Genomic DNA, 68,664 nt, shown 5'->3' with positions numbered 1-68,664 from the left:
TGGAGGCAGTCAGTTGCCTATCAAACCTCGCCTTCAGAGGTATATCCAACGGCGGTCGGTCTGGTGTTGGAACACGCTGGTCCGGGACAGGTTGTGGCACGGGTGGAGACGAGGGAGGAGGCGAGATCAGCGGGGAAGGAGAGGGAGGAATGGGAGCTGGAGTCGGTTGAGTTTCGGGGCTTGGAGTGTCAAAAGTTGACGCTATTTCATTTGACAACGTCTTCTCCAGTTCCGACCAGCCAATCTCCACTGTCATCGGAAGAGAAGGGGGGTTCAGCTTTGTACCGTAGGGGAAGGAATAGTCCGCAAAGATTACGTCTCGTGACTTGATGACGGATCTGTTTTCGAGGTCCCACAGGCGGAACCCATTTCCGTCCGAGAGGTAGGAGAGTAGAATGGAAGCCCGACCTTTCTGGTCCAGCTTCTTGCGATTTGCCTCCGGTACCTTGTACCACACCAGGCAGCCGAAGGGATGAAGTCTTTTGATGTCAACGGTGTGTTCCTTTAATATTGAGCATGGTGAGTGGAAGCCTTGAGGAGTGTTGCATGGAAATGAGTTGTGTGCGAAGATCGAGTGTCGTAGGGCGTCTGCCCAGAAGGATTTGGGGACCTTAGCCTGGAATAGAGAGCATCTCACCAGGTTGCTTATGGTGCGATTAGTCCGCTCTGCTACCCCGTTGAGTTCAGGCAAATGCGGTGGACCCGGCTCGTGCTTGATCCCGGCAGAGGAGAGATAAGACTCGAACTGATTTGACATGTACTCCCCCCCATTGTCGGTCCGTAGGGCCCGAATTTTATGCACCCCGGATTTCTCAAAGAAGGCTCGGAAATTTTTGAAGCAAGCAAACGAGTCGCTTTTTAATTTCATGGGGAAAACAGAAAGGAATTTGGAACAATCATCTATGAAGGTTATGAAATACTTATAACCTTCCCTGGACACGACCTCGTACGACCCAACGTCTGAGTGGATCAGTTCACCGGGAGTTGTCGAGCGGTGAAGGGAGCGTGACTTGAAGGCCTTTCGTGGCATTTTTGACTGCACACAAACCGGGCATCGTTGGACGTCAACCTCGTTATTTATTGATGGAGTGGTGCCGTGTTGTTTCAGAAGTGCTTTGAGCGGTTTGAGTCCGATGTGGGAGAAACGGATGTGATACAAGAGAAGAGAATTGTCAACGGGGGTGGTGGTAAGGCAATCAGCAGAGGAGGATCTCACAGGATCCGACGCCAGGTAATAAAGATTTCCTTGTCGGTATCCGCGGCCGGACAGCTGTCCGGCGATTTGAATTGAGTTCGAGTGGTAGATGTCGCAGGAGGCCTTGGTGAAGACAACAGTGACCCCGGCGTCGCACATGGCAGCGATGGAAAGGAGAGGTTCGTGAAGTGAGGGGACAACCAGAGTTTTTACCTTGACTCCACCATCAATCGGAAGTCTGGCCCTGCCTTTGTGGGTGGCTTCGACCACGGAGTGATCGGCAAGGCAAACAGGAGTGTGATCTGGCTTAGGGTCTTCAACTGTGTCGAGATCCGGCGTCATTGACATCGAACAGCCTGAGTCTAGGTTGGCATTGCCGGCAGTGAAAGCACCAGAGGAGGCCGATAGAGCGGCTACCACGTTCCCGGCGACAACGTCAATCTGGGAGCCGGAATAATCTGATTTGTCGTCTTCCTTGTACGCGTGAGAGGATTGTCCGAGGGTGGCTGCGGAGGTACGGCCGGCACGCGCCGCTGGTTGACTTTGAGAGCCTTTCTTCACGCTGTCGTCCCGTTGGGAGGCGCAAGGCTTTTGGTTAGCCTTATGCTCGGCTAGAATCTTGCGGGTGTTGTGACAGCGATTGAGATCGTGGCCATCCGCGTTGCAGAAGTCACAATGAAGGGGCTTTCTAGTGCGATCACCGGGTCGTTTGTCGAGACGGGGCCCGGCTTTTGCCGAAGATGCTGAGGGAACACCCTCGTTTTGAGACTGTCGCCTGGTGTGCTCGTTTTTCAGAGCCAGGACAATCGACTTGGACTTCACTCCGTCTTGATTCATCAGATGGGAGACGCACGCCATCCAGTCGTTCGGAATTGAACTGAGGAGCGCCGCGGCATGTACATCGGACGGAGTGAGAGGTTTATCCGGAGTGATGAGGGCATTGAGACGATCATAAGCTTTCGCCATGGTGTTGAGATGCGATAAAAGGTCATCGCCTTCCATTTTTGTGAGGAGAAGTTTGCGAAGCCAAAAGACTCTGCCGCCAGTGGAGGAGTCAAGGTGGGATCGAACGAGCGCCTGCCACATGCCATAGGCGTTCTTCTTGTAGGGTCGGACGGTGAGCAGGTTCGAGCCTACAATAGTTTGCGTAAGGATTGCGCAGATAGTCTTGTTGTCTGCGGCCCATGAGGCTGGTGGTTGCGCAGGCATCGGCTTTTCAATGACATAGTCCAAGTTGACGGCGTCGAAGTAGGAAGTCATCACGAGATCCCAGTCCGGGAAGTTTGAATCCGGGCCGGGTTCCGTGAGAATGGGAAGGCGAGCAGCGGCTGATTTTTGAGAGAGAGCGGCCGATGAGTCGGGATTGATGTTCACCGTCGCACCGACTGAGGATGCGGGGGCTTTGCCCAAGGTTGAGAGTTGTTTGTCGTCAGACATATCAAAAACCGAGGCGACGAGATTGTTTTGATCCTTTTTTGTAATCCACTCGTTAGAGAAGTCACTCAAAAGAGACCAATATTTAACGTGCTTGGTCGATCGCGGAGCTGGAGCCTAGCGCGGGCTCATAACCTGATGAGATGAACCAGGTTCTGAATCTGAGACCAGCGGACACGATGCGGGTCGAGTGGCGGTGGTTGTGGAAGGATAGCATTGCACATCAGATGAGGAAGCTGGGAAAGAGGAAAAACAGAAAGAAAGAGAACAAAGAATGAGAAAAGGGAAAGCTACTGTACCTGAGACCAGCGGACACGATGCGGGTCGAGTGGCGGTGGTTGTGGAAGGATGAGGAAAGTCCTTCCACGTCCGCTGGGCTCAGGTAAACTACCTACAAGTGACATGGAGTGGAAATGTGTGTAGCAGAGAAACAGAGAAGGAAAAGATGAAACATGACAACTACAACTCAACAAATCTCACTGTCCAAGCGTATCACCAAGCAATGTCAAAAGTTGCGACTTTCAATGTCCATCCGAGGATGCTACTTCCATCAATCCAGGAAGAAATCTCGTGGGAATCTGTTATAAAAAGTCAAATTGCTCAAGCGCTCCTTGAACATCTAGTTTTCCCATCTGATTTGCTTGTCTCAATCCCTACAAAACCTCCGCCTCTTGAGCCAATATCAAGTCAAAAGCCCGATATCACAATGCTGAAATTGATGATAGCATCCGACAACTCAGCCCAGGGAGCCGGCGAAGTCTTTGAAGCAATTACTGATCAGTCAAATATGTCACCAGCCAGCTTTTCGTCTTGGCTACAAGTTATCGATGGCGACCTTGGGACTTGTACAAATGTTTCAACCTTACAAAACCAACGCATACCAAGCGGGCACAGCGAGGAAAGCCTGGTCAACGTTCTCACGATCTTGGGAGGGGCCCATACAATGTGGAATATCAGCCAGGCAATCTATCAACACTGGGTCGCTACGCTAACCATAGCGGTTAGCGTAGCGTAGCGCAGCGCGAATGCGCTATTTTTTAGCGTAGCGTTAGCGCAATTGCACGCATATGCGCTAACACTACGCGCACGCGGTGCGCAGCTATTTTAGCTGATAGCGTAGCGTTAGCGCAGATGCGCGCAATTGAGCTAACGCTACGCATGCAGGGCGCAAAAGAGCGCGCACTACGCTGCGCTACTAGTACAGCGCCTTTAGCGGGAAAAAAGGGCTTTTTTTCCGCTAAAAGCGCTGTAGCGCAGCGCAGCGTAGCGTAGCGACTGTAGCGGCGCGCTAACGCTAACGAAGAATTGGCGCGCTGTTAGCGCCGCTGAAAATTAGCGCAGCGTAGCGGCGCTAACAGCGCGCTAACGCTATGCAAAATAGATGGGCGCTTTTTGCCGCTACGCTAATGTGTAGCGACCCAGTGTTGAATCTATTCAAAACACATCGGCGATCCCTCTGATGCACGTGACTCGGGCTCATGGAGGTTCTTGGATAGTCTAGGTATTCCATCAAATAAGATGACCAACAAGAAAGATTATACCCTGATGATAAAGAACATCGAGAAGATCCATTGAGCTTCTTTAGTTTATTGTATCATGTATGTTCCCTTCATCCTTTCATTATCCTTCCATTCAACTCGAACTTACTAATATTGAAACCTTCCTTGAGGGTTGTTATGGGAACCGAGCACAACAACATTACAGAAGATCTCCTCAAACTCCTAAGTGTGAAGATCAAAGAAATTATAGATGAAACCTACAAACAATTCTTTTCGCCTGAGGCCAAAGAAGCGGCAAACTTGCACCCTTCTCCAAAGATCTTGAATCTCATCCTGCGGCTAGGGGACTTTGCAACTATTGTTGAGGGGAATGCTGCGATGAAATCTGGTGATATTGGCCGGGTGATGAATGTTTGGAAACAATGGGCTATCATTGCCCAGGGAGTCAAAAAGCTAACTCAATATTCAATCCAGCTCCCCCGGATGATAATACTGCTCAATGAAGTTTTACCCCCGGGACTTGGCCAGTTGATTCAACACTCACTTTTCATAGCGCCTAGTGGTTGTCAAAAGCACTTTGTTGCAAAGGATCACTATCTTGAAATGCAAAATTACTTGCTGAAGTTTTTTTTCATTGATCGACTTAAAGATGTATATTCTCTTAATGTCCCTTTGGTGATCATCTTTTTCTCCTCATTCCATCTTATTTGATGGCATGTTGATTCTTACTTTATTGTGCTCTCAGCTTCACGACTTGATTCGCGACTTAACAACGGACTCCGGAAAGCAAACGATTTTTCAATCACACCACAACCAGATCAACTTGCAGTCCCTCAACAACTGCATGTAGATGTGTCGACAAAACAACATCTGCTATACTACTTTTAAGATTGGCGAGCTTATTCCAAAAGGTGTTGATGACTTTTACGCCGTTGGAATAAAAAAAATGAAGAAAATGTTTATGAAGAAAGGTAATGGTTTAAACAAACTCCGGCCAACACCAATGAATATCTGGAACAGTACAAGCGCGAGGGATCAACAGGCCCGAGATGTTAATTCAGATGTCAGCTCAGCTGGTAATACCAAACCTGAAGTAACTGATGATGAGCTTATCAGTGAGGAGGATAGCGAGGATGGGGATGAAACTGATGACAATGGCGACGAGAGTGATGGTGGTGGCGACAATTAAAACTGAATAAGATCATGGTTTTGATTTCTTGTGAGCCTCCTTGAATTCTTCTAATACAACTCGGTCGACCTCCCACTTCCTCTTCTTTACCTCACGATCCCTCGCTTCTTTTTCTTCCCTTTCTTTTTTTTTTCAGCTCAAACTATTTTATTCTTGGCAATCTGCTCCGCACTTGGCCTTTTTTTGCTTGCTTGGCGCATGTTTGAGGTTGATCCTTCCTGGTCAGCCACATCTGAGTTTGGCGGGGCTATCTCTTTATCAATTTCATTTGGTTGTACCGGTTGTCTTTCCGGTCGTCTTTCAGGTATTTGCTTCTTCAGATTTTGTAGCCTCTCCATCTCGTTATCAATGTGAATGCTGTAATCCTCTAGTTCTTTCAAATGATCTTGCCAGTCGCTCTCGGCTTGAAATTTCAATATAGATTCATACAGCATGTCCAGTTGTCCAACCAATGCTTCTCCGCCAATGTAATTTGCAATGTCAGCAGCATTATGAATCTTGTCCACATTCAACGCAATTGCATCTCCTTCGACTGGTCCAATGAGCTGTTGAGGATGAAAAGACCGCGGCTTTCCGTATTTATTCTTGAAAAATTGAGCGAAGTCATCAACGAGTCTGCTTGAGAACTTGAACATAACTGGTTTAGGTGGGTACTTTTTCTCTGGATTTGCTCGAGTTGTTTTTTTCTTTGGTTGTTCCATTGGAATTTCTCCGTTTGATGGTTGATCCATAATGCCGTCAAAGTTACTTTCAGTCATTTCACTCAGTCAAGCCTTTAAATGGGCAGCCTCCTCCGGCGCGCAGTTCGAGCATCGACATACAGGAAACTTCTCCGTTTTTTCACGCTCCACTTCACGTATAACTCCAATGTCATCATGGTTCATTGGGATGTAGCCGTGTCTTGAATAAAATTCAATCCACATAAGTAAGTACATTTTCAACAATATAAAGATGGATACACTGTCACAAGCAAGACTCACAAATTATCTACAGAGAACACTATTTGTAGACAAACTGGAGTGATTGCAAGAGCATCCATTCGGGTGTCGTTGGCATCTTTGTTGGCTTTATGGATAGCTTCAGGAGTGTTCAAGCCCCACTTGCGCTTTGGCTCCACAAGCAATATAGCTAATCCTTCCCTCCCATCACGACCACAGCGGCCAATCATCTGGCAGATACACAATGGATCACTTCGGCCAATGTGGATCACCCGGCGAACCCTCTTCCAGTTCTGGCCCAGTCCTAAGGCCATCGTACACGATATACACGGAAAATTGCCTCGCTCGTAGCCAGATATCACATCTTCTTTGTCCATGTCACCGGTGCAAGCATGGTATCTCCGAATCAAGGAGCTTTCAGGATTGTATTCTCCGCCAGTTGTTCCATGCGCTTGGTTTACAACTTTCATAACTTGCAGTGTAGCGTTTCGTGTTCCAGAATAAATTAAGGTAGGTACAACTTCCTTACTTTTGACGTCTTCTTTTTTTCCAAACATGGGTAGAATTTTGTTGACTGATTTGAGAGAAGACTCCATTGGGTAGCGGAGGATTCGAATTTCGGGCCGAGTCAGTTCAGCGCGAACAAAATTGACACTTTCCTCTGGAATTTTAAGATTTTTGAGGATCTCGGTAACAGCTAGTGGACAACAGGTTGCCGAAAGGAAGAGAATTGGTGTGTTTTCGGTGGCTAGTAATGCACGCCCCAAGTCGCCATACGACGGCCGGAAGACTGCTCGATCTTGATGACGTTTGTGGGCAGAAGATTTTTTAGCTTCTCCGTTTTTGACCAAGCCCCAGCTGTATATCATGTGAGCTTCATCGACCACGAGCAAGGCAACTCGATTTTGAAATCTTGGATCATTATAAACATTGGTGAACATTTCGTTGTTTAAGAAAATTTCAGGGCTCAAGTAAACAAAGTTGTATTTCCCTTGTCAAATCTCCGTCGCAACAGTTTTGTTGAAGGTGAGTTTTTTCAAATTTATTGCCGTGTATCCCTGGTCAATTTTCTCTTTGACTTGATTATTGCCAAGAGCATCGAGGGGATTCAAAACCAGGATGACCGGTTTCTTTGACTTAGCAAACAGGTGAATATACATTTCTGAAATGCGTGATTTCCCACACCCGGTCCCGGCCATAACAAATGTATGTTGTTGTTTGACCAGGCTCTTCACGGCCTCGACCTGAACCGTCTTGGGAGGCTCGTTTTTGGGTTAGCACGGCAAGCAGTCATTGATGATTGCTTCATGGAGGTCAGTGTCGACCATTTCAAGCAAATGCTTTGTCAGGCTAATCTTCTTTGAAGCCTTCTTTGTTTGCTTTCGCGTTTGTGGCGGCATTTTCGCAGTCGGAGAGGGCTGGATGAGAGGGTTGAATTGGTCTTTGTTGGTTTGTTGTGAATCAAAGATGGCTTTGCCCGACTTCACGGAAGATAGAACAATTAATTATTGTTTTTTTTTTCTCTCTTAGCTGTTGATCTCCTTTGATCTGTTTCACTTTAATGAAATCAGTATGGCATTCTTTATTAATGGGCAGGGGTTCGAGCGAGCTTTGAATTGTCTTAAAAACAAAACTCTTAAAGCTCAATCGGACCAAATGATTGCCTTTATTTCAAAATTTTACAGGGTACATACAAAAATTGAGGAGATAGAAAGCTAGCCAGGAAGCCAGCGCTTCATGGAGGTAGGTTGGAATTTAGTGGCAACTGAGTGTTGATTTTTGAACTAAGATGCAAAAAAACCTACGGTTCCAAGTGAGATCCTGTCACGCAAGGCTCTGCTTGTTAGGCATAAGCCCCGCTTGCACCTACGGCTCCGGGGTGCTCGCGGGCTTTGTTAAGCTTGGGGCGGTTCTGGGACTGCCTGTTCTGGGATGTACAGTGGGTGGACCGATACAACTGAACCCCCAAACACTTATTTTTGGGGGTCAATCCAAGGTATTTTTGGCCACTTTTTGGGGGGGAGTGGGACAAACAAGGGCTGTGAGAATGGCTATGACGAGTATAGAACTTCATTGCAGATAAAAAAAAAAGTTAAAAATCAAACAGATTATGCATTCTTTTTTATTTTTTTATTAGGGCTGACAAAAATAAGGGAGAAAGTGAGAGGGATGCTTGAAATGACAGGGGGAATGATCAAAAAGGTAAAATAAAAAACTATCAATTACTTTTTTTTTAAAAAAAAAAATAGTTTTTTTGTTGGTTGTTTGAAGCCATAGTTTTCTCTACCAGCGGGTCGAACCACCTTTTGCATTGACAACGGCTTGCATTTGCTGTGGCATGGAATGGAGCAGGTTGTCAAAAGTTTGGGTCGGGTAGTTGTCCCAGGCCTGGCTGATTGCTTCTTTGAGTGCGGTGATTGATTGGGGCTTGTAGAGCATCTGGACGGCCACCTTGAGGTCCTTCCAGACATTCTTGATGGGATTCAGATCTGGGGACTGGGCTGGCCAGTTATCAATCTTCTTGATACCGTGGCTGGCCCAATAGTTCTGGCTGATGATTGCCGTGTGGACAGGCATGCTCAATACCAAGATGGAGGAATTTGTGATGTCGTATATTGATCAATATAGCGTATATTGATCAATTTATATTGATCAATTTTTTTTATTATTCTTCTTGATACCTTTGTCTGTTTTCCATGTCTCCTTAATACCATTCTATAATCTCTCTCCTTCCCCTTGTGTTAGCTTCAAGCCACAGGAATCTTTTTTTTTGCCTGATAACATTCATAAATTCTACATACACCATTCAATTCTTCCTGAAAAAAAAGACATTGCAAGTTTTAGGATTAATCCAGGGTGGCTGAGGGGTCTCAATTTTTTTTTTCTTCTTTTTTACTTCAACAATTGATCTGTTATCAGAAGTCTGCAAATTGACTTTTTTTTCAAAAAAGGAAAAACATTGACCCCTGACCTCTCTCATGATACCATCCTGCACACATTTTTAATTTGGTTGGTTGAACTTGCGCAAGATATTGCATATCATACTTGAAGTGCTACATGCATAGGAGGCCTTTTTGAAATTAGTTTACCATGGTTTAGCATATTTTTGTCAGGTTCTTTTTTTTATCTACTTTTGTTATCAACCACAGATTAATGAGGGATATTTCCACATAAAAGTTTGTTGGACAATTTTTCTGAATATAAAACCCAGAAATAATGTTTTTGGGGTCACATCCATTATGCAGCAGCTGCAATCTGATCAGTTGCCAAATCTCACTACTTTGTTAGTTTCTTGGTATTTCTGCAACTATATCTCAACACAGCCTGGGAATTTTTCCATGAAATTGGTACCAAAATTTTTAAAAGCCCCAATAGATTCATTGTGTACCTTGAATGACCACAAAATCCCCAAATGTAGCTGCTACAATCTGATCAGTGGCCAAATATCACTAATTTGGTAGTTTCTTGGTGTTTCTGCCACTATATCTCAACACAGCCCAGGAGTTCTTCCATGATATTGGTTTCAAAATGATCAATAGTCCCCAAGGATTCATTGTGTACCTTAAATGTCCACAAAACTCCCTAATGTAGCCCCTACAACCTGATCAGTTGCCAAATATCACTAATTTGGTAGTTTCTTGATGTTTCTGCCACTATATCTCAACACAACCTGGGAGTTCTTCCATGATATTGGTTTCAAAATGATCAATAGTCCCCAAGGATTCATTGTGTACCTTAAATTACCATGAAACTCCCTAATGTAGCCCTACGACCTGATCAGTTGCCAAATATCACTAATTTGGTAGTTTCTTGGTGTTTCTGCCACTATATCTCAGCACAGCGTGGGAGTTCTTCCATGATATTGGTACCAAAATGATCAAATTCCCCTGAAGATTAATTGTGTACCTTGAATGACCACAATACCCCCAAATGTAGCAGCTAGGATGTGATCAGTTGCAAAATATCACTAATTTGGTAGTTTGTGGTGTTTCTGCCACTATATCTCAGCGCAGCGTGGGATTTCTTCCATAATGTTGGTATCAAAATGATCGAATTCCCTCAAAGATTCATTGAGTACCTGGAATGACCACAAAACCCCCATATGTAGCAGCCAAAATGTGATCAGTTGACAAATACCACTAATTTGGTAGTTTCTTGGTGTTTCTGCCACTATATCTCAGTGCAGCATGGGAATTCTTCAATGATATTGGTACCAAAACGATTAAATGCCCTCAAAGATGAATCGTGTACCTTGAATGACCACAAAACCCCCAAATGTAGCAGCTACAATGTGAATGGTTGCGAAATATCACTAATTTGGCAACTGATGACAGTGTGGCTGCTACATTTGGGGGTATTGTGGTCAATCAAGGTACAAAATGAATCTTCAGGGGCATGTGATCATTTTGTTACCAATATCATGGAAGAAATCCCATGCTTCGCTGAAATATAGTGGCAGAAACACCAAATTAGTGATATTGGGCAACTGATCACAGTGTGGCTGCTACATTTGGGGGTATTGTGGTCATTCAAGGTACACAATGAGTCTTCAGGGGAATTTGATCATTTTGGTACCAACATCATGGAAGAACTCCCACGCTGAGCTGAGATATAGTGGCAGAAACACCAAGAAACTACCAAATTAGTGATATTTGGCAACTGATCACAGTGTGGCTGCTACATTTGGGGGTATTGTGGTCATTCAAGGTACACAATGAATCTTCAGGGGAATTTGATCATTTTGGTACCAACATCATGGAAGAACTCCCACGCTGAGCTGAGATATAGTGGCAGAAACACCAAGAAACTACCAAATTAGTGATATTTGGCAACTGATCACATGGTGGCTGCTACATTTTGGGGTTTTGTGGTCATCCAAGGTACACAATGAATCTTCAGGGCCATTTGATCATTTTGGTACCAATATCATGGAAGAACTCCCATGCTGCGCTGAGATATAGTGGCAAAAACACCAAGAAACTACCAAATTAGAACATTTGGCAACTGATCACATTGTGGCTGCTACATTTGGGGGTTTTGTGGTCATCCAAGGTACACAATGAATCTTCAGGTCCATTTGATCATTTTTGTACCAATATCAAGGAAGAACTCCCATGCTGGCCTGAGATATAGTGGCAGAAACACCAAGAAACTACCAAATTAGTGATATTTGGCAACTGATCACATTGTGGCTGCTACATTTGGGGGTTTTGTGGTCATCCATGGTACACAATGAATCTTCAGGGCCATTTGATCATTTGGGTACCAGTATCATGGAAGAATTCTCATGCTGCGCTGAGATATAGTGGCAGAAACATCAAGAAACTACCAAATTAGTGATATTTGTCAACTGATCACATTGGGGCTGCTACATTTGGGGGTTTTGTGGTCATCCAAGGTACTCAATAAATCTTTGAGGGCATGTGATCATTTTGGTAGAAATACCATCAAAGAACTCCCACGCTGTGCTGAGATATAGTGGCAGAAACATCAAGAAACTACCAAATTAGTGATATTTGTCAACTGATCACATTGTGGCTGCTACATTTGGGGGTTTTGTGGTCATCCAAGGTACTCAATGAATTTTTGAGGGCATGTGAACATTTTGGTCCCAATATCATGGAAGAAATCCCAAGCTGTGCTGAGATCTAGTGGCAGAAACACCAAGAAACTACCAAATTAGTGATATTTGGCAAGCGACCACGTTATAGTCGCTACATTTGGGGGTTTCGTGGTCATCCAAGGTACTCAATGAATTTTTGGGGGCATGTGATCATTTTGATACCAATATCATGGAAGAACTCCCATGCTGGGCGGAGATATAGTGGCAGAAACACCAAGAAACTACCAAATTAGGGATATTTGTCAACTGATCACATTGTGGCTGCTACATTTGGGGGTTTTGTGGTCATTCAAGGTACACAATGAATCTCTGTGGCCGTTTAATTACTTTGGTACCAATATAATGGAAGGACTCCCACGCTGCGCTGAGATATAGTGGCAAAAACACCAAGAAACTACCAAATTAGTGATATTTGGCAACTGATCACATTGTAGCTGCTACATTTGGGGGTTTTGTGGTCATTCAAGGTACACAATAAATCTTCAGGGGCATTTAATCATTTTGGTATGAAATCCCACGCGGTGCTGAGACATAGTGGCAAATACACCAAGAAACTACCAAATTAGTGATATTTGGCAACTGTTCACATTGTGGCTGCTACATTTGGGGGTTTCGTGGTCATCCAAGGTACTCAATGAATCTTTGAGGGTATTTGATCACTTTTGTACCAATATAATGGAATAACTCCCATGCTGCGCTGAGATATAGTGGCAGAAACACCAAGAAACTACCAAATTAGTGATATTTGGCAACCGATCACATCGTGGCTGCTACATTTGGGGGTTTTGTGGTTATTCAAGGTACTCAATGAATGTTTGAGGGCATGTGATCATCTTGGTACCGATATCATGGAAGAACTCCCACGCTGCGCTGAGATATAGTGGCGGAAACACCAACAAACTACCAAATTAGTTATATTTGGCAACTGATCACATTGTAGCTGCTACATTTGGAGGTTTTGTGGTCATTCATGGTGCACAATGAATATTCAAGGGCATTTGATCATTTTGGTACCAATATCGTGGAAGAACTCCCACGCTGGGCTGAGATATAGTGGCAAAAACACCAAGAAACTACCAAATTAGTTATGTTTGGCAACCGATCACATTGTGGCTGCTACATTTGGGGTTTTTGTGGTCATTCAAGGTACACAATGAATTTTTGAGGGCATGTGATGATTTTGGTACCAATATCATGGGAGAACTCCCATGCTGCACTGAGATGTAGTGGCAGAAACACCAAGAAACTACCAAATTAGTGATATTTTGCAACTGATCACAGTGTGGCTGCTACATTCCGGGGTATTGTGGTCATTCAAGGTACACAATGAATCTTCAGGGGCATGTGATCATTTTGTTACCAATATCATGGAAGAAATCCCATGCTTCGCTGAGATATAGTGGCAGAAACACCAAATTAGTGATATTGGGCAACTGATCACATTGTGGCTGCTACATTCGGGTGTTCGTGGTCACCCAAGGTACTCAATGAATTTTTGAGGGCATGTGATCATTTTTGTACCAATGTCATGGAAGAACTCTCATGCTGTGCTGAGATATAGTGGCAGAAAAACCAAGAAACTACCAAATTGGTGATATTTTGCAACTGATCACAGTGTGGCTGCTACATTTGGGGGTATTGTGGTCATTCAAGGTACACAATGAATCTTCACGGGTATTTGATCATTATGGTACCAATATCATGGAAGAACTCCCATGCTGCGCTGAGATATAGTGGCAGAAACACCAAGAAACTACCAAATTAGTGATATTTGGCAACCGATCACATATTGGCTGCTACATTTGGGTTTTTTGTGGTCATTCAAGGTACTCATAGAATATTTGAAGGCATGTGATCATTATGGTACCAATATCATGGAAGAACTCCCATGCTGCTCTGAGATATTGGGGCAGAAACACCAAGAAACTACCTAATTAGTGATATTTGGCAACTGATCACATTGTGGCTGCTACATTTGGGGGTTTTGTGGTTGTCCAAGGTACTCAATGAATCTTTGAGGGTGTTTGATCATTTTGGTACCAATATCATGGAAGAACTTGTTGAAGCTATGGCCGTAGGTCAAAGAGATGAGAGATGACCCAAAGGAAAAACAACCTCGAGGATGCTCAGAGGACAATAACAAAGGGGGCCAAGGAAGCCCTCAAGGAGGGCTAGAAGCTGCTAGCTTGCGTGGCGGAAAAGCGCACACGCTACAAGAGGTTGTATGCCGTAGAGACCTCAGGGAAATGCGCGCAGAAAGCAGATGAGTTTATTTCTGTCTAAGCCAGGGATATATAAGCTATTACAAGTGGAGGGGCCAGAATGTGGGACAGAAGGTGAACTATGCATATGCAATCTGGAGGGAGTGAGGGAGTGACAGGGAAAGGAGAAGTGTGACAGGGAAGGGAAAGAGGAAGAGGGAGAGACCGGTAGCACTGGAATTTCAACAGAACTCCCAAGCTGTGCTGAGATATAGTGGCGGCAACACCAAGAAACTACCAAATTAGTTATATTTGGCAACCGATCACATTGTGGCTGCTACATGTGGGGTTTTTGTGGTCATTCAAGGTTCACAATGAATCTTTGAGGGCATGTGATGATTTTGGTACCAATATCATGGGAGAACTCCCACGCTGCGCTGAGATAAAGTGGCAGAAATATGAAGAAACTACCAAATTAGTGATATTTTGCAACTGATCACAGTGTGGCTGCTACATTTGGGGGTATTGTGGTCATTCAAGGTACAAAATGAATCTTCAGGGGCATGTGATAATTTTCTTACCAATATCATGGAAGAACTCCCATGATGCGCTGAGATATAGTGGCAGAAACACCAAATTAGTGATATTTGGCAACTGATCACATTGTGGCTGCTACATTTGGGGGTTTTGTGGTAACCCAAGGGCCTCAATGAATGTTTGAGGGCGTGTGATCATTTTGGTACCAATATCATGGAAGAACTCCCATGCTGTACTGAGATATAGTGGCAGAAACACCAAGAAACTACCAAATTAGTGATATTTTGCAACTGATCACAGTGTGGCTGCTACATTTGGGGGTATTGTGGTCATTCAAGGTACACAATGAATCTTCAGGGGCATTTGATCATTTTGGTACCAATATCATGGAAGAACTCCCATGCTGCGCTGAAATATGGTGGCAGAAACACCAAGAAACTACCAAATTAGTGATATTAGGCAACCAATCACATTGTGGCTGCTACATTTGGGGGTTTTGTGGTCATCCAAGGTACTCAATGAATCTTGGAGGGTGTTTGATCATTTTTGTACCAATATGATGGAATAACTCCCATGCTGGGCGGAGATATAGTGGCAGAAACACCAAGAAACTACCAAATTAGGGATATTTGTCAACTGATCACATCGTGGCTGCTACATTTGGGGGTTTTGTGGTTATTCAAGATACTCAATGAATTTTTGAGGGCATGTGATCATTTTGGTAACAATATCATGGAAGAACTCCCACGCTGCGCTGAGATAAAGTGGCAGAAACACCAAGAAACTACCAAATTAGTGATAAATGGCAACTGATCACTTTGTAGCTGCTACATTTGGGGTTTTTGTGGTCATTCAAGGTACACAATGAATTTTTGAGGGCAAGTGATCATTTTGGTACCAATGTCATGGGAGAACTCCCATTCTGCACTGAGATATAGTGGCAGAAACACCAAGGAACTACCAAATTAGTGATATTTTGCAACTGATCACAGTGTGGCTGCTACATTTGGGGGTATTGTGGTCATTCAAGGTACACAATGAATCTTCAGGGGCATGTGATCATTTTGTTACCAATATCATGGAAGAATTCCCATGCTGCACTGAGATATAGTGGCAGAAACACCAAATTAGTGATATTTGGCAACTGATCACATCAACACTGCAAGAGCTACGCTTCGCTACGAAAAGCGGCGCTTTTGCTTAGCGAAGCGGAAACACGCTACTCTGGATCCAGAATAGCGTTAGCGCTAGCGGAAAATCGCTACTTTGAGCGGTAGCGAAGCGCCAGAACCGCTACTGCAGTTTTGGCCTGCGCGTAGCGAAGCGCTTTTTTTCCCGCTTCGCTACAGTATAGCGCAGCGGAAAAATTGACGATTTTTGGCGCTAATAGCGCTTTTTAGCACCAAAAGCGTAGCGAACCGGGTCGCTTCTGTGTCAAAAGCGTAGCGGGCATCTCTGCCTTTTGGTGGAAAATGCCAGAAATAGTACACAAACATCAATTCTCCATCATTTTATGATGTGAAGTATTGATGTTTGACTGGTGCTATGGTAGCGCAGCAAAATCGCTACAGTAGCGTTTTTTCCGCTACTATAGCGAGAAGCGTAGCAAATTGCCGCTACTCTGCGCTAAAAAAAGCGCGCTATTTTCTTTAATTTTTTCCCCTTAAAAAATGTAGCAAATAGCGAAGCGCCAAGTCCGCTACAAAAAGCTTAGCAAAGCAAGGCTAAAACCGCTACGCTTTTGCTACGCTGCCGCTTTTTGTAGCGTAGCTGTTGCACTGTTGATCACATTGTGGCTGCTACATTTGGGGGTTTTGTGGTCACACAAGGTACTCAATGAATTTTTGAGGGCATGTGATCATTTTCGCACCAATATCATGGAAGAACTCCCATGCTGTGATGAGATATAGTGGCAGAAACACCAAGAAACTACCAAATTAGTGATATTTTGCAACTGATCACAGTGTGGCTGCTACATTTGGGGGTATTGTGGTCATTCAAGGTACACAATGAATCTTTAGGGGCATTTGATCATTTTAGTACCAATATCATGGAAGAACCCCCATGCTGCGCTGAGATATAGTGGCAGAAACACCAAGAAACTACCAAATTAGTGATATTTGGCAACTGACCACATCTTGGCTGCTACACTTGGGGGTTTTGTGGTCATTCAAGGTACTCAATCAGTCTTTGAGGGCATTTGATCATCTTGGTACCAATATCTTGGAATAACTCCCATGCTGGGCGGAGATATAGTGGCAGAAACACCAAGAAACTACCAAATTAGGGATATTTGGCAACTGATCACATTGTAGCTGCTACATTTGGGGTTTTTGTGGTCATTCAAGGTACACAATGAATCTTTGAGAGCATGTGATCATTATGGTACCAATATCATGGAAGAACTCCCATGCTGCGCTGAGACATAGTGGCAGAAACACCAAGAAACTACCAAATTAGTGATATTTAGCAACTGATCACATTGTGGCTGCTACATTTGGGGGTTTTGTGGTCATCCATGGTACACAATGAATCTTCAGGGGCAATTGATCATTTTGGTACCAATATCATGGAAGAACTCCCATGCTGCGCTGAGATATAGTGGCAGAAACACCAAGAAACTACCAAATTAGTGAGATTTGGCAACTGGTCAGATTGTAGCTGCTACATTTGGAGGTTTTGTGGTCATTTAAGGTACACAATGAATCCTTGGTGGCTATTGATCATTATGATACCAATATCATGGAAGAACTCTCAGGCTGTGTTGAGATATAGTGGCAGAAACACCAAGAAACTACCAAATCAGTGATATTTGGCAACTGATCAGATCGCAGGGGCTACATTAGGGGGTTTTGTGGTCATTTAAGGTACACAATGAATCCTTGGGGGCTATTAATCATTTGGATCGCAATATTGCGGAAGAATTCCCAGGCTGTGTTGAGATATAGTGGCAGCAACACCAAGAAACTACCAAATTAGTGACATTTGGCAACTGATCAGATTGTAGCTGCTACATTTGGGTTATGTGGTAATTTAAGGTACAAAATGAATTCTTGGGGGCTATTGATCATTTTGATACCAATATCATGGAAGAACTCCCACGCTGTGTTGAGATATAGTGGCAGAAAGGGCCAGAAACTACCAAATTAGTGATATTTGGGAACTGATCGCATTGTTGCTGCTGCATAATGGATGCAACCCCAAATAAATTATATTTTAAAATATTTCTGGGTTTTATATGCAGAAAAATTGTCCAATGAAATTTTATGTGGAAATATTCCTCATTAATCTGTGGTTGATAACAAAAGTAGATAAAAAAAAGAACCTGACAAAAATATGCTAAACCATGGCAAACTAATTTCAAAAAGGCCTTCTGTGCATGTAGCACTTCAAGTATGATATGCAATATCTTGAGCAAGTTCAACCAACCAAATTAAAAATGTGTGCAGGATGGTATCATGAGAGAGGTCAGGGGTCAATGTTTTTCCTCTTTTGAAAAGAAGTTGATTTGGAGACTTCTGATAACATCAATTGTTGAAGTAAAAAAAAAAAAGAAAAAAAATTTGAGACCCCTCAGCTACCCTGGATTAATCCTAAAACTTGCAACGTCTTTTTTTCAGGAAGAATTGAGTGGTGTATGTAGAAATTTATGAATGTTATCAGGCAAAAGAAAAAAAAAATTCCTGTGGCTTGAAGCTAACACAGGCAGAAGGAGAGAGATTATAGAATAGTATCAAGGAGACATGGAAAACAGACAAAGGTATCAAGAGGAATAATAAAAAAAAAAAATTGATCAATATAAATTGATCAATATACGCTATATTGATCAGTACACAACATCGCAAATTCATCCATCTTGGTAGTGGTTGTCCTCCATGAGGGTGGGACAATGCGCCTCATCAATGTTGTCCATGAAAGGTTGAAGGCTGCCTTTGTAGACAGGTTTGATGAGCTGTGTGGCGTTTGTCCTTCCGGGGGGGCAAGAAAACAATTGAAGCCTTTGACATGTTGACAAATCCGCCCCAGATTCTTGTAGATGATTGCCCGCTTTTGAATGTCGGAGCAAGGCAATCTTCCCTGTACTTCTCATCCGACCTTCGCCAAACAACAACCGCCTGCAAGTTCTTCCCAAGCTCAAACAACAACTCGTCAGTCCAGAGGATAGATTGCCAGTCGTCAACCATCCAAGCCAGGTGGCAGGTGGCAAACTCGAGTCTCCTGGCCTTATGCTTGTCATTGATGAAGGGCTTCTTGACAGCCACTTGGTTGTTGAAGCCCAGCTTGTGGGCTCATTGACAGCCAGTCTTGATGGAGATGGGAGTCCTAAGTCCCTGAACAATTAGTCTCATCGGGTCGCGGCGATTGTTCTCTAGAAGTTGCCGGAGTTGGTGCTCATCATGCTCGTTGGTCATGGGTGGTTGCCCAGGCGGTTTTTTGGACTCGTTACTCCCGCGCTCCTTCCAGCGGTTAACAACTCCAGATAATTTTGACTTGGCAGTCTTGAACTCCTTTGAAAGGAAGTTCAAACTCTTGCCTGCCCTTGCCATCCCAACAATCATCGCCTTGGTCTTGGTTGAGAGGTTTGGTTTTTGGGTGGCTTTGGTTTGAACCATCCTAATTTTTTCAAAAAGAAATCAAACACAGCTTGAATTAGTGATGAAATCAATCAAGATAGAAAGAAAAGACTCACTTTGATTGAATAGTCCAGAGAAATAACCATTGACACGAGTGATCTGTTGAACATTGACGTTCAACAGCTACATAGGTAGCACCTACATAGACCTGAGTGTCACAGGGGGGTGTCACCAAATATGATCCCGGTGCTCAGGGGTACGGATTTTTCTGTTCACCCACTGTACACCACATGCGGAACCACAAAAAACCGTTCCTTTTGTTGCTGCTCTCTCAACTTCACCCAACTTGCAGAACATCAAGAAGCAATCAACTCCAATTCAACCATCAATCAATCCTAACCCAAGAATGTACACCCTCCTCCGACTAACTTCATCTCCCAATCCAATTTACCCGGGCAACAAGCAACGTGCTACATTCAAACGGGGGCCACTAGGGTAAGTACATGTTGCACACCGTTGACTATCAGGTCCTATTACTAACCATCCTGTCACTTTTCAGCCTGTTTCCCAACAGAAAATCTGCACGCTCCTTCCACAGCAAACACAATGGCTATGCTGACCAGCTTTACAACCAAGATTGGGAAATAAAAGAACTCTCAACTTGATTGAAAGGCAAACCCAAGTTCACGGTCCTGCTAGGACCACCAAGCTCCGGGAAAACTGCGCTTGCTCGAGCATTCACATCCCTACTCCGAGCGGACTGTAGGAAAGAGAACTCTGATCTTTTTATTGCAAAACACTTAAAGAAACCAGTAGTAGTAATAACTTGAACAACCAACACAAATAAGATCAATATTAACATAATAATGAGAAAGAGTGAAATAATTTTTACCTAATGTTGTAGAAACAAAAATCTAAAACACACAGACAATATGAAGACAATAAACTTGAAACAGAAACTGAAAACAACAAAGATCATAAGTAACTGATTTGACGGATGATAAGTTCAACCAAGTACCTCTATTTCTCCCCCTGAGTACTGTGCGTGATGTTGATGTGAGATATGAGTGTGTTTGTTGATTTACTTGAGTTGGGTCAAAGTGTTAATCCTTCCGGTGTTGAGTGTTGGTTGAGTTTTGAAGTTCTAGATTGACTTTTCCGTGAGCAGACTGAGCTTCCTGATCCCAAACATATTTTTCTGGAATTTCATGGAAAGTATATGCATAAAGTTATGCATGTGGCATTTCTATCCAACACAGACCAAACACCAGAGCTCCATCCGCTAATGGTTAATCTTTGGGCAGGAGACACTTCAAAAAATGGCCGCTTTCTGGACGCTTTGCTGCTCAAAGCACAAGCTGCCGCAGAGGGAGGCTTGTGGAATACATAAATGGTTCAGCGGGATCAAACTATTGGCCGGTCCAGCCTCTGTCATGTTTAACAACAAAAAACATTTCCCAATATTGGCAGCTCAGGTCTTTAGCAACCTGGCAGGGCAGCTCAAGCCATGGAACCTTCTCCATGGCGAAAGATTCCCCGTAATAGTAGTTGAGAAAGCAAACTCTTTTAAACGGATGGAGGACAATGTACGTCTTGTGCCAACTTCCCATTTAAATGAAAGCATTATTATGTACTGAAATTATTGCACTGAAGAAAATGCAGGTGTTCTTTGACTTTGCCATCCAATTCACTAAATAGGAAGGGAAGATGCACATTATTCTCACTTCATCTGACTCTTTCTTTGAGCAGTGGCTGAGCAAGCGTAGGTCCAAACATTCCTACCACATAATAATCTGTGGTTCTGACACAATCCCTGCCCAATATTCAGGTATCAATAACACTCACTCTTCAACACTTGCTGTTGTCAACCTTCCTGAACAGGAAGCACACGTTAAGTACTTTCTCCATGTGGTTGAAACTGAAGAACGGCTTTCAGAAGACATGAAAGACATTCTAAAATAATTGGACTTCAAGATTCCTTTCAAGATGACTGGAGGACAAATGTTTTTTATCCACCAATATGTCTCACAAGTTTGTGAATCTGGTTATTTCCATGATCGTGCGTATGAATGTTACAAGTAGGGCTGAATTCAAGAGAGCCAGAAAGCTAATGGCTTATCCTTTCACTTCAGCTGTGCAATTCAAGGCCGTCACAAATGCGTAAACCGTAATGCAACATGATTTTCTTGGGAAGGCCACAACATATAAGGAACAGGAAGCAATTGAGGTCTCTTGGCTTCTCCTGGACTTGCCTGGATACTTACCCTATGCGGATCTTGTGAAATAGTTTGTCAATGTGATTGTTGAAGAAATGATTGAAAGAAATTTCCTTCACTACCAAACAAGTGCTGACTTCTCCAGGGATTTGATAGATCCCACTCCTGAACCAGTTGTAACTGCTCAAAGCAAACCGGCCTTACAAGCCATGGAAGCGCTTCTAAAGAAGTTTGCAAAAAAAATGATTGTTGTTGAAGCCAGTGGAGAGGATATAAAGATATTAATTTTCATCAAGATTTTTATCCTGTCCTGTCTTTATTCTTTAGAGGAGGAAAGATTATTCATCACATTTTCATTTTTAAGGATGGTCAATATGATTGCTTTTGGTGTAGGGTTTGGCTCTCTTTGTAGATGAAACATTGTCTTCCTGAAGTCCAGAACTGAAAGACCATGAAATGATTTTGAAATCAAATAATGATGGTACCAAGAAAAGAAGCCTGCAGTACTATTCCAAAGTTCTGATGACTTGGGCCCACTAGAATTGTTTCTGCAAACTCCCCATGAATTTTTTGAAATTTTCTTGGGGTGTAATGTGATGATTATATGTAGAAAAAAAGGGGGTTAATAAACATCCCTGGTTTTTCCGCCTGCCCCCTTTTCTGTGTATGTACCTGGTTTTTTTCTGCTCATTTCTACGCAATGCAAATCTAAGTATATTAAATCCACACTTTTGTGGAAATTGGGATCAAGGGTTTCCCCTGCATTTTTCTGAAAAGGGGCTAATTTTTAGCCTCCCCACCCACAAATGAAAAATTGGAACTCCTGTCCAACCTTGAATTTTCCCAGGTATCAGCATATTACGCTTAATACCGCAAGAAAATTAATTTAAAGTCCCCAAACATAAATGCCTTGGACTTGCCCCCCAATGCCTGAAGCAGGCATGAAAAGGGGCAGGGTTCAACCCCCTCGTGCCTGTCGCAATTGCAAGGGCAGGAGGGGGACAAAAAAAAACTGCTGAATGCGCAATTGAGGAAAATATTTGCCTCGGGCCACTTGCAATTGCAAAGGAATGAGGTTGGATAATAACCTGTGCAAACGCAACAGGGCAGTGAAATGGATTTTTTTCCCCCTTGGGCCTATTGCAAATGCAAAGGCGGAGAGGTGAGGGACAATGGCTGCTCAGACTGTGCAAACGCAACAGGGGAGCTGGAGCCGCCGCCAGGAAAAGCTAGCCAAGGTACTGGGTATATATGTTCACTTCAAAACCCACTGGAACAAACAAATTGTTTCAGGTAGGACCTCCATTGGGAAAATATCAAACTGGTAATTGTACGCAACAACGGGCGCCTCCCGTTTTGGACCGTGATTCACAAACAGACATGTCTGCAAATTTTTCATCTCCGCAGACTCCTGCCCAAGCCCGATCCGGGGGGACAGTTGGTGGGCTGATATCTTTGTCCCACAAAATTGGCAAAGGTCGTCTTCCCCCACAAGAGCTGCCCCAATCCAAATATCCCCTTTGAGTTCCATGCAAAGCGCCATAACCCCCTCCTGAGCCTCTCCATTGCCTGCACTCTTGAGACTCTTGATTTCCTGCAGGAAAAAGGTCGCTTCAACGACACCAAGTCAGTAGTAAACAGAAGCACACTCGGTCGCAAACTGGCACTGGGAACAAGGAAGGCTGAGCCTTGGGAAATTTCTAGAACCAACGGTTGTGTGGATTGCAGAAAACCTAGCTCAGGAGAGATGGAAGGGACATCTCTGTGTCAGGACTATCTACAAGGGTTCTGAGAAGAAGGAGGAGAGGAAGAGAGAGAGAGAGAGGAAACTGGGCAGACTCACCTAGCTCAGGAGAGATGGAAGGGACATCTCTGCTGAGCTAGGAGGGACGGGGGAACTGCTGGACTAAGTGCGGGTCCCCATGGGATCCTGTGATCCTTCTTGTGACACCCTCAAGGGGGGGTTACATTCTCCCCCCCTATAAAAAAGGAAGAAGTAAGAGGGAAGAAGAAGAAAAAAGAGGAAGGAGAAATAGGGGCTGAGATAGACTGGGGAGTGAAGGGGCCTGGGCAAGGTTGGTACCATTGGGGGAGATTATGGTGAATGTGTGGCAGGTTGAGAGGTTTGGCGGTCAATGTTGTGGTGATGGTGGGGCGGGATGGTTCTTGAAGCGGGCGGGGAAAAGGAGAAGACTGGGTTTTTGGATGTTGTGGAAAGGAAAGATAAGGAAAAGTGGGAAGGAGGACTGGGACAGACAGAGAGAGGGCTAGGGCAGGCAGAAAGATAGAAAGAAGACCGGGACAGGCAGACAGAGGACTGGAGCGGACAGACAGACAGACAGAGGACCAGGGCGGACAGACAGACAGACGGAGGACCGGGGCGGTGTGGAACTCTCACGCAGGGCGTAAGCAGAGCTTGGAGGGGATATGAGAAATGTCACGGGAAAAGAAAAAATACACAGGTGCTGGAAGGGCTGCCCTCCTGAAAATAAGCTCTAGGAGAAACACTATTAATTTAGTGTGGCGCAATCTTCCTGAATTTAGCTATTTTAAATCTTGTTACTATTTTAAACCTTGTAATATATAATTTTGATGTAATTTTATAATTTAGAAGAGTTTTGACGTGATGAGTACTCTGGGAGATTCCTGAACTTAATTTAATAAGTCAGATTTTCGAGTCAAAGTGAGAAATGAGGCAATATTTGATAAGGGGTCAATTTTGACAAGGCAATGTTTGATGGGGGCAAAATTTGATGTGATTTTTGCTGAATAATATCAATTATCATCCACTAGTGCAAGAATGAGGGGGAAAGAAAACAAGAAGGGGCAAGAGAGGCCTCCTTTTATAGGAAAAATCACGTCTGAGAGTGATTTACAATGTAGTGAAATAAATGTACTAATGGGGAAAGCTGTTCAAGGTAATGTGAAATAAATGTACCAGTTGGGAAAGATTTACATATGTAATGACAACAATTACCCCTTTGGGTTATGATCATTTGGCTTGGACTAATTGGGAAGAAAAATTACGTCTAAGAAGTGATTTGCTGCATGTGATTGAAGATCTGAGTGGGGAAATTCCTTATTGGGAAAACTTAGCTATTTTGGAAGTGATTGCCAAGACTTGAGTGATTTTTAAGTGAACTTGTGATAAAATAAACACTATGTGAAAACAAAATATGTACATGTGATTTTTAAAGGTGTTGTGCGCTTTTGAGCGCATTAAGATAAACAGTTCTCATTTAATTTGTATGTAATGGCCTCATAACTTGTAAACTGAATTCTTCCACGCCTTTTGATGGTATGTACATAAATGTAATATATGTAAATTGTATTTTAATGTATTTTGTAAGGAGTTTGGTTTTGATTGGTCTTACCACAGCGGACAGACAGAAAGACGGAGGACCAGGGCAGACAGACAAACAGACAGAGGATCAGAACACTTTCTGACGTTACGGACTGAAGTGACTGGAAGTAGGGATTGAGACTGGGACAGGAAAATATAGATGCTGGACTGGGAAAGGGAAGATGTTGTTGGGGAGGCTGGGTCCTTGGCCAGAAGAGGGTAGAGTAGGGTAAGAAACCTTGAACTTGGGGCAATTAATTCTGAGGAGAGATTGAAAGGGAAGGGTAAGAGTGAAGTGGTTGTGTGCAGGATGGGACATCTAGGGTGCGACTGAGTTGGTGTTTGAGGAAAGTCCAATGGGAGGGCCAGGGGGATTAAGAACTGGGAAGCTCATTAGGTATTGGGCCCAGAAGCGCAGCAAACCTTGCGGCTAGAGCAGAATTGAGGCCTGAGTACATATTGTCAAAATCTTGGACTGTCTCAGCTTCATCTTTCTCCGTGATGATGTCAATCCCCTTGTTGGAGGGGCATGGTATTGTGTTATCAATGACGCCAAAGGTTTCTGCAAAGGTCTGGTAAAGCATTGGGAACAGGTTGTCCCCTGAAGAATTGAGGATAGCAGCGGTTTCCAGGGAGTCAGAGCAGAAGTTGATTTTGAGGGACACATCTGGGGATCTGGAGGCGGCTTGGGAGTTAAAGAAGGGTGCAGGAGGCATTTTTGATTAGAGGAGATGGGTTTTTTGTTGTTGGGCAGTGGCCTGTGTAAGGGTTCAATCCCTTCACTAGAGCCAACGACAGAGGAGCGGGGACATGGTGCGCGGAGAGAGACTTCTAGGACCAAACTCGGGGTTTTGATTGCAACTGATCCAGAGAGAAGTCAGTTCTCTCCTGTGAGGGACAAAGAGAGGACAAGAAGAGAGAATGACAAGTCAAGGGAGTGAGCTTACCTGATCCAGAGAGAAGTCAGTTCTCTACCAAATCAGGGAAGGGGAAGAGCTCAGACTAAGTACAAGCTTGTGACAGGGCTTGATAACCTCTTGTGAACCCCAAGGGAGGAGGGGGGTTTACAGCCTGGGCAGGAGAAAAGTTGGGCATGGGGCAGATTCAGGTAGAGGTAGGGCAGCAAGCTTTCAGGATGTTGGTGGGGAAGAGGGAGAGGTTGATGGTAGATTTGAAAAGGAAGAGGAGTGGTTAGACGGGCCAGGCCTGATGGGGAGAGAGTCTGTTGGGGCAGGTGAGGTTCTAGATGCTGCGGGCATGGAGGGTGGTTGGACAGTTGAGGACGTAGGTATCTTTGGGGCTGATTGCGTTAAGCAGACAGGCGAGTGTTGGGGCGATTCAGGAGAGTTGGCAGATGGCGTGGAGATGAGCGTACTGGCTAGTGCAGGCTTGGTAGCTTGGGTGGTGGTTGAGCGTGGCTGCGGCCCGGGCTTTGCTGTTGAACCGTTTGGGGAGGATAGTGGGCTGGCGCCTGGTGGTGGGGTCGGCAATGAGGGAGGGTAGCAGAGAGGGTAGGGACAGGACAATTGGGCAGGCAACGGGTGGGAGGCTGGTCTCGCCGAAATGCTGGAGCTGGGCGAGCTGGAGGACAGGGTGGCATAGACGTTGAGCAGGGGCGAGTGCTTCTGCTGCTTCTGTTTGGCGGCGGGGAAATGGGGTGGTGTCCGTGGGCTGTCGCGGCGGGAGGTGAGGGCGGGCGGCGTGATCAAGAACCCAAAGCACGCAAGATTGATCAAGGGCTGCTGCGGGTGGACGAGGTCGGCCAGCTCAAGGGACCTGCACTTGTGGATGGTGTGGCTCCGGAATGGCTGAGAATGCTGCTTGGATTGGCTGATTTGGCGGGGGAGTGCGATGGGCTGGGATGGCGTGTCGAGGACTTCGGAGGCAGCAAAGAGCGGGGCGGAGTGTGGCGATCAGCTTGGGTGATTATTGAGTTGGGCAACATGGGGCTTGAGCGGGTGATGGAGGAGTCTGGGCCAGAAGAGGTGCATTTGGCAGGGGTAAAGGGGCAACGGGAAGAGAGGCTTGGTGGTGCAGGCCAGGGGGAAGGAGCAGACAGAGGGGCTGGCGGTGCCGCCGGTGTGGTGGAGCGGCTTGGGGGACAAGAGCAAGGCAATCGTGAGGGAGATTGGGTAGTAGGTGGTCCCGCAGAGAATACGGCTGAGAGCTTCAGCGAGCTCGCGGTCTCTTCAGAAACCAGGGGCTCAAGGCCCCGATCAATGGAATATCGGAATGCTCCAACCAGGGGAGCAGGGTTGAAAACCGTGGATCCAACAGGTGTTGTTCTGGCCAATAAAAGACGCGTAATCTCTTTGAGTTGTCTGATACGGGCCTTGTGCTTGCCAGAGGCAAGGGATTGGTCTGCCGGACAGACATGTAGGGCGTATGGGAAGGACATGGGCGTGGGAAAGGGCCGATCAGGCAGGATCGGTTTGGTTTGGGCAAAGGAGGCTTGGTCCGGGCAGTCTATAGTCGATGTCAATCGACCAATCAATACAGGGTAGGACAGAGTGAGTGAGAGAACAAGGTTACTCAGGGAGTTCGAGATTGATGATAGTCAGGACTGGACGCTTGATAGACAAGACTTGAAGGCGTGGCTGGTGTCAGCTGGCTACTATGTCAGAGCCACCGTGACATAATATCACAGAAAAATAATAAATTGTTACATATGTTAGAGACATTATTACTAATCTCCTACATATGTAACACTATAAAAAGTATAAATATTACCTATGAAAGAGACATTATTACGCACTCTTACATATGTAAATTGTAGAATATTACTTCAGATTCCTAATCTACGCCTAAAATAAACTAGGGTACCTCACTGCAACGTACCCTAAACTCTTACTCCTTCCCTGTGTAAATTACACATGAAAATATACCCAGTTACCACGGATAAGGTAGCGCTCATGCTTATATGCTCATGTACATATGCTTGTAAGCGCCACAGACACCCAAAAAGGCCGTGATCACGCCATACTATGAAGATATGACACCTTCTGAGTCCCATGAGCGCCTAGAATGTTCCATTACATATGTAATGATGTAAATAAAACATTCTTGACGCACAAAGATAAGAAGTACCAACCAATTGGTACATGTGATGTCATTATGTAGACCAAAGCAGAACAATTGGCCACACGTGACAGTCTGCATGTCCCAAACAGTAATTACTATTATGTAACCTGTAAATTAGCCTGAAACAATTACCATGTGTTTCAGACTAATTATGATACAGGAGCATCATAAGTGGCCCAATCCAGAAGATAGGACACACGTAACAACCCCTACTAGTTAGAAGTGCTTTAGACTAGTCCTGATACGGCCAAATATTACTTTTGCAGCCATTTGCACGCCCCAAAAAGGAATAGTCCTCCTGTAGCGTTGCCAAATTGGTCTAAAATCACGCCCACAAGTTGGCCAACCGCCAAATTGAGCCAGAATTACGCCCACAAGTTGGCCAGCAGCTATATGGCTCCCTGAGCGCTCCCTGAGGGCTTTCATGACTATTTAAAGGGCCCTCTGTGCGCTCCAAAGACCCTCCCTCATGCTATTACACCTACTCTGATCATTACCCGCTTCCAACACGTGCTCAACACCTGTTCTCTGCCTGGTAAGATCCTTAGTTGCTGACTTTAGCTCAATTCCTTCGTCTGAATCTGCTCAGATTCTCCCCTGAAGAACCTCAAGACTTTAAGGGCTTAATTCTAGTAAGTTTAACCCCTTTCTCTTGAGATTCTCCGCTTCATTCTTGCTGGGATCTAAACCACCCCTGCTTGCAGGCCCCAGTACTAACAGGTACCTAAATCTTCTGCTTTTGCACGATACCTTAGAGGGATCTAAACCACCCCTGCTTGCAGGCCCCTCTTATTTTAATTATATTAATTTTATTAATATAATTAAACTACTATTTCTCTATTTTTTACGCCACACAACCTCTCCAAAGCCTTGGATATCATCCCCAGAGTCCTTAAAACTCTAGTATTTCACTTTGCAGCTCGTGTAGCTAGAAGGATTATTGTCCTTGGCATCACGCAGGCTGACAATTGGGGGTCTGGCCGGGAAATTTCCTTCAAACTTATTTGAAAGAAAGGACCTGTTTATTTTGATATTTTTTCACGTCAAAAAATTCTTAAAAATACCTAAAAATATCTCTAAAAATTTCTACTTTTTATTCTCTACTTTTGAGCGCTCTTAAAAAAATTAAAATCTGACAAAAATAACCTTTTTTCTCCCTATTTTTACGGCGCAATCAACTAAAAATCAAAAACTCTTAAAAACAATAAAAAGTACATAATTTCTTCTCTCAAAATCCCGATAAAACAATCAAAAAATATATCTCAAATTTATTCTATCATTTCTGACCTTTTTTTTTTTTTTTCTTTCGCTTTCTTTTCTAGTGAATCTCAAAGAAAACGCCGAACTTATCCAGTATTATCTGGAGTTGCTGCGCCTGCGCAAGGAATCCGAACGCCGCGACCACCGACCTACCCCGTGGGAATTGCTTACACACGAGGAACAGCTGATCCTTGCCGCTTACCACCTCCACATCCGCGCCGAAGAGGATCTCGAGACTGAGATCAAGATCAAGAACTACGCCAGGGAAGCAAAAGAGAAAAAACTGAAAGCCGACCGCGAACGATACCTAGCTAAAAGTAAGCCACTCGTCCGTTTTCGTGCAAAAACTTCTATCCCTCAAAACACTTCCCCTCTCCGACAATCTCATCCGAATTCGGCTAACAAGAAACCTGTTTTTTCCTGTAGTGGCTGCTTACGGAAACACACAGACCACTACTGACGCCGCAACAGGACCTACAGCCCGAGCTACTGCCCCAGCTACTAATCCAGCGACTGCACCCGCCGCCGCTCCAGCCAAAGCACCAGCTCCCGCGAAAGGACCAGCCTCTACCACTGCTCCTACTCCCGCTACCGCCGCCGCTACCGTCGCCGCCGCCGCTACTAGCACCGCTGCCGCCACCGCCAACTCTGCTGTCCCTGCCGCTACTACCGCCGCAGCTACCAGTAAGTTAATTCACCCAAGTTCTCATTCTACCTAGTTATATATACTAACATGACTAATAATACCAGAGCGAACCGTCCCGAATTACGAGGCCCCCTCCCGCCTCCAACAAGACCTCGCGGCCGCAAAGGAACTGCACAACAGGGTCAAGAACCTCCAAGTCTCCGCGATCCAACACAAGGACTTGACGCCAGCGACCCCCGAGGCTACCCCAGCGCCTCCCGAAACCAATGGTCCACCCAAAAACGCCCCACCTCCGAGTTCGGAGAACGACACAGCGATGGATATCGACGAAATCGACGAAATCATCCTCAACTCATTGGAGCCTACCCAGAAACCCCTTACGCACCCAGATATCAAGGAGCTTTCGAAGTCGGAACAAATCCGACTCCTGGTGAAAAAGCACGTCGCTACCTGGACGCAATACCAAGCGATCGTGAAGGACGGTGCGACTCCCGAGCTGCGAGCTTTGCTGACTTCGGCGCAAGAAAGTCAGAAGTCTCTTCAGAAGCTCATTCCCAACGACGAGATAGAAGGGTACGTGAAAGGCTGGAACCCTTGGGAAGAAAAGAAGTTATACTTCCCCGCCCCGCCGAAGAAGATCGTAATGAAATTCAAAAAGAACGGTACGGGCAAGAATCGAAGCTCCACCTCGACCAACTTCAACGATCCAGGGAAATGGAAACGAGCCGCCGATCTTCTTCAGATTGCGAAGAATCTGTACCAGAACATCGATTAAGCCCTTCTATCATAATGTCTCTCTTTGACTCTCTCGATGCTGTCCATTCTAACCTTTCTGCTCTCGATAATAATAACGAAGCAAACCTCAAGACTATTGTAAATAAAATTGATAATAGTCTAGTAGCGATAAAAGAAACAGTGAATTCAACCATATTATCTGTGCTTAACCGTTTAGACAAACCAGCTCCCCTTGAGCTACCTGCGAGACACTGTGAGCACATCATTGGGACGAGCAAAGAGTGCGAACTCATTAAGGAGATAGTACATGACACTAAGTATGAGGTATCTGAGATTTTACAGTACTCCAGAAACTCAGCAGCCGTTCTCAACTCAACCGCTGACCACATTCTACATAGCTTGGAAAAAGATATCCTACCTAAAAATGGTAAAGATAATTCAGATATAACTGAATTGATCTTACAATTGAATGCAAGTATGAATGAAAAACTAGAGCAGCTACATAACAGCATGGATAAGAAATTTGGAGGCTTATCCGACAGAATTAATCTCCTCAATATGGAGGTACATGGTTTGGGTAAAAGAATAGACAACAAAAAAGAGGTCCCTACTAATAGAGCACCTGAAATGAGAGGACATGCTGAAAAAATTCCTCCTTGCACCTCTAAGGATGAGCCTCCACATCTTCAGATCCCTACAGACAGTCCCTTTGGCATGAGAGATGCGCATCATCAACGCAAAGGAGTCTACCAAAGTACCTCCCCCACTCCTGCGCCGCAACCAAAGAATGAATATCCTGGTGAAACGCACCCATCAACTCAGCCTATGCATAACAATCCTTTTATGCATTTTCCTCCTGTACCAGAAGTGAATAATTCACGACAATCCACCCCCTACAGGACTTTGGATATGACAGCAATTAATAAAATAATGCCTCCTTTGAAAGATTGGCCCAGGTTCGATGGCAAAGGAGAATATGATCACATGAATTTTATTAGAACTATTGATCATATGCTCAGATCATACCGTGCGGATGAGGAGGCTATTATTTCCAGATTACCTAGGCTTTTTGAAGGTGTTGCCGCAGACTGGTTTATCACTAAAACTGAAGAAGTTGGTGAGCAATCCTGGGGAAAATGGAAAGAATATATTAAGGAGGAATTTGGAACAAGAGTTTGGAGGACAGAAAAGCGCCAAGCTTTTGAAGCTGACTACTTTGATCCAACTAAAGAGCCAGCTACAGAATGGTGTTTACGCCAGAAGAAGAGGATTGATTGTATGTATAACAACCCCTCCAAAGAGGAAATTAATGACAGACTCCTCAACCAATGTAAAGGACAAATTGAGAGCTTGATGAGGTGCAGACTCAGTGACATGAATGTAGACCTGGCTAAATTTATAGGTATACTTCATGAAGTTGTTATTTTAAATGGTCTCAATAAAAAATACGTCAGAAACTCTGCTCCTGAAAAAAGAGATGCTCCCAAGCCTGAAACACCCAATAATCCTGCAGCTGAAACTCCTGTAAGGAAGGCAGCAGTACCTGAGTGTTACAATTGTGGTGAGAAGGGCCATAAGAGACCTGAATGCCCTAATCCACGCAGAAAGGTCAACAATATAGAAGTAGAAGAAGTATCAGATAGTGAGGATGAAGACTCTTCTGAGTTTAACATAGTAACCACTAATGCTGCAGAGGTTGAAGATCCCATGATCCACGTAATTCAAGCTGATATTGGTGATGAAATGTCAATTAACTCCATCCATGGGGAATCTAACTTGCCTCAGAAATGGGACCCTTCAATGAAAATTGGCCATATCTCTGACGCCAAATTACTTACCAACAAACCTGAGGCAGGAATGAGTTACACTATGGGAAAAACAAGCTATAATGCTGTCTTATTTCATGACCAGGAGCTGAAAGCTTTGCTGGACATAGGGGCCTTCTGTTCTTGTGTCAGCAAGAACTTTCTGGATGAGTGCTACCCAGATTGGGGAGAGCACTTATTGCCCATGCCCAGAGCTAAATTCAGCAGCTGCAATTCCTCCATGAAGCCTGTAGGAGTAGTGGTCATGCCTCTAATTTTCCCGCATTCCAAGGGATCTCTGAGGCTAACTGTTGAATTCGTAGTACTACAAGACGCTGTATGTAATTACTTAATCTTAGGTAATGATACCTTTTGCATGTATGGAATAGACATATTCCAAAGCAAAGACAGGTTCTATACTATTGGAGGTGATTGGAAAAGGAAATTCCAAATCTGCAACATCAATATCAAGCTCCCTGATGTACTTACCACTAATAATGTGGAATACCAGAATGATCTTGACTCCTTTAAATCTGAATACCTGTCCCAAGCAGCAATCAGTGATATATTAACTGAGAGCCAACAGTTTGACGTGTTGAAGGCTTGTTTCAAGCACAAAGAAGCCTTCTGCACTACAGAAGAACCTATTGGTAATATTAAAGGTCATGACATGAAACTGGAATTGACAGTCCAGAAACCTTACCCTCCGCAACTGAGAAGACCCCCTTACCCTTCCAGCCCCAAATCCAGAGAGGCCCTTGAAACTCACATCAAAGAGCTGCAGGAATTGGGAGTATTACGGAAAGTAGGGCATAATGAGCAAGTAGAAGTCACAACTCCTGTGATTATTGCATGGCATAATGAAAAATCCAGGATGGTGGGAGATTTTCGTGCCCTTAATAATTATACCAGACCTGATTATTATCCCATACCACGCATAGATCACTCCTTGCATAATTTATCCAAAGCCAAATACATTACCACTATGGATGTGCTCAAAGGTTTTCACCAGATCCCTATAGATCCAGAAAGTAGACAATTCCTCAGAATTATTTGTCACCTAGGAATTTTTGAATACCTCAGGATGCCTTTTGGAATTAAGAATGCGCCCTCCCACTTCCAAAGAATGATGGATTCAATTTTTGGATCTTTTATTTGACAAAATTGGATGATGGTGTACATCGATGACATAATAATTTATTCTGATGATTGGGATACCCATCTGGAGAAAATTAATTTAGTCTTGAGTACTGCTATAAAATCTGGGTTGAAAATGTCTATTAAGAAGTGTAACTTTGGTTATGGCGAATTAATAGCGCTAGGACGTGTAGTTTCAGGCCTTACTCTTGCAACAGATCAGAATAAAGTTGCGGCTGTGATGTGTAAATCCATGCCCCAGAACAAAACAGAAATCATGTCCTTCTTAGGATTTTGCAGCTACTATAGGCAACACGTACCACAGTTTGCCCACGTCAGTAAGAGCTTGTACGCCATCTGTGGTAATGACGCCATCTTTGAGATGACATATGAAAGGGTTCAAGATTATGAAGAACTGAAGAGACTCCTCACTTCTGCGCCTGTTTTGGCGCAACCAGATTACACGAAACCATTCATACTCTATATTGACGCCTGTCTAGATGGTCTAGGTGCTGCATTGCATCAAGAATTCATTATAGAGGATAAACCAGTGGAAAAACCTATCCTCTTCATTTCTAGACAAATTAAAAGTACAGAAAGAAGGTACGGAGCCAGCCAGATGGAATGTCTAGCTTTGGTTTGGGCGCTGGAAAAACTCCACTATTATCTAGAAGGATCCAACTTTGTAGTTGTTTCAGACTGCACAGCTGTAAGAACTCTTATGAATATGAAAACACCTAACAGGCATATGCTCCGGTGGCAAATTGCAATACAGCTTTACAGAGGTCATATGACAATTGTTCACAAAGCAGGAGCTAAACATAAAAATGCTGATGGATTAAGTAGATGGGCTTTGCCTAATACTCCTGAAAATCCGGCATATGATCCTGAAGATGAGGATATTTTTCCCATTCTTGGTATACATGTCTGTGACTTGGATGAGGCTTTCTATGAAATGGTTCAGAGAAGCTACGATGAGAATTGTGAATTACTCAAGTTAGTGGAGATAATAGTAGTCCACCTGAGCTGATAGCCAATCTACCGGATAGTCTAGCCCAACACTACAAACTTGGAAAATTTACATTACTTGATGGATTGCTATATTTTCGCCACAGGCACTCCAGCGTGTTAGTTCTGAGTGACAAAGACCAGATTAGAAACATCTTGCAAGAGTGCCATGATAATGTTAATTCTGGCCACTTCTCAGAAGAAAGGACAGTGGAGAGGATCAAACAAACTGCTTGGTGGATTGATTGGAAAGCACAGGTACATGATTATATCCAGTCCTGTGACGTCTGTCAGAAAGGTAACAAACAGACTGGTAAAAGATTTGGACTTCTCCAGAAAATCCAAGAGCCCACGGAAAAATGGGAAATAATTAATATGGATTTTGTAACTGGTTTACCTCCAGGAGGACCTTATTCCTTTAACTCAGTACTAGTTGTTGTGGACAGGTTCTCTAAAAGGGCCAGATTCATCCCTAACCATAAAGATGACACAGCTATGGAAGTAGCCTTGTTATTTTGGAACAGGATTATGGCTGACGTAGGAATACCTAAAATCATCATCAGTGACAGAGACCCCAAATTCACGTCAGAATTCTGGAGAAACTTGCATGATATGCTAGGAACTAAACTGGCTTTCTCTACAGCATACCACCCCCAAACGGATGGGCTAGCCGAGAGAATGATACAAACCTTGGAAGATATGTTACGCAGATTCTGTTCCTTTGGGTTTGAATTCAAAAATCATGATGGATACACACATGACTGGGTAAGCCTTTTACCAGCTCTAGAGATTGCGTACAATAGTAGCAAGCATTCCTCAACAAAAGAAGCTCCTTATGTCTTAGAAAGAGGATGGATTCCCCGCATGCCTAAAGACACACTTAATGATAAATTGCCTCATCTGCACCCCACAGCATTAGACTTCAAAAAGATGCTGGATTCTACTCAAAAACACGCCAGAAAATGTGTAGATGATGCTGTAGAATACAATAAGGGTAGATGGGACAAAAGTCACAAGGAACCAGAGTTCAAAGTAGGCCAAAAAATTCTCCTCTCCACCATTAATTTTAACAATTTGGGTGGGAGCAAAAAGCTTAAACCTCCATTTATAGGACCCTTTACCATTAAACAGCTACACGGTAAAAATGCAGTAGAAGTCATTTTGACTGAAGAACTGTCCAGGAAACATCCAGTATTCCCTGTTAGCTTGGTGAAACCCTATTCTGCCAGGTCTGAAAAATGCCCAGGACCTGTAGCGCCAGTACCCCTTATTGAAACTCCCCCTTCAGGACAATTGAAGGTGCAGAAAATTCTTAAAGACAAGAAAGAAAGGATACAAGGGAAAGATATACGTCTTTATTTGGTCAGGTATAAACACCAATCAGCCGACAAAGATGAATGGTTGCCGGAGAATAATATACCGGACGGTGCTATACACCTCAGGAATTACAGGGTGTCCAAAAGAAACTAGTAAATTTTTTTTTTTTTTTTTCTTCTCCCAAGCTTACCCCCTGTTTGGATTTGTTGCTTTATATGAGCCCAATTTTTTTTTTTTTTTGAGTTGGAGACTCATCTTAGGGGTAGGGAATGTCAGCTGGCTACTATGTCAGAGCCACCATGACATAATATCACAGAAAAATAATAAATTGTTACATATGTTAGAGACATTATTACTAATCTCCTACATATGTAACACTATAAAAAGTATAAATATTACCTATGAAAGAGACATTATTACGCACTCTTACATATGTAAATTGTAGAATATTACTTCAGATTCCTAATCTACGCCTAAAATAAACTAGGGTACCTCACTGCAACGTACCCTAAACTCTTACTCCTTCCCTGTGTAAATTACACATGAAAATATACCCAGTTACCACGGATAAGGTAGCGCTCATGCTTATATGCTCATGTACATATGCTTGTAAGCGCCACAGACACCCAAAAAGGCCGTGATCACGCCATACTATGAAGATATGACACCTTCTGAGTCCCATGAGCGCCTAGAATGTTCCATTACATATGTAATGATGTAAATAAAACATTCTTGACGCACAAAGATAAGAAGTACCAACCAATTGGTACATGTGATGTCATTATGTAGACCAAAGCAGAACAATTGGCCACACGTGACAGTCTGCATGTCCCAAACAGTAATTACTATTATGTAACCTGTAAATTAGCCTGAAACAATTACCATGTGTTTCAGACTAATTATGATACAGGAGCATCATAAGTGGCCCAATCTAGAAGATAGGACACACGTAACAACCCCTACTAGTTAGAAGTGTTTTAGACTAGTCCTGATACGGCCAAATATTACTTTTGCAGCCATTTGCACGCCCCAAAAAGGAATAGTCCTCCTGTAGCGTTGCCAAATTGGTCTAAAATCACGCCCACAAGTTGGCCAACCGCCAAATTGAGCCAGAATTACGCCCACAAGTTGGCCAGCAGCTATATGGCTCCCTGAGCGCTCCCTGAGGGCTTTCATGACTATTTAAAGGGCCCTCTGTGCGCTCCAAAGACCCTCCCTCATGCTATTACACCTACTCTGATCATTACCCGCTTCCAACACGTGCTCAACACCTGTTCTCTGCCTGGTAAGATCCTTAGTTGCTGACTTTAGCTCAATTCCTTCGTCTGAATCTGCTCAGATTCTCCCCTGAAGAACCTCAAGACTTTAAGGGCTTAATTCTAGTAAGTTTAACCCCTTTCTCTTGAGATTCTCCGCTTCATTCTTGCTGGGATCTAAACCACCCCTGCTTGCAGGCCCCAGTACTAACAGGTACCTAAATCTTCTGCTTTTGCACGATACCTTAGAGGGATCTAAACCACCCCTGCTTGCAGGCCCCTCTTATTTTAATTATATTAATTTTATTAATATAATTAAACTACTATTTCTCTATTTTTTACGCCACACAACCTCTCCAAAGCCTTGGATATCATCCCCAGAGTCCTTAAAACTCTAGTATTTCACTTTGCAGCTCGTGTAGCTAGAAGGATTATTGTCCTTGGCATCACGCAGGCTGACAGCTGGGGTGGTTGGTCAATAGAGCAGGCAGAGGTGATAGGGCAGACGGTAGAAGGCAGAGCAGACAGAGAGGATCAGGGCAGGCAGAGTTGGGCAATGGCGGGTATTGGTTCAAGAAAAAAAAAGTGTCACTATGAAAAAAACTTGAGAAACCCCTGTCAGTTGACATGCAGCATACTCGAGTTCAGTCTCCATTTAAAAAAGCCTCATAAAAAATGAATCCCTGCTGGAATTTGCTTGGCAGTTTGAGCTAAGCAGTATGTTCAGACTCTGCTTAGCCACACCAGCCACCACACTAACTTTGTGCACAGTTAGTGTGGAGCTGCTCAGCTGGCACAGCAGTAGCACCTAAATACATGTGGGCACCCTTTCAAGCGGGAGGCATCCCTCCCTCCGACAGACGAGGCTGCATACACCCACCCGCGTGGACCAGGAGGAATCCCTCCCGGTCAACAACATAACACCACCCGGAGGAATTCCTCCTGCCCCTGGTCAACAAGGCAAGATAACAGTCAACCGGGCGGAATCCCTCCCGGTCAACAACATAGCACAACTGTTGACCGGGCGGAATCCCTCCCGGTCAACAGTTATGTACAATTGTCTTGACTGGGAGGACTCCCTCCCGGTCAACAACATCACACAACTGTTGACCGGGTGGAATCCCTCCCGGTCAACAACATCACACAACTGTTGACCGGGCAGAATCCTTCCCGGTCGACAGTTGGGAGGGAGTCATCCCAGTCAAGACAGTTTTATATAACTGTTGACCGGGAGGGATTCCGCCCGGTCAACAGTTGTATGATGTTGTCGACCGGGAGGGAGTCCTTCCAGTCAAGAAAATTGTACATAACTGTTGACCGGGAGGGATTCCGCCCAGTAAAAAGTTGTGTGATGTTGTTGACTGGGAGGGATTCCACCCGTTCAACTGTTGTGTGATGTTGTCGACTGGGAGGGAGTCCTCCCAGTCGAGACAATTGTACATAACTGTTGACCGGGAGGGATTCCGCCCGGTCAACAGTTGTGCTATGTTGTCGACCGGGAGGGAGTCCGCCCGGTGGATGAAGTCCGCTTACGGGGTTAGTCCAGAAGCGATGGCAAGATGGTGAATGGAGTAATCTGCTTGGCGTCATGGGAAGCCCTTTGCTTGCAGCGTGGCGAGTTGGGGTCCTATGTGGAGTCAAGATCTCATAGGAAGTGGTGGCAGTGGTGTAACTTTGTTCGGATTCTTTGTTGGAGCACAATATGAACGATATACATCCTTTGTTTCCCTTTGCCGGCAAAGGTGGAGGTGAAAACCATTCCGATATTGAGGGGAAGTTCAAGCTGCCGCCGGTTGGTGAAGCCGGTGCCACTGGGTCAGCATTCACATGGCGAGACAGTATTTAGCGGCCGGCTTCCACTTGAAATGATGCAGTTCGTTGCCCGTTGGTGTCCCAAAGAGCAACGCGTGGCTCTGCGCGGATTTCCCTCTCATTGTTAGACATCTTTAATGCAGATGAGTTCTCAATGTCCATCTTGAAAGCCTTTCGTGAAGAGAAATTGCGAGCTGTAGACAACTTCCTCTTCTTGATTTGGGACGGATGCAACAAAGGTAGTGACGGTAAGCATGAAGGCAGACCCGCGCGTTTTGGTAAGACTGAGAAAATTGGCAACTCTTCGGTGACTGGTGGATCTTTGGTCACCGGCAATTCCTCAGTGCCTTGTGAGGAGCTGCATGAGACTGGTGCATAGCCCTCTGAAAATGGAATAGCCAACTGTGTCTAATCATCTTCTTTGTTCTCTTTCACAGCAACCTGCGCCTTCTTAGGGTGTTGACCGGGAGGGAGTCCTCCCACTCAAGACAGCGTATATAACTGTTGACCGGGAGGGATTCTGCCCGGTCAAAAGTTGTGTGATGTTGTCGACCGGGAGGGAGTCCTCCCAGTCCGGAAAATTGTACATAACTGTTGAACGGGAGGGATTCCGCCCGGTCAACTGTTATCTTGCCTTGTTGACCAGGGGCAGGAGGGATTCCTCCGGGTTGTGTTATGTTGTTGACCGGGAGGGATTCCTCCTGGTCCACGCGGGTGGGTGTATGCGGCCCCCTCTGTTGGAGGGAGGGATGCCTCCCGCTTGAAAGGGTGCCCGTATGTATTTAGGTGCTACTGCTGTGCCAGCTGAGCAGCTCAACACTAACTGTGCACAAAGTTAGTGTGGTGGCTGGTGTGTCTAAGCAGACTCTGAACATACTGCTTAGGCTGAGCTAATCCATAAAAATACATGAATTCAACCAGGAATAAAGCTGGACAAACTCAGGTATGTGGCATTGTATCAGCCTGGATCTGGCATTTCAACTGACACCAGTTTCTTGAGTTTTTTTCATAGTGCGTAAGCGCTCCAAATAGGGGGGCGCTTCACTGGTTGGAAACTGGCACTGGGAACAAGGAAGGCTGAGCCTTGGGAGATTTCTAGAACCAACGGTTGTGTGGATTGCAGAAAACCTAGCTCAGGAGAGATGGAAGGGACATCTCTGTGTCAGGACTATCTACAAGGGTTCTGAGAAGAAGGAGGAGAGGAAGAGAGAGAGAGAGGAAACTGGGCAGACTCACCTAGCTCAGGAGAGATGGAAGGGACATCTCTGCTGAGCTAGGAGGGACGGGGGAACTGCTGGACTAAGTGCGGGTCCAACACTAAGGTGTCTTTGAAAGGGGCACGGGACAGGCACAAAGCCGGAGAGTTCTAGCTCCAAACGGATTGGGTGGATTACTAGTGTCAACAGAGAGTTGTCCAGTGATTCTCTTGTTAGTGTCTATCTACAACTGGTTGAGAAAAAGGGAGACTCTTACCTAGCGTCAACAGAGAGTCGTCCGGTGATTCTCTGCCGAGCTAGGTAAGGGCGGGGAACAACTAAGTGTAGGGCGGAGGATGAGGTCGTGAAAGGGGGTGTGATACTCTTGTGAAGTGCGTGCAGGGCGCGGGATTTACAGTCTCCCCTCCTATAAGAGGAGAGGAAGAAGGAAAGAAAGAAAAAACAGGAGGGGAACAATTAGATGAAAAAAATGGGGGTCATCGGGAAGGGTGATCTTAGAATGTTCAAAAGTGGGGCGGAGCGCTTCTGCTGCTCAGCTTGAATCTTCAAGACCAAACCTGATCTTGTTTCAGGTGCCTTTGGCTCTCGAAGTCGAAGAGGTAGGCAGCGTGTCGTGGGAGGCGGAGCGGGGGGACATATATTACCAGTCAAGCAGAGAAGGAACACGGGGAAAGGAGAATGCATGGGAATGGTGATGGTGGCAGCCACATGGTGCTGTACACCAGGTTGGGCGTTGAAGGGTTGGCTCGTGACAATGTGAAGTCGACGTCCTATATTGCGTACATGACCACGTAAGCAATGTCCAGCGTGAAACTGGTGAAGCGAGCGGGCGGGGGGAAGAGAGGGGGGCACCCACTCAGTCTCATCCACCAGTAAATGTTTGATACAGCGTTCATTGAAGGCGGGGTCCGTGCAATAATTGCAGGAAGTGGTGGTTGCTGCAAGGCTATGCTCTTCATAGTAGACCGGATTCTTGTTGGTGTCGTTGATGAAATCAGCATCAGACAGGGGGCCGCACTCATCCGCCACAATCTTGTCAAGAGTAAGGCCCGCAAGCTCAGTTGATTGAACGACTCCATTAATCTCGGATTATTGAGCAATAGCGCTTGCGGAGAGGGCAGGGTATTTGTTGACCTTGTTGGTTAAGGTCGCCACCCCCGCTGGTCGTCCCACGGGTCAACCCGGCGCAGAGGACAGGGGTTTAGGTGGCGCCTGAGGGCTGGTCCAAGCCCAGGGTGCTGAGTAGTTGGGAGGTTTAGGAGGGGTGAAAAAAGAGTTGAGGATCACAACACGGTTGCGGTCGCATGGTCCTGGGCACGTCCCCGCTGCGTTTGTGCAGTGTTTCTTGCAAAAGTGGCATTTGCCCACTGTATCCAAGTAGGCATGTATGCGCCAAACAAAATTGGGGTCGCCTTGATTGTAGGAGGAAGGGGGAGGGGACGAGCCGGGGCAAAAACGGTGTTGTGGGAGGGTTTCGTAAAACAGGCTGCATCGTTGCTTGAAAACGCTGTATTTGAAATCGGGGGCATCAAGGAGTTGCCACTCCTTGGCCTTAGCCTTGAGGTCTTGAGGCATCCCATAGACCACCAGTTCTGCCAAGTCGTGGTCGGATAGCATTATGTTATCAAAATTGAGCATACTTTGTAGCATGCGAGCTCGGGTGCTGTAAGCGGTGAAAGACTCGGTGTCCTTCATTGCGATGTGTTGAATCTTCTCTTTGATGTTGCTTTGCCAGGACTGCGGGAGGGCATATTCAAAAAGCATAGCCTTAAAGGTGGCCCAGGGCTTGCCCATGTAGTTTTTGACCTCAGTGGCTTAGAAGGCGAGAAGGTTGGTCTCCTCGAGAAGGCTGCCGATGACGTGCAGTTTGTTGTTGTCGTTGGTTATGGCTTGTGTGGTGAAGTGGATCTGGACCCCGCGGATCCAGTTTAATAAGGGCTCGACCTCCTGGAATGGACCCCGGAACTTGGGTCTGTCCGATTTGAACCGTTGCAGGTCGATGCGGTCCGATTTGGGTTCCGCTACAGCTGCCAAGGGAGAGGGCTCAGTTTTCACGCTCAAGCTGCCGATCAAGACCGATTCCAGCTTATCAAAACAAGAGTTGTTTAGCTTCAGTGCCGTTTGCAACTGGGTCTGGGTGGTTTTCTGGAAGGCCAACATGGCTGCCATCATCTCCTCAATGACCATGCCGCCTTGATCGTCTCCAGTTTTGGGATGTTGGCCGTTGGGGGAAGGCATGGTGGGATGTGCTGGGTTGTTCCGCAGGGGGGTGTCAAGTTGGGCTTGTCTGCGGTGTTCTGTGTTAGCGGAACGGATAATTGCTTCGGGATCTGATATCGGTACGAGAGGGTCCTTATTCGACTGCCTTGTTGTCATGGAACGGCAACAAGTGAGGCGTGGGTGGAACGGGGCAAGACGGAACGGAACGTAGTGGGACAGGACGGGGAGGGACAGGGCAGGGCGGGACCGGGAGGGACGGGGTGGTAACACCAGGAAAAAAAAGTAGTCACTTGATGACAAGTGACATCATGCCAGCTCCAGCGGGCTACCCACCATGTACCCACCATCTACCCATCATCTACCCACCATCTACCCACCATCTAACCAGTTTAAGAATTTCCACAGGAGATCCTCAGTTTTTGCAGGGCACCACTGATCCCCATTTCTGGTCAGCTGATACTCAGCTTTAGCTCCCAGCTTATGCTCAGCTTTGGTGCCCAGCTCATGCTCAGCTTTGTTGCCCAGATCAGAACCAGTCCTGGCCCAGCTTATTTTCAGCTTTATTCCAGTCATGGCTCAGCTTAGACTCAGATTAGGACTATCATTGGCCCAGCCAATGCTCAGCTTTGGACCAGTATTGGCTAAGCTGATTTTCAGATTTGGATAAATCTTGGCCCAGCAAATGCTCAGATTCTGAGTCTGACCACTCCTGTAACAGCTGATGCTCAGCTGTGGACCAGCCTTGGCTCAGCTGATGCTCAGCTGTGGACCAGCCTTGGCTCAGCTGATGCTCAGCTGTGGACCAGCCTTGGCTCAGCTGATGCTCAGCTGTGGACCAGCCTTGGCTCAGCTGATGCTCAGCTGTGGACCAGCCTTGGCTCAGCTGATGCTCAGCTGTGGAACAGCCTTGGCTCAGGTGATATTGATCTTTTGAATAGTCTCAAAAAATCTGATACTCAGCTTTGGAACAGCCTTGGCTCAGCCAATGCTCAGCTTTGTACGCTCAGCTTTGGACCATTGTTGGCTTAGCTGATGCTCAGATTTGGAATATTCTTGGTCCAGCTGACACTTGGATTTTTTTCAGGCTTAGAATATCCAATGCTCAGCTGTGGCCCAGGATCAGCCAATGCTCAGCTTTGGCCCAGGCTCAGTCAATGCCTACTGCTCAGCTTATGATGAGCATCAGCTATTCCTGGGAAAAAATTAGGATCAGCTGACTGTGCCACATTGAGTGCTCTGGTGCAGTCCTGCAAGCTCTACAAGTGCTGGTGGAGCAGACTTGGAGCAGCGCTGGAGTAGCTCTGGAGCAGAAACCAAAGCTGCATCATGTCACTTGCCATCAAGTGACTATTTTTTTTTTCCTGGTGTAAGTTTCTTGTTTGGTTGTTACTTGTTGAGGAGCGGGACGGTACGGGAAGAAGAGAAAAAAAATGTTGTTGGAGTAGAAAAAAAAAGTGTAAGGACTCTGATGAGTCCTTCACTAAGGTGTCTTTGAAGGGGGCCGGGACAGGCACAAAGCCGGAGAGTTCTAGCTCCAAACGGATCGGGTGGATTACTAGTGTCAACAGAGAGTCGTCCGGTGATTCTCTTGTTAGTGTCTATCTACAACTGGTTGAGAAAAAGGGAGACTCTTACCTAGCGTCAACAGAGAGTCGTCCAGTGATTCTCTGCCAAGCTAGGTAAGGGCAGGGAACAACTAAGTGTAGGGCGGAGGATGAGGTCGTGAAAGGGGGTGTGATACTCTTGTTGTCAGCTGGCTACTATAGCAGAGCCACCGTAACATAAAAATAAAAAGTAGTATTACATATGAAAGAGATATTATTACACTCTTACACATGTAATACCATAAAATAAAAACACAAAAATAACAAAGACATCATTACTGTCTCTTACATAAGTAAAATCTGAATATTATTTTATATTCTTAATCTACACCTAAATTAACCTAGGGTACCCCACTCACAGGTTCCTATAATTCTCACTCCTTCATTGTGTAATCACCCAATTAAGAATTTACTAGGTGGGAAATAAGACTGAGTCTGTGAGCCTGAGTCTCTATAGTGACAGCAGGACACAAGAAAGAAGGGGGGAATATTTGGATTTCTTTGGATAAAGAAAATACAAATATAAGAGAGAGAGAGAGAAAGAGAGAGAGAAACTGAGCAGGATCAAGATAAGCAGATATTCAAGGTTATTCTGGTGGGAATGCACGTCCACTGGCAATGCTACCTCTTCAGAAGAGTGCTGCCAAGCTGTGCTAGAGAGTGCTACAGCCTCCTCTCACCAAAGAAACGTGGAGGGATCCTGGATTAGACAAGTTTAATTCAGCCACAATTTTAAGCTTCCTTCTGGATAGTCAAGGTTCTTTAAAGGGAAACCTATGTGATTTGTTTGTTGCAAAAACCGCAGAAAAAGAATGAAGTTAAGCAGGGACAGCCCTGTGATCAAGAATGAGGCAAAGGCCAGCAAAGGAGAGCAGATCAAGCAAGACACAGAGTTGTACCTCTGAGATAAACTAGGTTCAGTGAAAGAGGTTACTTACTGTCAATATCCTAGGCGCCTGTGACGGTAGGTATATTGGGAGTGTTGTAAACTCTTTGGTGGTGATCCTGGGGTTATCTGGGGTGTGGTTCTGGTGTGCTGAAGTCTGTGGATACTCCAGCTGCATGGGGGATCCTGACTTCAAAAATTTTCACATTTTCCTTATGTAATTTACATATGTACATGTGGTTTGGCTCGCCTGGTAGCGCTGACACGTCACAACTGCGCAGGCGCGCTACAACTCAATAACTCAGGGAAGGAGTGGAGTTAAAAAGAATTGATAAGCTGTAAATAGGGTTAAAATTGCATGAGCAAACAGAATATGAAGTCAAAACAAGGGTATCTCTTAAGATGAAAAACATATGAAGTAATTCATGTGTAAAAAGTAGAAAAAGGCAGACTTTAGGTCAGTTGAGTTGACTCTAAGGCTGACAGAGTCAGAGGTTTGAGATAACTCAACAAAAATATCATGTATTTCCTTGTTCACAGAACAAACCAAAAAGCTGATCTCTGCAAGATGTGTCTTTGAAGTCAAAGCAACCTTCCTTGGGCTTAGGTGCCTCCACTTCCGGCTCCAAATCAGAAGCTGGTGCAACGTGATGGGCAGACAACACCTGCCAATCACAGTTGTGTGAGAGGAAAAGGTGTGCGAGATCACACAAACCTTGAGCCATTGGTTTAATCGCCTTGCCGATTGGATGTCGCATAACCTTTGCTGGAGTAATTTGAGAGACTGGAATCTGTTCTTCAGCATCCCAATGCAGTGTCCAACTTCAACACGGTGGTGAATCAATTCGTAGTTGAAGGCTTGTTTGTTTGCCAGTAATAGTTGCCCAGGTGACCGTTTGAACGCAGGAATAAGTGTTTGTGAAGCTGTGTAACCTGAATCAGCCAACAAGTACTGCCCCGGAGAAAAGTATATGTTTGGTTGTATGAAGAGCTACAAGGTGCCTCAGTGATTCAGGTAATGGAGCACACACTGCCTTCACGCTGGTAACATACCTGTAAATTTTTGTAGACCCGCTGGTCATGTGCACTACCACACCAGCCATGCAGCGCATATATTATCTTTTGTTCCCGGGTATAGACAATCATCAAGTTCATCCCGTAGATGCTCTTTTGCATTCAAAAGTCTTCCTTGTGGACGGTTGGCCCAAATGCCAAGGGAAAGATTTTCCCATCAACCAAGCCAACAGCATCGTCAATGAAATCATGGATAGTTTCTGCACAATATGCTGCTCGATCTGCGGCAGATGGCCATCTGACGTATTTTTCCTTGAGTTTGGAAATTCCACACAGACATCTGTTTGTATAATTTTCTCACCAGGGGGAATCTGTCGCACTTCCTACAGAGTGCCATACCATAATTCCATCAGACCCAGGTACTGATGTGATGCTAGAGTTTACCATAACTCTTGTGTAACTTTCCACAGTATTGCAAGGATAACTGTAGCCTAATGTATGATCAACTGCTCTGTTGATCAAGTATTGAGTTAGTGATCAGTTGTTGAAGGGGACCTTGTCTTTATGCCATGCAAATGGCCATTTCTATGCAATGATGAAATCTATTCTGGGCCGACTTGTGTAAGATGTGAATCTTCTTGATTCATGATTAAACCAACAATCATGCCTTACAAACGCCTCTGGATAATATAGTAAAAAGAATTATAAGGCATATTTTTGGATGAATCCAGCTTTTGTTTACTGATGCTGTGGCCCTTCTATTGGTTCGTTGAAATCATCTACATTGGAAGGTACACTTAAATTTCCTTCAAGTTTTCAACTTTTCAATTTTTGGTTAAAATGTGCCAGATGCAGGTGGCCATCCTCTCATGTGTGACAAGTCTTGACTCTTTTATGGAAAGATGTATGTACTCACCCATGAAAAGTCCAAAGGGAAAATTATGTGCAAAAGTCATGACTTGTAATGGGGGACAATTTCTCACAGTTTCGGGACTCACTACGCTCCTTCCAGGGGAAACAGGCGCCCTGGAAGTTGGAAAACACTGTTTTGTGATCAACATCAATAAACTGGGCTTGGGATCAAGTGGGGATTACTTGGATGCTTATGCAACTCAATGATTGGCAAGCAGAACATATAGAGTCTACATGCTTAGAATGTCCAGGTTTTGTAAGTGTAATCCTATCTCATGATCAAATTCTACACCTGCAAATGTGTTGCTGGCTTGGCATGCGGCTCAAGCTGCAAGAAGCAGTAATACAGTTGCTACTACTTAACACGGGGTCAACAGTTCCATTAATGACAATTAGTTGTATTATTTGTTTCTGTGGTTGCACACTACTTTTTCTTGAATTAGAATATGTTGTTTTGTTAGCATAAATAGAAGCTGAGATAAGTGGGGGCTGATTCTGCTATTTTTCCAGGTAATGAATTTACAGAGGGATATTGGGTTGTAAATTAAGTGTTGTGTGCAGTAACAGTATTCTCTATTTTGGGGGAAGCAGAGCGTGGTTCACTGTAAAAATGTGGTGGCGTGGCACGTGTCTCCAAGAGCACATCAAGCTGGTGGGTAGGACTAACTTCACAAAAATCTCTCTTTTTGGAGGGCCTGGTGCACCGCCACTTGCGCAAAGCACAAGCCTCCAAAGGAAGCAAGGGTTCCTGAGGAATGGTGCCCCCCCTTCACAAACAGAGGGACTTGGTTAAATTAGTGGTTTGAAGTGGAGTTGAGAAGTTGTTCAACAATGTCTGATGTCCACCGTGACGTTCGCGCAAATGTTAGGGTGGACAAGCATTGGGGGACGCCATCCCGCAGTGACCCTCCTTTGGAGGGTCCCTGCGGGAGAGCATCCCCCCTCAACAAACAGAGGGACTTGCTTTATTTTAGTGGTTAGGATGAGAGTTGAAGATTTGTTAAACACTGCCTGATGCCCACCATGACGTTTGCCCAAACGTGAGGGTGGACAGGCATCAGACAGCAGCATGGTGGGCTTTGGGGAAGGCTCCCCTGAGACCCCCGAGGTGCTTTTTGTTGGTTCACTAGGCGTGCTTCTTCCTGTACCCAGGTAGGAGTAGGTCAAAATCTTGACGCATCCCCCCCTGCAATACACACACCTGGAATCTGAGAATGCTTCTGTGAAGCAGATCTCCCTTGGCCTCTGATGATGCACAACTCTAAGGGAAAATTCTGGTGCAAGGGCGCGATCAGCCTGTATTTGATGACCTGTCCTCTCCTAAGCAAAATTTCAGCAAATGTCAAAGGAGAAGTTGGCAAATCACACAGGTACCAGCCAAGAAAGGCACCCACCTCCTGTCATAGATGCAAAATAATTTGTGTTTCATATGTTTCCCACACCAATCATTGCTCCCACCATTTTTAAATGGCTCATGATGCTTATTGAAAAAAGCTTAACAATCTCGAATATCTTTGATTGAGAAATTCACACCACTAGAGGTAATTGGGTGATTCCTGCTGCTCAGATGTATGGGATATCTCCATTTCCATGACCAACCTCACAAGGATGATTATTTGAATGACCATAAATTGGTAGGTTCAATTCCCATCTTGCTTTCAAGAAGGCTGGAGAATACACAGATCTTTACCAATGAACTACCAATGGTGGGCCAGCTATGCTAACCACTGCGTTATAGTGTTGTAGCGCAGAATTAGCTTAAAAATTGGGTGTAGCGCTCAGACAATTGTGGGAGATGTTAGCTAATGCTTGGCGCAAAGGGCGCAAAAATTGGCAGGCTACACTGCGCTATATTGTTTTTTAATGGCTTTTTGGTTTTTTTTTTTGGCACTAAACGTGCTGTAGCGTGGCATAACACAGTGTAGCAGGGGTAGTGGCACACTAACACCACAAAAAAAAGTGCCTCTGTTAGCGCTGCTACACTAAAACGAGGTGGTTCTGTAGAGTAGTGTAGCATAGAAGCCCATTGTTGGAACTACCAAATGATCACTTTGACATTATTGGGGGAAAATTTGCTTATGTCAAGGAGGAATGTGATCCTCACAAAGTTATTTGTGGCTTAAAAAAGTAGATTGAGAGTGTTCTGGAGAATGATACATTAGTTTTTGTTGTTTATATACATTGAATTTCTATTACCTTTCCTCTCCTATCTTCTAGTAGTTTTGACATTGTTGGTTCAATTGAAGTCAAATATTCCCCATACTTTCCTGGTAGCTTATTTATTTGTTAGAGGAGACTTAATTATGAGTTCAACAGCAGATTAACATTATTTAGGCTTGACTTACACATGCACAAGCAGTTGACTTCTGGAAAGGTTACAGAAAGAAATCACAGTATGGCACTCTGTAGAAAGTGCGACAGATTCCCCCCTGGTGTCTATACTACCTTCTAGAAACATGAACAAATTTAATGTTAGTTTACATGCAATCATCATTGGAGTAAAATCAAACACACCAGATATGTTGAATACCTCTCTCAGAATACGCGGTGATACACCATTACCGTTGATTCCCAAATGAGCTAGTGCAACAAGCAATTGCCACTCAGTTGGTGCTTGGTGGTGATTCAAGTTGTTCATGAACACCAGGTGGTCTTTTATTTTGTTCAAAAACACATAAAAACTGTTGTGAGTCATCCTAGCCTAGAACAAAACAATATTGGTTAATCTAAGAATAAGAATAAGTTTGCAACACACGCAAAAAACTCACCCATCTGAGAAAGACAGCATCAGTATTATTTGAGAAAACCTCAAAAGTTTGTTAAATTGTTGAGATTCAGGGACAAGGAGCTCTGGGTGCCAAATAGCGGCGGTTGCATACCGTAGTAATCAGCTGGAGGATTTCTTCTACCTGTGCCTGTGTTGTTTGAGCCTTGCAAGAGCGATGTTGAAATCTTAAGAGCTGATATCTCGACCTGGATTGGGAACGGAGGAGCAAGATGACCGCCAGAGAAAGAAGGAGATGTTGATCAGGAGTTTCAACATTTCCAAGTAGTGCCACAATGATGATACAAAACAAAGGGAAGCGTTGGCCAGTTATGATGGTTTGGTAATTCTGATTGTTGATTTGTAGTCTTGCAAAGCAGGTGATCAGGAGGAACTGAAGGTCCCGGATCAATGATTTGCGTTCCGTCTGTCGTGGCATGGCTGTTGGCTGGTTAGATGAGTTGGAATCTTTGGTCTGTTAGCTGGTTAGATGAGTAGGTGTTTTTGGTTTGGTTTGTATGTGTGAGATGGGGTCAGGGGATGGCTAAAGGGGGTTCTCACTATTGCCTGAGCGACATAAAATCATATATTCATGACTCCCTGCCAAAATTGGGGGTTATGCCATTATGATTTCATGTAAATATTTTATGTATTCAATTTTGAATACCATAAATAGTTTAGTTTCACACGGAAATTTTTACGCTGTATATGCTGTGCAAAAAGAAAACTTTGTAAAAATAACCCTCAGAATCAAACACTTCAAATCTGCAAGGCATCAGCTTTTACAGGGCATACAAATGTAAAAATAGCTTTGTAAAATCCATCTAAAAAACAATGAGAACGGAATTTTACAAGGCATAACACAAGAAATGCAGATTATCAGGCAAGGTTATTTCCCGCCTTGGCAACTTTTTGGCTACGAGGTCCAGGCCTGTGAGTAGGCACATAAGCTGGCAAAGTAGTTCCGCCTCGGGCGTCTTGCCGCTCTGGCATTGGCAAAGCCAATTTTTCCAATTCCGCTGGCGGTTTAGGTGGTTTCAGCTTAATCTTTAGGTTTCGAATCTTTGGGGCCACCTGTTTCTCTTTGGTTGCCAGGGAGGAGCCATTTTCTGACTTTGCCTGCTTCATTTCAGTTGATTTGGCAGAGTCCTCCGCTGAGTTTGCCATATTCACATCAGCAGCTAAGGGAGAATCATTTACAGGCCTCTTTGGCGCCAATCCAGTTGGCAAAGTTGGGAAACATCAGAATGGTTGGTTTTTGCAACTTTGAACACCAGATCATCAGTAATCAGGTCAAATAATCAATAAAAAGCCAACTTAATGCTTAACATTGTCCTTTTTTGCACCAGTGGATTCTAGGAACTTCCTTCCGGAATTGAGCAAGTCAGAAAGATTTGCAAACACAATTTGATGAGGACGTGCAGTTGGGAAGTCTTTCTTGATTTGCACAACCTTCTCATTGACATATGCCTTCTCTGAGGCTTTCCAGCTTTGGGAATACATAATCCAGCTGGTGTTGGGATGGGCCCCGCCAATAGAGCTGAGGTCCAAGCTGACCATCCGGGCAAGCTCATCATTTTCCATGTTGTTGTGATACCAAATCCCTGCCACTCTGGAGACGTTCATCAGTACCTTGGACCAGTAATGCACCCCATTCCAATATCTTTGAGCAAAAAGTGTGTACGTTTTGCCTTTTACAGTAAATGCAAAAGGCAAATTGGTTGTGGACATAAACATTGCTTGTTTGGCCAAATCCAAAATTGACACAACATCCAGCATGAAATAGAGGTGGAGCAGAGCTTGATTATTAGGGAAAGAAATGGTTGACTGCTCGCAGAGCATGCCGTCAGTGATGGAGTCTTCTTTCTTGGAAGCCGAGAAGTTTTCCAAAACTCCGGTTTGCTTGCATTTCTTGCGCTTCTTTGATTTTGCTGCAAAGTCCCAACAATGGAGGCCTGAGATTCCAATCAAACCATTGGACATCCATTTCCTCAAGAGCTCCGCAATGTTGGAGTACAAAATAGCGTTGGCCTCAAACATCTCTTTTTGGATATTTATTACAAATCTAGAGCAGAAATATTCCCGCTGTGCCTCTGGGTGAGCCGGACAGGTAACAGTTCGCCTTTCTTCAACATCAAACAAGCCTTTGCGCGATTGATTGGGGTTTGTCTTTGGATCAAGGGAAATCTCAATGAAAATATCAGCCAAGCAAAACTTGCCTGCCTTGAAGCTTGCAGGATGCAACTTCAAGTTGTGAGCATGCTGAAAGATATTCTGTTGTGGAATTGCAAGCGTTCTGCGGACCAAGCCCTCTTGCTTCAACTGGTAGGTGGTCCGAGTGTTGAAGTGTGTCACCAGCGTTGTGAATAAAGATGTCCCTTGGCCACTAGATCCACAAAGCCAAAGGGGATTGTACAGAGCGTACATAGTCTGAAGTGCCGCAGCCATCCAACAGCGGGTTGCCTTTTGTAATTTTCAGCAGAATTTGAACAGAGTGGGATAACTTTTTGGTAAAGTTTAAAAATCTGAATGAACAACTCGGGCAACAACGACAACAAATTTAAGCACACACACACCTGATAAGAAAAAGGAAAAACAGTTTTAGTTGAGCAATGATAAATGAGAAAAGAAAACATTTAGGCCCCGTTTGAACACCCCAAATTCAGTTATAAATTGTGCAACTTATCACCGGGGGTGCTTGGGGTATAACACCAAATTTATATGTGTTTGGGACGGCCAATGATATTGTAAAATTCATTACTCTGTATCTCAGGCCATTTTGGAAATAGAGGTCCTGACCTCTATTTCCGGGTGATATCTAGCCATTGGTATACCTAGGAACATGTACACAACCTCTCCTTCAACTGGTCATCCAGAGGAGTCCTACAAACCACCTCAATAACCGGTCAGCAGGTCATTGAGGTGTGTTGGAATTTCACTTGTTCTCGCTCTTTCTCTTCCCAATCTTCTTTCTCCTCCCTGACACAAACATGTCACCATTTCTTGTTTGTCTGTAATGCATGTGCCTTTTTTTTATTCATTCATTATGATTAAATCCGCGCCCACAAGTTAACCATATTGTATGTAGTCTACTTAAAACCGCTAGACTCCAAGAAATCAATGCCATCAGTCCTGACCAAAGCTGTTCCTCAAGTTGGCACTTTAGCCCCACCTCAAGTCTCCCTACTTAGGCACTTAAGCCCCTGAGAGTGAGTAATCCGGTCCTTTTCGGACTTATTGTCTGCTATCGGCTAAGCCGACTTGTTCCCTTTCCGCTCCGCCTTGCTCGCCTACGGTTGAAAATCCTTCAAGGTGGACATAACCTGCAACTTTAACCTCTTGATGACCAGTCAACCGGTCATTGAAGAGGACACATCCTCTTGATGACTGGTTGAACGGTCATCCAGAGGTTGTGCCCACTTTGATGACCAGTTGATTGGCCATCGAAGAGGACAAAAGGACTTCTCTCAATGACCAGTCAAACGGTCATCAAAGAGGACACATCCTCTCAATGACCGGCCAACTGGTCATCAAAGGGGACACAACCTCTTGATGACCGGTCAAACAGTCATCAAAGAGGACACATCCTCTTGATGACCGGCCAACCAGTCATTGAAGGAGACACAATCTCTTGATGAACAGTCAACCAGTCATCAAAGAGGACATGCCCTCTTGATGACCGGCCAACCGGTCATCGAAGGGGACACAACCTCTCAATGAATGGTCAACCGGTCATCAAAGAGGACATGCCCTCATGATGACCGGACAACCGGTCATTGAAGGGGACAAAACCTCTTGATGAATGGTCAACCAGTCATCAAAGAGGAAATGCCCTCTTGATGACCGGTTAAACAGTCATTGAAGAGGACACACCTTCTCGATGACCAGTCAACCGGTCATCACAGAGGACACATCCTCTCAATGACTGGTTGAACGGTCATCCAGAGGTCGTACCCACTTCAATGACCAGTTGATTGGTCATCAAAGAGGACTGTCAGCTGGCTACTATGTCAGAGCCACCGTGACATAATATCACAGAAAAATAATAAATTGTTACATATGTTAGAGACATTATTACTAATCTCCTGCATATGTAACACTATAAAAAGTATAAATATTACCTATGAAAGAGACATTATTACGCACTCTTACATATGTAAATTGTAGAATATTACTTCAGATTCCTAATCTACGCCTAAAATAAACTAGGGTACCTCACTGCAACGTACCCTAAACTCTTACTCCTTCCCTGTGTAAATTACACATGAAAATATACCCAGTTACCACGGATAAGGTAGCGCTCATGCTTATATGCTCATGTACATATGCTTGTAAGCGCCACAGACACCCAAAAAGGCCGTGATCACGCCATACTATGAAGATATGACACCTTCTGAGTCCCATGAGCGCCTAGAATGTTCCATTACATATGTAATGATGTAAATAAAACATTCTTGACGCACAAAGATAAGAAGTACCAACCAATTGGTACATGTGATGTCATTATGTAGACCAAAGCAGAACAATTGGCCACACGTGACAGTCTGCATGTCCCAAACAGTAATTACTATTATGTAACCTGTAAATTAGCCTGAAACAATTACCATGTGTTTCAGACTAATTATGATACAGGAGCATCATAAGTGGCCCAATCTAGAAGATAGGACACACGTAACAACCCCTACTAGTTAGAAGTGTTTTAGACTAGTCCTGATACGGCCAAATATTACTTTTGCAGCCATTTGCACGCCCCAAAAAGGAATAGTCCTCCTGTAGCGTTGCCAAATTGGTCTAAAATCACGCCCACAAGTTGGCCAACCGCCAAATTGAGCCAGAATTACGCCCACAAGTTGGCCAGCAGCTATATGGCTCCCTGAGCGCTCCCTGAGGGCTTTCATGACTATTTAAAGGGCCCTCTGTGCGCTCCAAAGACCCTCCCTCATGCTATTACACCTACTCTGATCATTACCCGCTTCCAACACGTGCTCAACACCTGTTCTCTGCCTGGTAAGATCCTTAGTTGCTGACTTTAGCTCAATTCCTTCGTCTGAATCTGCTCAGATTCTCCCCTGAAGAACCTCAAGACTTTAAGGGCTTAATTCTAGTAAGTTTAACCCCTTTCTCTTGAGATTCTCCGCTTCATTCTTGCTGGGATCTAAACCACCCCTGCTTGCAGGCCCCAGTACTAACAGGTACCTAAATCTTCTGCTTTTGCACGATACCTTAGAGGGATCTAAACCACCCCTGCTTGCAGGCCCCTCTTATTTTAATTATATTAATTTTATTAATATAATTAAACTACTATTTCTCTATTTTTTACGCCACACAACCTCTCCAAAGCCTTGGATATCATCCCCAGAGTCCTTAAAACTCTAGTATTTCACTTTGCAGCTCGTGTAGCTAGAAGGATTATTGTCCTTGGCATCACGCAGGCTGACAAGGACAAAACACCTTGTTGACCAAGGCCGGTCATTGGGAGTCATTGGAGAGGTGTGTCCTCTTTGATGACCGGTTGGCCTGTCATCAAGAGGGTGTGTCCTCTTTGATGACCGGTTGACCAGTCATCAAGAGGGTATTTCCTCTTTGATGACTGTTTGACCGGTCATTGAGAGGGTATTTCCTCTTCAATGACCGGTCAATGGGTGTGTCCTTGTTGATGACCGGTTGGCCAGTCATTAAGAGGGTGTGTCCTCTTTGATGACCATTCAACCGGTCATCAAGATGGTGTGTCTTCTTTGATGACTGTTTGACTGTTCATTGAGAGGATGTGTCCTCTTCCATGACCGTTTGACCGGTCATCAAGAGGATGTCTCCTCTTTGATGACCGGTTGACTGGTCATTGAAAGGGTGAAGTCCCCCTAGATGACCAGTTCACCAGTCATTGAGGGGGTGAAGTACTCTGGATGGCCGTTCAAACTGGTCATTGAGAGGTTGTGCACTCCCAGGAGTGTGTTGGGTGTACATGTATGACACTGGTCTGCTTTGGTTTGCCAAACAGTCATGTGATAAATGGAGCCTAGGAATGTTTATGGAGTGCATCCCAAACAGACAAATTATAAATCTGTTGGTGGCATAATTGATTTGAGGGGGTTAATAAACGTACCCGGGTATTTCCGCGTTTGTACTTGGTTTTTGCGTACCCCCTTTTCCACGTGCATACCCGTTTTTTTTCTACTCATTTCTACGCAACGCAAATGATACCAAAATTCATTTAAAATGATGAACATAATTATCATGCAATCAGAATTTCAAAAAACTCAATTTCCAAATGATTAATTAATTTGTACCCGGTTTTTTGCGTACCCCCTTTTCTTGGGTATGTACTTAGGGAATAACTTTTTTTTACATGCCCCAGCCACAAAAAAATTCAGGGCACTTTTAATTGTGAATATTCTACATTCCCTGACATTTTTAGGATTTTCAGGGAGTGCACGGTGGGCTTAGTAGGAAACTTCCCGCTAACTGAATAACTTTTTTGTTACATTTCCAAACAAGCTAAAAATTTCAGGAATATTAAAAGTCTGTATAATCTCCGTGTCCTGAAATTTTCAGCAATTGGGTGGCATAAAAACATGAGATATAAGGGGTGTGCGGCAGTCTTAAGGGGAAAAATCCGGCTAATTGAATAGCTTTTTTGTTACATATCACAGCAGTCTAAAAACTTGAGTGAAATTTCAAATATGAATATCCTCTGTGACCTGACATTTTTAGAAATGTTGTGGAATCATAACCTGAGATGTAAGGGATGCGCGGTATTGCTAATACCTACTACTGCGCACCCCATATAACTCATGTTCTGATGCCACAACATTGCTAAACATTCAAGGTCACGGAGCAGATACAGATTTGAAATTTCACTCAAGTTTTTAGACTGCTGTGATGTGTAACAAAAAAGCTATTCAATTAGCCGGATTTTTCCCCTTAAGACTGCCGCACACCCCTTATATCTCATGTTTTTATGCCACCCAATTGCTGAAAATTTCAGGACACGGAGATTATACAGACTTTTAATATTCCTGAAATTTTTAGCTTGTTTGGAAATGTAACAAAAAAGTTATTCAGTTAGCGGGAAGTTTCCTACTAAGCCCACCGTGCACTCCCTGAAAATCCTAAAAATGTCAGGGAATGTAGAATATTCACAATTAAAAGTGCCCTGAATTTTTTTGTGGCTGGGGCATGTAAAAAAAAGTTATTCCCTAAGTACATACCCAAGAAAAGGGGGTATGCAAAAAATAATTAATTAATTAAAAGTGGTTTTTTGGGTATTCTGATTGCATGATAATTTTGTTCATCATTTTAGATGAATTTTGATATTACTTGCGTTGCGTAGAAATGAGTAGAAAAAAACCGGGTACGCACGTGGAAAAGGGGGTACGCAAAAACCGGGTACAAACGCGGAAAAACCGGGTACGTTTAGTAACCCCCTAACTTTATGACACTCAAAATTCATTTTGGGTGTTATGTAATTTATGAAACCATTTATCATATCACACACGGCGTCCAAACAGGGCCTTAGCAATAAGAGACTTTTTGCATACCTGTGATGAACGCAGTGAGGTTTGATGAGCGGGATTTTTTTGATGATGATGGAATGGGAGGAACGCGTAGCAGAGACTCAATCTATAAGGAGAAAAGAAAGTGGAGATAGGATGATATGGGAGAACATAGATTTTCTGTCAGTTGTTTGTTGGCTTGATTTGTTTCTTGATGATTGATGATGTGAAAACGGGATTTTGCTTACTGGTCTCTTTCCTCACAAATTGGAATAATAATTTTAACAGGTGAGGAAAAAGATTAGCTCACGTGGGTGGTTCTGATATCACTTTGATGTCGGTGAGCTTTGGGTTAGGTTTAGGTTAAATTTTAGGATCTTCACTATGCAAGTAAGAATTGAAATTCTTGCTGCATATGCATATTCAAAAGTGCACAAACTTTAACAGTCCCCCTCAATTTGAACGGCATCTTTCAATCCAATCATATGTCTAAATTTTGAGAAAGCTGTTTTTCCAAGGTTTTTTGCAAAGATGTCTGCTATCATATTTGATGTATACACATGTTTCATCTTGAAAGTGCCTTCCTGAACATGCTTGCGGATCCAGTGATGTTCTATTGCTACGTGTTTGAGGCGTTCGTGGTGAACTGGATTTTGCGCTACGTGAATTGCGCTCAAATTGTCACAAATCATTTCTAGTGGTGTTTGAACCGGGATCCGCAACTCGTTCATCAGCTTCATTATCCATAGAGCCTCTTGTTGTTTCTGTTATTGCTCAATATTCTGCTTCCGTTGATGATAATGCAACCATTGGTTGAAGACGGCTTCTCCAGCTGATTGCACCATTCATGAATTTGAATATGTATCCTGTTGTGGATCGGAGGGTAGACCAATCACCTGCCCAATCAGCACCACTTGCAACTTTGGGAAAGTTCCACCCAGGGTTTGCTGAAATTTCAATATCTGGATCAGATTGATAAAGTTGATTGTTGATTTGAGGTACCAGAGGATGTGAAAGAATGAATCCCAGTGCTTCTGATTAGGCTTTTCCAGAAATCTGGATAGCACTCCAACGGCGAAACTGATATTGGGACGAGTACATATTGCAATGTACATAAGAGACCCAATGGCTTTGCAATACCTTTGATTTCTCTGAAGAAAAATTCTGGAGTCTTCATCTGTCAATTTTGCTAATTTGACATTGTATCCAAAAGGAGTGCTTTCTGGTTGGCAGTTGGCCATGTCAAATTCTATTCCAACAGCAAATTTTGTGATTCCCAAGTCTTCCATAGCCCATTTGTCTTTGATTTGATTCTTGACAGCCGAGATTATGTCACCGGTGATAATCATATCATCTACATGCAGGTAAATGATACCCTGTTTCCCTTTGCGGAAACAATAGAATACACAGGAATCAGCTTCTGTCACCAGGGGGAAATCTGTGGCACTCTCCAGGGAGTGCCAGGCCGTATGTTTCTTGAGCAACTCAAGCTGATGTCAACTACAGCAGCATTCACAACTCAAAATTGCACCCATATTGATGTGATGTTCATCTAAAGCCAATCTCACAACTCACCCAACCCCCATGTTGCTGAGTTGCCACAATCATTCGGAATGTTGATTTGACCTCAAGCCAACACCACATGCAATTGTGGCTTAGTTGCAAGATCTGACCATGTGTTTGATCACACCATACACAATGTGGAGGGACTATATTAATATCAACATAAATGTCAAGAATTAATAAGAATCATCTGCCCATGGAAGTGACCTGGAAAAGTGCAGAAGTAATACTATGGCCATTTATTTTTGACACATGCAAGTTGTTTTTGCTTATGAATTAGCTAAACATTTTGTTTACAGTGTCATGAATGAAGCCAGCCTTTGCAAGTTAACATATTGGAGGCACTACTAGCAGATTGTTGCGACAGATCTACTTGGCACCAGGATTATCTGGGGGGGGGGGGGGGGGGGGGAATGTTAATACTGAGACTCTGATGGGTCAGACACTGTGACCCTGAGTCTCTATAGTGACAGCAGGACACAAGAAAGAAGGGGGAATATTTGGATTTCTTTGGATAAAGAAAATACAAATATAAGAGAGAGAGAGAAAGAGAGAGAGAAACTGAGCAGGATCAAGATAAGCAGATATTCAAGGTTATTCTGGTGGGAATGCACATCCACTGGCAATGCTACCTCTTCAGAAGAGTGCTGCCAAGCTGTGCTAGAGAGTGCTGCAGCCTCCTCTCACCAAAGAAACATGGAGGGATCCTGGATTAGACAAGTTTAATTCAGCCACAATTTTTCAACTTCCTTCTGGATATTCAAGGTTCTTTAAAGGGAAACCTAAAAGAATTGGAATAACTGAAATTTATATTCCCGAGTTAGAATCTAATGACTACTAACTAAGTACAACTATAGAGAAGTAGAAAAAAAAACTTTTAAGTTTATTTACCTGGAAGCAGAACAACAGTTCATACTCTGATAATAGTCTTAGGACTGTGCAGTCTAGGCTGAGTGAGATCTGTGATAAAAGAAAATTATTTAGGTTGAAAAAGGGTCTTGGACTATCAACAATATTGGTGATATCTTTTCTCTCTGTCTGTCAACCAATGTAGGGCTAGTCAGCTCCATACACCTTTTTCTCTTCTTTCTATGTCTAGTTCTTTGTTCTTTGAGACTTACAAGTAAATAGCTTGATTAGCTTAGTATTTTCCTGCGCATACGATGGCGTAGCTTCTGGGTTGGCTTGTCAAACTATGGTTGAACAAGTCAGCTGTCTTTTCTGGAGTTCTGTTGGACACTTAGCGTGCTTACCATCAATTTCCTCCAAGAGGTTGTTGGGGTTTCTGGCTTGCTTCTGCAATTGGTGAACCAATACATCAGCTTGCTAGTTGGGGTTTGATCTGGGCAAGTGCAGAAGGGCTTACCTATCCGTGCTGCTGGGCTTAACCGCGCGTGCTTCCTCTTGGGTTGCAGCGGGTCTGGGGACCACGGAAGGGCTTGCCTTTCAACGCAGCTTGCTATTTGGGGTTTGGTCTGGGAAAGTGCGGAAGAGCTTACCTATCCGTGCTGCTGGGCTTAACTGCACATGCTTCCTCTTGGGTTGCAGCGGGTCTGGGGACTGCGGAAAGGCTTGCCTTTCAACGCAGCTGGGTCTAAGTTCTGGGGACCGCGGAAGGGCTTGCCTTTCAACGCAGCTGAGTCTAAGTTCTGGGGACCGCGGAAGGGCTTGCCTTTCAACGCAGCTGAGTCTGACCGGGCAGTATTCCATAATGGTTCCTGCTCCCGGTCTTGGTCTGTATTCCTACAAAACCTATGTGGTTTCTTTCTTGCAAAAACCACAGAAAAAGAATGAAGTTAAGCAGGGACAGCCCTGTGATCAAGAATGAGGCAAAGGCCAGCAAAGAAGAGCAGATCAAGCAAGACACAGAGTTGTACCTCTGAGATAAACAAGTTTCAGTGAAAGAGGTTACTTACTGTCAATATCCTAGGCGCCTGTGATGGTAGGTATACTGGGAGTGTTGTAAACTCTTTGGTGGTGATCCTGGGGTTATCTGGGGTGTGGTTCTGGTGTGCTGAAGTCTGTGGATCCTCCAGCTGCATGGGGGATCTTGACTTTGAAAATTTTCAAAGTTGGATGACATAATCACACATGTACATGTGGTTTGAAGCTGTGTGTCACAAACCACAAACTCAATGAAGGAGTAGAGATATTGTAAAGTGATTAGTGAACACTAGGGTCAAAATTGCATGAGAAGCAGAATTTGAAGTCAAAACAACCTTATGTCTTAAGGTTAAAAAGATATGAGCACATTTAGGTATAAAATGGAGATAAAAGGCAGTTTTAGGTCAACTGTGTTGACTCTAAGGCTGAAAGACACTGTGAAGCTGCTTTGGTGTGGGCCTGGCTAATGCACCCGTCACACCCACAGCAACAACACAGGACCACATCCAAATTTGGGTTTTTGGTTGAAGCCACGTGCCAAGTGATTCCTTCATGCCTTGAGAGGAGGTGAATGATTTATTCTTTGGTGTTGTGAGCCTGAGTCTCTTGTGTGACAACAGGACACAAAGAAAAGGGGGACACTGGTTGAATTTCTGGGGATAAAGAAATACAAGCAGTGAGGACAAGAGAAATAGAAGAGAGAAACTGAGAAGAGAGAAACTTGATCTTTTGAGTTTAATTTAATATGGGCCAAGCTCTACCTAGAAAAGTAGGCTGCCAACTGTGCTAGAGATGCAACAGTCTCCACTCACACCAAGGAAACGGTGGTGGGATTCAGAAGTAGGATGACTACTCTGCTCTGGTTTTAAAGGTCTTAAAAAGAGATAACCTATAGATCTTTTGAAGCAGAAGAGAGAAACAGAAGCAGGGAGAGAGCAGTCAAGAGCAACAGAGTTTCCTCTGAGATAAACAAGGTCAGTAGAAGAGGGTACTTACTGTCAATATCCTGTAGTGATACTGGGAGTGAAGTGGCCTCTGGTTAGAGATCCTGGGTGTCTCTGGGGTATGGTTCTGGTGTGCTGAAGTCTGTGGATCCTCCAGCTGCATGGGGGATCTTGACTTTGAAAATTTTCAAAGTTGGATGACATAATCACACATGTACATGTGGTTTGGAGCGCTCAGGCGCGACTACACGGCGCTGCTGCGCACGTGTGTCACAAACCACAAACTCTATGAAGGAGTAGAGATATTGGAAAGTGATCAGTGAACACTAGGGTCAAAATTGCATGAGAAATCGGAATCTGAAGTCAAAACAACCTTATGTATTAAGTTTAAAAAGATTGTTATGACTCGTGTAGTGCTGCCACCCAGACATACAGCTGAGGGGATGAGGGCCAAAACCCAATTAATATTGTTTCCTCTCTGCCTGTTGGGAGAGCCATACCATCAGAAAAAGACTCCACACTGAGGCATGTGTCTGTTGCTCACTGATTTATGAGTCAATGGATTGGTTTCATGAGTGTGTTTTACAACAACCATGTCCTATCCAACAGCAGTCAAAGCAGCACTCAAATCTGGGTAAATGCTTGAGTTATCATGGAAACCTTCTATTCTCCGGAATAAGTTGAGATTCAAAGTACCATTTCTCTGTTGGGATAGTGGTGCTTCAGATTATGTTGAACCCTTTTACCAATTATGTCACAGGAAAATCTCAACACAACATTCTTGCCATGTGGGGTGAGTCCTGGGTTTCCCAATCAAGAAAGATGGTTTGTCTTCTGCCTTGACTCACAACATCCATACTTCCAGGGAACCCATGCGGGTGGTGTGTTTGGGGTTGCCAATTGAACATTCCATCCTTGGATTTATACAATAGCACACACAAAAAGGATGTAGGTCATCTCACCTTCTCTTGGAAATAACAATAGGAGCTAGTGTTTGCAGGCACAAAAACATCAGAGCCCACTTGCATTTCACCATTTCATACAGCTGCAGAGGCGCCGCGCAAAATAATTCTACATGGTCCTGTCCAAAGAACACATTAATGGCAACTCACCGCTTGTTGGTCGATCCGCAGCTTTGCTTGTCACAAATCTAATTTCTCACTGACTTCAGCAAATGATCAAGATTCTCAGATCAAATCACTAAGAGGCACCCAGACAGGGTTGGCAGCAACTGGAGCTTGCAACCCCCATCCAACTTGGAGACACTTTTACTGATGCCAATGTCAGAACTCAATAGGACTTTATGAGCTTTCACTCTGCTGAAAAATCTCAGTAGAAACCTGTCACCTGAAGTTTTTATCAGTGATGGTGGATATTAGGAAATTTGTGACCCATGTGGCAGCAAGATTCATGGCCCACATGGTTGGCTGCCTCTGTCTCATTTTCCTGTTCAGTGTCTAAAATGGTCAGACATATTCAGGTGTGCTAACTGTGTTTTGCTGAGAATTGGATGGAATGAATACCTGTGGTCACAAACCTCCCAAGAGGGTTGAATGGAATCCAAAGTACAAGTTGCCAGGCATAAACAGGTGTGTGCGCAGCCTGAGCCAACCAATAATCAACAGGGCCAAACACGCGCAGGAGACATTGAATGAGCTTCAAGTTGGGACTGTACATGCTCAGCAAAGGCAATGGCAGTCAGCACAAGCCTCACAGGCAACAATGGATGTGGCCCCCAGAAGCATGATGTGATTGTGCAGGGTGACAATTGTACCTCACCGCTAGAGACGCTGCAGCGCAGCTAGTCAATCAGATTTCCCGGACAATGACTGAGCCCCCTCTATATTGTCCGGACGTCACCGTGTGGAAGACTGGGCACAACACCTGTGGAAGATTCTCTTGAGTGCAGTGTGTGAGTCAAGTCATAGAATATAATGTCCATAGTAGAGTGGAAAACTGGCACGGCAAATTGGGTGAGGTGAAGTGACATGGAGGTGTGCAGAGGTGTGGGTGGTTCAGTTCCGCTTCCCCCTCTTGCTCACTGATGCAGATCCGTAAGTTGTTCCCGGGAGTTAAGCAGTCTGTGAGCAAAGGGGTGTTGCGTTCCATTCCGGCCAATTTTGATGTTCATGGCCAGTCTGCCAGCTTTAAGACCTCCAGCTTCTGTAGGGAGGAGAGGTATGCCAGAGGATGTGATTTCCTGATTCAATCATGATATGCACAAATGTGTGAAGTCTCAGGCATTGTTTTCTGCAGGCTGTCAAGGCTGATGCCTTGCGGGCAGACCTACTTTCAGGAGTGCGTGAAATAAGAATGCCCTGTGAGGGTTGCGGGACCGCCATCCCTGGGATTTAGGAGAAGGGGACATCACCACCCAAAAATGTGTCAGAAGAGCATGTCCACCACCATGAACGGCCGTACTATACGGTAGACATGGCCAATTTGCTGCAATCCGCACATATGGTGGCCCGGTATTTACAAAGCTCACCTGCATCCCGGAGGAGCAAGAACTGCAGAGGTCCAACAGAGAATCACACACAGTACAAATCCTTGGCATAACCAGGTAAACAAGAGACATTGAGTTGTGCGGGATTGAGCAGGTGCCATACTCTCGGGGAAAGGGAATCAGGGCTGTGGGTCTGTCTTTTATAATTGCATGCAGAGAAAATTGATTGCCTGTGCGGTGAAACACAGTTTGGGCAGCAGGGGTATAAAGCTTGCCCTTTCATGACAGAGGAATCAAAGGAACAACTGCCTTTGATCCCAGATTGATCATGAGATACGGTCTGGTTGATGAATGACTCTGGAACAAGTATATATTTCCAGGCCATTGGCCTGATTTGGGCCCAGGCTACACACATAAGCCCACCCTAAGTTTGATTCAGATTCATTGTAAGAATGATTGAAGTGGCTGGGAATATCCACCTCTCCAATACCCATCCATACAACATGCGCATTATTGGAGATGAAATCCATATCTATACCCGCATCGCATCATGTAAGCTCACTGAAGACAACCAACTGTCACGCTACCGCAAGTATCACATTGTCTTAAAGTCATTAGTTGCGCCTGTTCCCGCTATACTCTATGACTTCTGCACCCAAATCTTCTTTTCGGGCCAACTGCTTGTTCCACCCCCTCCAAGTCACCCCATCATTTGCGTGGAGCGGTCCCAGTGGCAAGTGCATCGCGGCGAATTCCCTTTGGCCCACAAATTCGAAGACATTTGGGTGTTTGGGACAGCCTACGTTGTAAAAGTCAATCCGAACCCAATTGTGGTGTGTTTGGGACATGTTGAAGTTGTGGGCAAGGAAATGAAACTCGTCAGTGAACCCTTACACAGTCATGAATTACATGAGTTATCCGCTGAAATGAGCAAGGTGCAAAGGTGCTGACATCAAATTTTTCAGTCTAAGCTAGGTCATGTCAATCTTGTGGCAACCCAGTTCCAAGCCCACAATAATTTTCAGACCCTGCAAAGAGAAGACTTGGTGAGGTTTGGAGGTGTGGCGGCGCGGGCGTTGGACTCTGACTGTGAATCACTTGTGGTGGGTGTATGTAGCTTGAGCAGGCCATTTCTAATTTGCCAGCGTCTCATATGGTGTTTTGCCCACAGGTTGAGTTTGTTGCAGCGGAATCCCGAGCCAAGAAGACAGGGTACAAATTAAGGAACAATCCAAGAAAACAATTTGAAATCTGCGCGGTGGATTGGAAGCCACCTACCAAGAGTCAACGCAAGAAGGTTCATTGGAAGAAGTTCTAACTCATAAGACTATAAGATATGTTTTTGCCAGAGAGATTTGCGCATGTTTAGGAAATCTCCCCCTCCCAACACCTGTTTCCTGTCATGTCCCGTGTCAATATTCCTTGTCAACTCCACCCATGTGTTGTACCTTGTAGCTGTCCTCATGGTGATAGTGCTGAGGAACAAAGGAATAAAAACCAGGATTGTATCTTCAATCATGCCTGGATGCCAAAGATAATCTTGATGTGCTTACTCATCCAAACCAGCATCTAATATCTGTGTTTGCTGGAATTGTGAGTACCAATCTCAAACTCACAATTCCTCAGGCCAGGCTGACTTACTAATGGGAATGATCCCATGAGCAGCCTCATTGAAATAGTTGTAGCATTGAGAGACAGCAGGTGAGATTGTGATTGGGAACCAAGATCAGACATACAGGAAAATTCAACACATGAGACATTCAACAACAATAGAGGAGAGGGTTTTGGCGGAAAGTATGTAAGAGCTTCTAAGGAGCTAAGAACCACCGATTTGTGGAGGTGCGCTGGGGTGAAGAAATGGGGATGTGGGGTTCCATTCCTGCCATTGATTGAGGAAATCATTTGGAATGGCTTCCGCAAGTCCAAACTGAGTTGGGACTTTGAATTGATTGAGGGGGAAAATCTTTTGCGGCAACTGAAATAATGGGAGGAAGATCTCAAATAGATAGGCGGAAAGATGTTTCCAAATTGGTTCCTCGGCCGTATGCGGGGTTGTTGAATGGTGTTTGATGATTGAAATGGCTTGAATGAACAACATGCATGTTGATGTTCCAGCAATCCTATGGTCCCTGGAAGTAATAAACAGCCCACAGACTCCGGCAAGGACAAAGTATACCAGTGGCTGAAAATTCTGCTTGCGTTGATACGTTTGGAGGTGCTGATTGGAGTCGGTTTGTGTGTTAGCAATGTCCAAAGGACCTTTCTCAATACGGGCCAAAGGTGCTGTTTCACTGTGTGATGGTGCTTGATTGGCTCTGTGGTTTGCCTTTTTTTGAGCCAGGGTCAGGGGTGCTTTGCTGATTGAGTGTGTGTGGAAAATGATGTAAGCCATCTGGACATCAATTACCACGTTCTGAAATTTGTGAAGGATGTTGACGAAGTGAAGGCACTGGGCAGAGGATGCAGAAGGGACTTCATGGTTGTTGGCAGCGTCAGAGGTGGAAGATGAATTCTTCACAGCGTTGAGAAAGTTCAGAGCTTCCACACCGTGAGTAATGTGATTGTTGGTGTGAGGCGCACTGATTTGTGGTGGTCTGAAGAGGTTGTCGGACATCAATTCTATATAGGCAGCCACAATCCTAGCCCAGTTGTTGTACAAGCGAGAAGGAGGGTGGAGGAGGCGGTAAAGCCCCCGGACAATGGTTGATTCAGGATGTGGGGTTTTGGTAATTGGCAGAATGAAAGATCCGGGTCAGAGGTCTTTATTCTTATCTCCAAAGCCGCTAAGCCGAGGGAAGTCAATCACATCGGGACAATACCATTGCTTGTTGTGTGACGGTGACAGGCCCCTTTTGGCTGACAGGAGGCAAATTATGAGCTGTTTGGCATTCTTTTATCAAACACGAGCTGGCTAACTCACCCAGGGCGGTAACATTTTGGATCCATAAGCCGTATGCGCAAGCGGTCCTGTCAGCTGGCTACTATGTCAGAGCCACTGTGACATAATATCAAATACAAACATGAAATATCATTACATAAGAAAGAGACATTATTACTACCATTACTTATCCTTACACATATAAAACCTGGAATATTATTCAATATTCTTAATCTAAGCCTAATTTAACCTAGGGTACCTCACTTCAAGGTACCCTTAGTTGTTATTCCTTCCTTGTGTAAATTGACTTCAAAGTTTAACAGGTGCACCACATCCCATGTGAATGCACCTGTATGCTTATATACATATGTACATATGCTTATAACACTTCAATAACCATGAAACTGAAGTGTTATGTTTAGTTTAGAAGATAGCCCAACTTAGGTTGAGTTAAATCTAAACTCACGTGCTGCGCACTACGCCCAAAGACGGCACAGAGCTCCAAACATGAATGAAACCCCAAAAAGGCTACCTGTACATTACAGCACGCCCACCAGGGAAGTAATGACATCAAGTCTGCCCCTCCACGTGAAACACTACACACATTACATAAGCTGTACATATGTAATGATTTCACATGGATGTAAACAGAATATTCCTGACACAGCAGAAGGACTAGTACATGCACAGTACACTAGATTGGAAAATACTGTGGCCCATTCTGGAACAAATGGCCGCACGTCTCAGCCTCTTCTGTACCACACATGTAGCAAGGTTGAACTGTGGTATCAAAACACTGATTTAGTCTCCCTTGGCACACTCCCAAAGGGTTTCAAGCCTCTATGGCGCCATCGTGTAAGCCCTGCTCCTCATAGGCTTACACAGACATGTCACTAGATTACATAATCCTAGTTCTCCCTTGTACTTAGTCTTCACCCTCTGCTTCCTTATTCCGGCAGAGAACTTCCTTCTCTCCCGGCTAGGTAAGCTCCTTTCCACTTTCTCTCATTCTGTCTGATTATACTTACCAGAGAGAGCTTCCCTCTCTCCCGGCTAGCCCTTTGCAATTGAGTCCCCCCACCGTTTGGAACTAGAAAGTTTCCAAAGGCTCCGGCCTCGTCCCTTTTGGCCCCAGTTTCCTTGTCTTCATCAGTGAAGGTCTACTGGACCCTTACACTTTTTTTTTCTTGTTCCGAATGTACCTGGATCACTGAATCTGATTGGAAAACTCTCTGCTCCTGGTCAACCGTGACCTATCTGGCAAATCCTTGTACCTGTGGCAACGTGGCTTGGCCTTCATTGGCATTCGGTCACCAAAAACAGAAATCAGTTACGCAGCCTCCAACACCACCAGCACCCACAACGTCTTGCCAGCCAACTAGCCTCATCCAGATCACCAGCCGCCCCAGCCCAAGCGGACCAGCCTCCCAGGACTCATCACTCGCACTCCTCCTCACGCCCCTCGTCTGTTGAGGGTAATAGAGGTGACGCGAGTACTGAGAGAGACTTGACAAATTGTCAAGGACATAGTCCAAGCACACAACGGCCAACTCCTTGAGCTCGGCAGACTCCGCCGGCAAGCAGGACCACCCCGCCCAGGGATTCCTGGGAGCCACTCTGCCCCGCCGAGCAGCACTGGCCCCAGTGGGCCACCGAGCTCCGCCAGGGCTCCTCGCTCCTCTTCCATGGCCTTGGCAGCAAGCGCGCCGCCCTCAACTACTTCCTCCACGAACACCTTGTCCCCCGTCTCAGCTGGGAGGCCCTTGTCATCAACGGCTTCCAGGCCGACGCCAACCTCCCCGCCATCCTTGCCGAGCTCGAGGCCATCATCCTCGACCACCCGTCCCCCGCGTCTTCCAATGACGAAGATCAGCCCCACCACCATGCGCCCCGGAAAGCAAGCTTGCTCAAGGCCCTCGAGGCCCAGGCCCAGTGCCTCTGCGGCCTCCTGAGCCGCCGCCGCCAGCATGACCAGCCAGACATTGTCCTGCTCCCCCACAACCTTGACTGCCACGGCTTCCGGAGCCCAAAGA

The 68,664-nt window shown here is 44.7% G+C and overlaps 4 protein-coding genes across 4 annotated transcripts; 2 read left to right on the top strand and 2 right to left on the bottom strand.

Moving 5' to 3' along the window:
* Positions 1 to 19,596: 19,596 nt before the first annotated feature.
* Positions 19,597 to 19,855, top strand: PtA15_16A367 (uncharacterized protein; the record flags this gene model as incomplete). Its single annotated transcript, XM_053164049.1, has 2 exons — positions 19,597 to 19,685; positions 19,765 to 19,855. 2 exons carry the CDS (start codon positions 19,597 to 19,599, stop codon positions 19,853 to 19,855), a joined length of 180 nt encoding a protein of 59 aa, XP_053028014.1.
* Positions 19,856 to 25,123: 5,268 nt separating this feature from the next.
* On the bottom strand, positions 25,124 to 25,465 carry PtA15_16A366 (uncharacterized protein; the record flags this gene model as incomplete). Its single annotated transcript, XM_053164048.1, has 1 exon — positions 25,124 to 25,465. One exon carries the CDS (start codon positions 25,463 to 25,465, stop codon positions 25,124 to 25,126), a length of 342 nt encoding a protein of 113 aa, XP_053028013.1.
* Positions 25,466 to 25,991: 526 nt separating this feature from the next.
* Positions 25,992 to 29,478, bottom strand: PtA15_16A365 (uncharacterized protein; the record flags this gene model as incomplete). Its single annotated transcript, XM_053164047.1, has 3 exons — positions 25,992 to 26,041; positions 26,125 to 26,625; positions 29,457 to 29,478. The coding sequence occupies 3 exons, from the start codon at positions 29,476 to 29,478 to the stop codon at positions 25,992 to 25,994; spliced, it is 573 nt and encodes a 190-aa protein (XP_053028012.1).
* Positions 29,479 to 38,960: 9,482 nt separating this feature from the next.
* PtA15_16A364 (uncharacterized protein) lies at positions 38,961 to 39,261 on the top strand (the record flags this gene model as incomplete). Its single annotated transcript, XM_053164046.1, has 2 exons — positions 38,961 to 39,149; positions 39,244 to 39,261. The coding sequence occupies 2 exons, from the start codon at positions 38,961 to 38,963 to the stop codon at positions 39,259 to 39,261; spliced, it is 207 nt and encodes a 68-aa protein (XP_053028011.1).
* Between the last annotated feature and the right edge of the window lie 29,403 nt (positions 39,262 to 68,664).

Source organism: Puccinia triticina, chromosome 16A, assembly GCF_026914185.1.
Source record: "Puccinia triticina chromosome 16A, complete sequence".
Taxonomy (NCBI): Eukaryota; Fungi; Basidiomycota; class Pucciniomycetes; order Pucciniales; family Pucciniaceae; genus Puccinia; species Puccinia triticina.
This window is presented reverse-complemented; position numbering and strand designations above follow the sequence as displayed.